Source organism: Gastrolobium bilobum, unplaced genomic scaffold (assembly GCF_033153095.1).
Source record: "Gastrolobium bilobum isolate Gb01-03AN ecotype WA unplaced genomic scaffold, APGP_CSIRO_Gbil_v1 utg31018, whole genome shotgun sequence".
NCBI classification, from domain to species: Eukaryota; Viridiplantae; Streptophyta; class Magnoliopsida; order Fabales; family Fabaceae; genus Gastrolobium; species Gastrolobium bilobum.
The window spans coordinates 238,192-310,280 of NW_026897324.1; the positions used below are offsets into that span (position 1 = coordinate 238,192).

General features: G+C 32.5%; 5 protein-coding genes and 1 long non-coding RNA gene across 9 annotated transcripts in view; 4 read left to right on the forward strand and 2 right to left on the reverse strand.

Annotated features, from left to right (window-relative positions):
- Window positions 1-3,858: 3,858 nt before the first annotated feature.
- LOC133305973 (uridine kinase-like protein 3) lies at window positions 3,859-11,173 on the forward strand. Of its 2 annotated transcripts, XM_061506241.1 has the most exons (15): window positions 3,859-3,972; window positions 5,053-5,213; window positions 5,865-5,956; window positions 6,609-6,678; window positions 7,062-7,174; window positions 7,409-7,505; window positions 7,883-7,962; window positions 8,286-8,480; window positions 8,577-8,660; window positions 8,755-8,815; window positions 9,638-9,698; window positions 10,013-10,106; window positions 10,191-10,263; window positions 10,569-10,651; window positions 10,784-11,173. In XM_061506241.1, the coding sequence occupies exons 2-15, from the start codon at window positions 5,063-5,065 to the stop codon at window positions 10,958-10,960; spliced, it is 1,431 nt and encodes a 476-aa protein (XP_061362225.1). In that variant the 5' UTR covers window positions 3,859-3,972; window positions 5,053-5,062; the 3' UTR covers window positions 10,961-11,173. The 2 variants fall into 2 exon arrangements, with proteins under 2 accessions (XP_061362225.1, XP_061362224.1); XM_061506240.1 differs by having other exon boundaries at window positions 10,013-10,263.
- Window positions 11,174-12,929: 1,756 nt separating this feature from the next.
- On the reverse strand, window positions 12,930-13,694 carry LOC133305976 (uncharacterized). Its single transcript, XM_061506243.1, has one exon. The coding sequence runs from the start codon at window positions 13,692-13,694 to the stop codon at window positions 12,930-12,932; it is 765 nt and encodes a 254-aa protein (XP_061362227.1).
- A 5,896-nt stretch (window positions 13,695-19,590) lies between these two features.
- Window positions 19,591-27,709, forward strand: LOC133305977 (disease resistance protein RPM1-like; the record flags this gene model as incomplete). Its single annotated transcript, XM_061506244.1, has 6 exons — window positions 19,591-20,286; window positions 23,313-25,490; window positions 26,357-26,464; window positions 26,891-26,954; window positions 27,500-27,526; window positions 27,694-27,709. Coding segments are annotated over exons 1-6 (3,000 nt in total), but the record flags the coding sequence as incomplete, so codon positions are not given.
- A 5-nt stretch (window positions 27,710-27,714) lies between these two features.
- On the reverse strand, window positions 27,715-30,235 carry LOC133305983 (uncharacterized). Of its 2 annotated transcripts, XR_009750832.1 has the most exons (5): window positions 29,978-30,235; window positions 29,822-29,885; window positions 29,111-29,236; window positions 28,978-29,013; window positions 27,715-28,454 (listed from the first exon to the last, which is right to left on the reverse strand). It is a non-coding gene; the product is annotated as an uncharacterized LOC133305983 (long non-coding RNA). The 2 variants fall into 2 exon arrangements; XR_009750831.1 differs by having other exon boundaries at window positions 27,715-29,013.
- A 23,312-nt stretch (window positions 30,236-53,547) lies between these two features.
- On the forward strand, window positions 53,548-57,646 carry LOC133305980 (disease resistance protein RPM1-like). The gene is made up of 2 exons (XM_061506247.1): window positions 53,548-54,209; window positions 55,076-57,646. The coding sequence occupies exons 1-2, from the start codon at window positions 53,606-53,608 to the stop codon at window positions 57,286-57,288; spliced, it is 2,817 nt and encodes a 938-aa protein (XP_061362231.1). The 5' UTR covers window positions 53,548-53,605; the 3' UTR covers window positions 57,289-57,646.
- A 13,109-nt stretch (window positions 57,647-70,755) lies between these two features.
- The window catches only part of LOC133305972 (uncharacterized), a 2,530-nt gene continuing 1,196 nt past the window's right edge, over window positions 70,756-72,089 (forward strand). The window contains exons 1-2 of one of the 2 annotated variants that reach the window (XR_009750830.1): window positions 70,756-70,895; window positions 70,986-71,168. Coding sequence is in view for 1 of the 2 variants with exons in the window: in XM_061506239.1 (XP_061362223.1) it covers window positions 70,822-70,895; window positions 70,986-71,052 (141 nt within the window). In the remaining variant the exon portion in view is untranslated. The remainder of the gene's footprint in view (window positions 70,896-70,985; window positions 71,169-72,089) is intronic. The other variant, XM_061506239.1, reaches the window with a different exon arrangement.

Sequence of the window (72,089 nt, forward strand, 5' to 3'; positions counted from 1 at the left end):
TTGAGGTTGGATCCTTTGACATTAGTGTCAAATTTAAAGTTTGTAGATCAAAAAAGATCAATGGTGTTACATGCTTACAAATCAGAGTCGTTGGTCTTTTTTGATCTAACGACTCTCAGATGAAGTGTCATTGAGGTAGGATCCTTTGACATTAGCGTCAAATTTAAAGTTTGACACCTCATCTGAGAGCCGTTAGATAAAAAAAGATCAATGGTGTCACATGTTTACAAATCAGAGTCGTTGGTCTTTTTTGATCTAACAGCTCTCATATGAGGTGTGAAACTTATTTTGAACATTTCTACGTTCTAGATAAGATAAATTTGATTTTTTTTATTTTGTTTGTGAATAATAAAGTTGAAATTTGGAAGAAGGAAAAAAAACTGTAAAAATTACAAGCAATTTTAACTCCTAAGCCTAATAGAAAAATTGCTTGTTCATTTACACATAAAAAAAATTTAATGGAGTTTTTCGCTTACCAAAAAAAAAAAAAAAAAGACCAATAGGGTAAGACCATTAAGAAAAGGAAAAACAACATTGTTAAATCAATAATAGGTTAACGTATCTTTAACTTTTTATGCATTATTATTATTATTATATTTATTAGAGAATATTATTTCTTATATTATAGGAGATAATTTTATCTCTTATATAAATACATAAAAGTGTTTTAGACCTATATTTTTTTTTCTCTTATATTTATATAGACTCATATGAATTCAAAATATTTTTATATATACGTAAGAGATACAATTATTTTTTATAATATAAGAAATACTAATTGCTTATTATTATTTATTTTTTTGCTAAGATTGTGTATTATAGAATTTAACTAATACTGTTGAAATTAAAGGATAAATTCACCTTCATCCATCCTGTCTCGTCAATCCACTTATATATAAAAAATAATTTCTTTTAGACAATTTATATTATCTAAAGAAGAAGGATATTAAATGATGACTAAAAAACTATTAAAAGATTAATTATTAACTTTTATCATAAGAATGACACGTCAATCTATTCTATGGAGTGTTCAGTTTTGATCCGTAATTATATAGAATACGCTAAAAATAAATGGGCGAGTTTAAATTCTCAAACCAAGACGTAAAATGATTTTTTCGATAAATTAAACTCATCCAATAAAATACGACTCATTTTACTATTTATATCTAATTTGGGAAAGGAATTTTTAATTTCAATAAAAAAATAAAAAATTCTAACTTCCCATTTGAACACATTTAGGTACATAAAAATTAACTATTAAGATAAAGACTTTTTATTTTTATAAAGCATTGACTTTATATATAGTGGTGAAATAATCATTGACCCAAATGAAGCTTATCTGGGATGAGAAAAAAAGAGATAAGAAAATTTAATAAATAAAGTGGGTCCCATTGCTGATTCAGCGCCTAGTTGGATTCTCGAAAATCTGATCAGCTTCGAGGCACACAAACTGACAAATTCAGACACAGTACAGTGACATTTCAGATACAATCGAAGTAAATCATAGAAAAAGAAGGGAAGACTCTTTCTCATTTTAAATAAGAAAAAATTATATTATTTTGAGAGAGATATAGACACAGAAAATTTAAATTTTAAATTAAAAAAATAATTTATTTTCTCTCTCTTATGATTTCCGTTTTTTTGGTATCTATCTCTCTCCTAAAATGACATAGCTTACGTCATTTAAAATGACAAACACCATATCCGAAAAAGAATTAGATGCAGTTTGGCGAAAGAGAATTTTTTTTTCAGAAAATATAATTATTGGAGAAATGGTGAGAAAGTGATTTTTCTCAAAAAGTTAAAAAAAAAAATTATTTAGTAAGTTGAAATATTATCACAAAATTTTTGGTGTAAAATTGCTGCAAATTTGAGTTTGGTGGGAAAATCAAAATACCATTATAAAGATGGTATACCCAAGTGGACATTTTCTTTCGTTTTTAGAGAGTGTTTGGTGGAAGGAAAAAAAATTGTCCAAGAGAATGGGGTGAAAAAAATAATTTATCTATGTTTGATAAGAATAAAGTAAAAAAATGGTTGGTAAATTTTTTTTGATAGGTAACAATTTTACACATTATATCGATAGGAAACTTTACTGTGCAAGATATGGTAAAACAATTTGCCGATAGCCAATATAATTTTTCTTATGTTACCCAGTAGTAAATTTTGGCCTATCAAGCATTTTTTCATATCTTACCAGGCTATAAATTTTTTCCACCATGTTCCCGACAAATTTTTCTGACTGGTACAAAGAAATATCTCCTCTATCAAACGGCCCTTTACATTACAAAAATTTTTCCATCAATTTTTTTTTTCTAGGTAAATTTTCTATACTCCATACCAAATATGGTCATTTGTAAATCCCATCTACCATTTTCATTTATAAAAAAATCCATCTACCCAAAATCCTGTGCATTACAAAGTTTAAAACCCGAATAAACACTTCTACAAAGAGAAATATACTTTATACCGACATGGGTTGCGTTTTTTAAAAAATAAATTTTAATTAATATTCAACAACTATAAAACCACTGCTGTAAAATAAAGACAAATAAAAACATGAATATTTAGGGTATACAATGGTATTTTTTTTTAAAAACATAAATTCTAGATCGAATATTATAAAACTAAATAATGAAACTAAAAAAAAAATTATTTTAAATTATAGATTAAGAGATTATTCTAACTTAATTAATGATTTAAAATATAATTATGTTAAAACTTATTAAAACTATATATGATATTACTTAACTTAAATAGGATTATTCGAGTAACCCATGAATAATATAAAAACATAATTGACCTAAATTTCTAATTTTTTATTTAATATATAGTTTAATAAAGATAATATAATATAACTAGAGCAGACAGCTTAACAGCGATCTATGACTCAGTTTATATCAGGTTAGACTCACCTATTATATATAGTTAAATAAAACGGGCTCAAGTTAAAATAAATCATACGCTCTCTTTTACATGTTGTGCATGTGCTTATAAACTTAGAGACTGATCTATATTATATTATTTAGTTTAAATACATTATTATTTTAATTTTTCAAAAATAAAGTAATATTATTTTATTTAATTAATGTTTAATAACAAGCCTAGGTCAAAAGTTTTATTTTTTAAATGTAGATTAGACCATAATTGAAAATTAGACCTATACAAGACTAATAGACCAAGCTAGACTTAAAATATTTTACACATATATAACCTATTTAAGTTAAGGGCTTGATTACTGAGTGTTTAGATCCACTTTTTTTTTTTTTTTTCCAGCTAAAAGCTACGTATAAGTTAAAGCTCAAAAAAAGAGCTTAAAAAAAACTAAAATCTGTTTAGTAAAAAGAGCTTAAGGAAATTATTTCTCTCTCTATTTCATTTTAATAAAAAGCACACAATTTAAGAAAAATAGATAAGAGCTTAAAAAAAGCTTCTCCTAGAAACTTTTAGCTTTCACCTTTTTTCTTCGTTATAAAATAAAAAACTTTTTATTATAAGAGTTTTTCTCAAAACCTGTTTGGCCTAGCTTAACTTATACTTATAAGTAGTTTCTAACTTAAAAAAGAGAGGATCTAAACAGGCACCTAATCTCATATAACAGGATAGAAGCTCTCTTATACTATAGAGATAATCATCTGTGAAACTGAAACCCACCCACTTATAAAAAAAGAAAAAAAGATTCAGAAAAAAACTAGTCTTCTACAATATAAGAATATATTTCTCCACAGCTTGACCCAACTTATTTACTCCCCTAAATATAAATATCACACATTAGTAGGTGAAACTGGTAATTATGTAGAAAAAATTGGGTCCAATTATTAATTATCAGTATATATAAACCAAACCGAAAGAGAGAGACTATACAAAAACAACCTTCCTCGTTGAATGTGTAGACATTCACGCTCTCCGTGTCTTTCTGTCTGTCTGTAATAATCTCTCTCTTTCTCTCACTCAAATTCTTGTGTCCAAAAGGTATGTTCCGGAATCAGCATTTGGATATTTGGTACAACAATCCTTTGTTCATTGTTTGGTTTTTGTTTGGGATTCAAGTTTGATCAAATCTGCAATACATTTTCTCTGTTTGATTCTCCTATTGGATCTGGATTTGGTTGTGAAAAACCCACTTGAGTATTTGGGATATGGTTACTGGGATGTGTGTTTTTGGTACAATGATGAAGTGGGTGAGCATAAAGTTTGCTTTTTTATTTTTTATTTATATATTTTGGGGTGCCAGTTGCATTTGGAGGGAGCTTCTTGTTGCTTGGGCGGTGTTTGATTTTTTGTCTATAGATTTTTAGTTGACTTTTGTTATCGTGATTGCAATCACGTTGGGCTACTTTGTTGGAAGGATTGTCATGAATCCAATAAGATCATGTCCATTGGTTAGCTGCAAAAGCTGTTTGATGCATCCTTATCTGGAAAAGTGATATAAAGTCTTTTTGTTGTGTATCCTTATCTGTCCATTATAGATAAGGGGGAAATGAAATTGGAAAAATTAAATTTTGATTTTTACTTGAGGAATTTGAGTGCTTAATCTAGTTATATGGTTTTGGGAATGATTTAAGATAATGGTGCAGGCCAGGAAGGTCTGAGAAGCCCTTCAGTTTTCCCTTGGTATGCTTTGAGCAGCCTTATTTAATTTTAAACCAGAATCTAAGGCCATTTATGATATGAGAATTATCAGTCCCGGAATTGTTGTTGCATAATATCTTAATCTGCAATGATTCTGGAAGGTGAAGAAACAGCATGCTGCTTTAGGTTGATTTATTTAATCCAAGGTCTGGATCTGCAATAAAAATATTCCTAGTCTTCCATCAGAAATGAGCAACGACCAAAAGTACCAAAGGGTAAAATGGTTGACTTGACCAAAACACCAAATTAAACACATTTTCAAGCTATTATTTATAACTTTATATGAATGCTATTAGGTGGTGGCATGTGGCAACCTGTATAAACTCACCCTATACATATTTAATACGTTTATTGACTATTCTCGAATATTTATTTGTATTTTATTTCTCTATCTATGATTTTTAACCACTAGTTTCCCAGGTCTTTGCCAATGGATGCTAAATCTGCTGTAGATCTAATGGAGTCTTCCTCTGAGGTTCATTTTTCTGGATTTCACATGGATGGTTTTGAGCAAAGAAAGGCTAGCACAGAACAACCGACAACATCAGATACTGAAATGTATAAACAACCTTTTGTCATAGGTGCGTTTTAGCATGGCAAGCTACCAAAGTAGTAATAAAGTCACAAACTATCTATTTTTAAGTCCTGGAACTCAGTGGTGGTGGACTTACTTTGCTTTGTGTTTCTTGGGTTTTATGAGTGAAAGGTGCCAAGTATATTATCTTGATGGTTTTGCTGCTAGGAATTAAGAGGTGCTAGATTCCATAAGTGGATTGAGTTGTGTTCTGTTGTGCCAGAGAAAATGTCACTGGAACTGTTCTTTGTCACTTTTGAATGTAGTTTACATGAGCCATTAAATTGTCTTGCAGAAAAGATGAATAAAATTACTGTTGAAAGCATCAGACATTAACAGAATATTGTTTTTGTTAATCACAGTTATGTTGCTTGAGTTATTACAAATTAACATAAATTTAAATTACTTAGCATTTTAACACGGGTATGAGTTCTAGCTTCATAGTATAATTTAACCTAATATTGCCGCTGCACGTAATTGGTATGACTTGCAAATTCTGTCAACATGTATATCATCTTATGTTTGTAAAGTAGAGTTTCCTGCACAATTACCATATATCATGAGATCCTAACTTTGGATGCATTGTTTTCAATGATTACAACTTTTCTTTTATCTTTATGATTCTAATTTATTTATTTATTTTTGTTTTATTTTGCAGGTGTTGCTGGGGGTGCAGCATCTGGAAAGACAACAGTTTGTGATAAGATTATTCAGCAGCTTCATGATCAACGGGTTGTACTTGTTAATCAGGTAATGAATTCTTCCTACTTATTCTTATTGGTGGTCAAATTGCGAATATGGTAAGATTTATTGTTTGTGAATTGTGACTCAAAACGATCATTGAGGGCAAACTATCAATCGGTTAGTGCTACAGGCCTCATAAGCATCCTTTTCTCTCCATTTTCCGAATCCCCTTGGGGTTTCATTCTCACTTTATTTTCTTTATGATATTAAGAATTTATGGAATAATTCTAACATCTTTCTATTTGTAATTTTATTGTAAAATAGACACCATTTATAACTCCATAATACATCACCCTCGGTTTATTTGATTAGTTTTAGTATTCTGCCAAGCTTCTTCCTAACCTCCTCTTCTTTTAAGAACATGGATGTACCTCTCTTTTTTCTCAAATTTCCCCTCAAAATGTTATAATACGAGGATATTATACACCACTATTTGGGTAATATAATAAAAAATTACTCGATGTCTTTTCTTTGTCATTCATTGTCTTCTTTTACATTTTTTTCCTTTATTTTTTACTTCTATTAATTGTTCCTTTCTTCCTTTTGTCTCATTTTTTTTCTTTTTTGGAGATGTGCTTTGAAAATTGCGCTAAATGTTCCTTATTGTGCTTATATTGATACATTGGACTTAATAAATGAACTACTTGTTTTATGACAGGATTCTTTTTATAATAACTTGACTGAGGAGGAACTTAAAAGAGTACAGGATTACAACTTTGACCATCCTGGTCAGTACAATCATACTTCTTTGTCTGTCATTATTCGTGACTTTTTCTTCATATTAATATATTATAAAGAATGAAATATTCTATGGCTTTATTGCCATTTTTTTTTTTTTTTTTTTTTAATATTTCCTCTTTCTTTAGTTCTATTTATTGAACAGTATTTGAAATTCTGGTTTTACTAAAATGCATTTTGAGGATGAGGTTCCAAAGCCTTAAATAATTATCGTGTTTTAGTCATTCCACAGACAAATTACAAACTCATAAGCTAGGAAATAATAATGCTCCTAAAAATTGAAAGGGTATCTGGATAAGGAAAATATATCACATTTTAATTTTCTTAATGAATATGTGAATGTTCTTACACTTCTGTTTTGATGTATCATCAGATGCTTTTGATACTGAGCAATTGCTCGATGTTATGGACAAGTTGAAGTGTGGCGAATCAGTAGATATTCCGAAGTATGATTTTAAGAGTTACAAGAGTCATGTGTTAAGAAGGGTATACCTCTGGAACTTCCATTTTTTACTTGCAGTTTTACCCCCTCTTTCTTTAAAATGCTTAACAGCTTAAGATGAAATTTTATTTTGAAGTTGTGAATATCATGCAAAAGAATACCTTTCTTTTTTATTACATATACAAGTATATAATATATTTGGCATGTTAATCCAAATGCATATTTTAGACTTGGTTTTTCTATCATTCCATTTTATGTTGCTTTAATGTGTTTTTTAGGTAAACCCTTCAGATGTTATAATTTTGGAAGGCATCCTCGTTTTCCATGATCCACGTGTTCGGGGGTTGATGAATATGAAGATATTTGTTGACACAGGTCCTTTATTATTGTTGTTCCACCTTTATCTCTTATAATTTATTTTAATGTATGTTTTTCATAGCATTTGTTAATTTATATGGGATTGGTTTTCCTCTCATAATCCATATTGTGATTTAGGAAAATTCATATGCTCTACATTGTTCCATATTATTTAAGAAAATTATTTTTTTGGGTGGTGGGTACTACGAGTCTATCACACTTTGTCCTTATATCTTAATGTTTGTTTAGTTTTTCATTTATTTGTTGGTTCTTTATTACTTTATTAAATTGTTGCCTGTGTGTAACTTGTAGTTACTTTATAAGCCTGTATATTTTATGTGTTGTTGAAATACTAAGTTAAGCTGTCACTTTACATCTTAAAATGTTCAGTGCAGATGCTGATGTTCGTTTGGCAAGAAGGATTAGGCGTGATACTGCTGAGAAGGGTCGGGACATTGCAGCAGTTCTTGATCAGGTAGCAACTTTCTGCCACACCATTTGTGCTGCCTTTACCATATTTTGATTATCTCTTGCTTCTTTTTCACATGGATTACATACTTCTTTGCAAGACTTGGAAAATCTTTTTAGTTTCATGCTTGATTGGCTACTATGCAAATTCCTTAATAGTGAAACTTGTGATTATTCAGTTTTTGTGGAATTAAATCATTGAGTAATGAGGATTTGCTTCTAATAATATTGGTCAAGCTGGCAAACATATTCTCTATCAGATTTTGATGGTTAGTTCCTTCAATTTAATGGATTTTGGCAGCTGATTCTTATATGTTATATCTGTTGCAGTATTCAAAATTTGTGAAGCCAGCTTTTGATGACTTTATTCTTCCAACAAAGAAGTATGCTGATATAATTATACCCCGTGGAGGAGATAATCATGTGGCCATTGATTTGATTGTTCAGCATATCCGCACTAAGCTTGGTCAGCATGACCTGTGTAAAATATATCCAAATTTATACGTCATTCATTCAACTTTTCAGGTACCCTTTTCTTGCAATTTATTGACCTTTTCAGTCATCAACCTAGAGCTCCAAACTTTGTTAGGTTGAAACATTATTGTCATTGCTGCCATGCAGATACGGGGTATGCATACCCTGATACGTGATGCACAGACAACAAAGCATGATTTTGTATTTTATTCTGATCGTTTGATTCGTTTGGTAAGTTAAAAGGGTTCGTTTGTTGCTTTCTTAGTTTAGTGTGACATGGCATTTTCTTTAATAATTAATGATCATAATTCCTTCACTTGATCAGGTTGTAGAACATGGCTTGGGGCATCTGCCATTTACAGAGAAGCAAGTAGTCACCCCCACTGGTAACCTTTTCTTTTTCAATATTAGCATTGTAAGATTACTGTGATGATCACGTCCTATTTTTTATCCTTGCAGCTAAAGGTTTTAGCTGAATATGCTGAATACCTTGGTGTTCTATTTGACTTTTCAAATGCTTCCTTCTCCTCCTTTCGCTGCCTAGTGCCATAGATAATGTGTATATTGGGGTATCTGGTTTCTTATGTGCAGTCATATTGTTGCCACAAATTTGGGGAGCACAAGAACTACATGTCCTAAGCCATGTTCTACAAAAGTCCATGGTTATAGTTTTAGTTTGTTTTCTTTTTTGGTGTTAAATTTCCATTAACCTATATCTTAGACCTTCTTGTCATCGTAGAGCTTCTACTATTACCAAATGAAATTAATTTAATACTATCAGCATACTTGTATGCCAACCCGGACTACTTTAGCATATAGTTGATGTTGATTGTCAGCTTTCTTATATGCTCCCAATGTTTTATTTTCATGCCTCCTCCGGGCGATATGAAATCATGCCATGCTGGCATGATATTCGACGGGAATCCATGTTGAAAGAAAACTACAAATAACTGTTACATTTTGATTTCCATGTCAAGGAACTTTTCTTGATAGATTGGGAACCAAATGTTTATCATGTTACAGTACTTGATGGAGACGTGCTCTGTTTTCCATGATGGTAACTGCAGCAATTACTATGCTGAACTTAAAGCTTTAGTATCTGTCTCAATGTGGTTGTCATTCTTGTTCTTCAATTTACAAAATAGTGTTCGTTTGTTTCATGTTTATACCTTTTTATGGTAACTGTTAATTCTTGTCCTCAAATGCAGGTTCTGTATACACCGGTGTGGATTTTTGTAAGAGGTTGTGTGGTGTCTCTGTCATCAGGAGGTATTAGTCTAGTCAAAAGTTGGATTCACTTGGGCATTTCATTAAACATTTTCATCCTTGCTTCCAATTATTGACTTAAATATCTTCTCTCAATGATCTTGAATAATTCAATAAATATAGATTATATCTTTATGTTGATTTGGGTTTAGAAGTACCAAATTCATTCGATTGCATGTGGTGGCATTTCTTCACCTTGAAATTGTAACCCAAATCTACCCCTCCTAGGTTTGATGTGAATTTATATCTCTGCGGTTATTAGTTTATTGTTTAGAAAAGCTCTTTCTGTCATTATATTCAGTATATGCTAATTTCAGTGGGGAGAGTATGGAGAATGCTTTACGAGCATGCTGTAAAGGTATCAAGATTGGGAAAATTCTAATTCACAGAGAAGGTGACAATGGTCAACAGGTTTGTCCATCCACATGTATGCTTTGGTACATTATGTTTTTCATTTTTTCATCACTGACTTCTTATACTTTGATCAATGAGCAGCTAATATATGAAAAGTTGCCAAATGATATCTCAGATAGGCATGTCTTACTGTTGGACCCTATCCTTGGCACAGGTTTGTCATTCCTGTGTTTTCTTACACAGTAGTTAGCATAATAAGTGAGGGCAGGTTATTCTTACACCAGTGTAAGAATAAGAAGTTTTATATCAAATCTTGGTTATTGATTTGCTTGCATCTAACCATTTACATATTTAATAAATCAGAGTCGTTAAATATAAATAGGATCAATGATCAAAATTATGAGTGTAATTTATACCGGCATAAAAGGATCCTGACCCTAATAAGAGTGGATTGAAAATTTTGATATTTGATTTGCTGGTTTTCATTTGGATTAACCTTTAGAAAATTTTCATCTTTAGGTAATTCGGCTGTTCAAGCAATTTCTTTACTTATAAGAAAGGGTGTACCGGAGTCAAATATCATCTTTCTTAATCTCATATCTGTAAGTTACTGATGCCTTAGTTCCTCTATTTCTCTTGCCCTTTTCCTTTGCATTGTGATTATTTTTCTCTTGCTTCTTCCTTTTTCTGATGTGCCCTTTTGATGATTTACATTTATCTTATCATCTTTTCAGGCACCTAAAGGTGTGCATGTGGTCTGCAAATGTTTTCCAAGAATAAAAATAGTGACATCTGAGATTGAGATTGGTTTGAATGAAGATTTCCGTGTCATACCAGGCATGGGAGAGTTTGGAGATAGGTACTTTGGAACAGATGATGATAATGAGCAAGTGGTGGTTCCTTCACAGTAGTTATAATTGGGACAAATCCACAAAATTTTAAGGTTGATCATCAGTACTAGTGAGAGATTTCCTCTGAAAAATGGGTTGAAATTTGCTCAAACATTATTGTGCTGGGGTCTCTGAATTTTAGTTATAAATCAATTTTGACTCTGTTGGACCTTGGATCATCATTTCATTATACTTATGTTTTTGTTTACAAAAAGACGTATTGTGGAAATACTGCAATGAAAATTTCATCCTTATTATACATATTCATTGTAGAATTTTTCTTTGAACTTGTGTTGGTTTCTTTTCTAGAATTTCATCTTGACAAAAAGCCTCTTCACTATGTCCTTCTTGAAGAAACTCTTCTCTAGCCCAAACGTAACAGTAAAAATTTGAAACAAAACCAGAGGCTAGATTTTGCTGTGGATGTCTTAATTGACTTATTTTTATGTGCATAATTATTTGATAAAGAAATGAAATTTTGGGTGGAAGATTAACATTCTCTTCGAACAAATTAACAAACCAAACATGTGGTAAGTCTCATCAGAAGGTAAAAGGTAACAATCTAGTTAAAATTTATTGGCATATCCAATATTTGAAGTGAAGTTGATAACCCTTAAATATGAGAGTAACACATTCAATAGTTGAATATGTGGATTAACACATAGAATGCACGGATGAACCTATAAAAGCCGGATCCAATACAGGCTTGCAATATGTACAAATTAGCACACTTTAGTATATTTGTGAAAAAATATTTATACGGCACTTCATGATTACTTATTTTAATTTTTTTTGGACGGAGTTAATTCTAGTTTTTTGTATGTATCTTATTTACTTCATGTACTTATATGAATTTTTTTTTGAAAAAATTGGATTTAGAAACTTAGAATGTTATACAAATTGTACTTTTTTTCTAATATGATACTTGTTTATTTATTTATTTGTATAGTATATCTTTTTATACTTAATAGTGTGTTTAAAATATTGTTTGATCATGTATTCGATCATTCTCAATATTATTTTCGGAAGAAATTTAAAGCTTTAATCCTGAGCTTGCCCCAAACTCCGGATTAGTCCATAGAAAATCTATGAAATTACTGGGAGATAATCTCCAAAATAAATGAATAAATAATATTGTTCAGTTGTAGAAGATTCGGTAATGGTAGAAACTAGAAAGCATGTGAAAAAAGAAACTGAAAGGGGTACTAATGGTTATCCAGGAAATGGACTGGGCTAATGACACAATCTTGCATATGATCAGAAAATATACATTAAAATGAAAAAAACATTACAGAGCTTGTGCCGCAAAATCATTTTAAAAAAAAAAAGGAAAAAGAGAAAAACACACAAAAAAAGAAGAAGGAAAAATGCTACATGATATAAGTTTTTTCTTCTACACACCCTTTGATAACTATGTCATTTTTTTATTTTTATTTTTCAGATAGTCCTCACTTCAAATAATTCATATAATATAAGCCGTAATAAGTGGAGGCAACCAAAGCATTATTATGGTGGGTCACTAGTAGCAGAAGGATATTCCACTAAACCTATGCTCATATGCTATCTGTGACTAAATTAACGAGTTTATGCTTTAAAGGTTCACCATAACAAATTATGCACATATATTATACTTAATGCCACATGAATATTTGCAAAGTCTTTTTTCTCATCATAAACACTAAACAACTAAAAAAAAAAAAGTATGAAAAAGTTAAGCCAAAATTCTTGCTTTAGTGAGCCAGTAAGGAAATTACCAACCTCTTCAGGAAGAGACATTATTGAACTTGATATTAGCAGATGAAATGAAATCCACCCACAACATGTTTCTATCTACAAACAATTTTTTTTTTTTTTTTAAATTTACTTCTTAATCATCATTATTTTTTTTCATTTTCTTTTACACACTTGTATGGTATCACTACAAGCTATGAATCCAAAAACAGTGTAGAAAGAAGAAAACAAACATGAAGAAAATTCTATCCCTGCATCTTCATCTCTTTGTAATGCAATTCCTTGCTATTAAGATACCTTCTGGTGGAGCAGTCATCTCTATCTGGCATCTGCTATGCAGCAAGAAAGATAAATGTAGAAGCCCTATAGTTACTCTCACTTTAAATGTTCCTCTTATAGTGTAGTTGACCCTGTTACTCTCCACTTGCATTTTAAGTTTCACACCAAGATCTCTAGGCAAAAACACCAAGCTGGATATGAAGTGCAATGGTTGCAACCTACTTTCCCTTCTTCTTTGAGTAAATGACTGGATTGATTGTGTTGATATGATACTGTCTGAGAAGAAAAGCTCAACATCCAAAGACTCAAACTTCACATCAATTTTCCTGTTGGGGTTAGTCAAATTTGCAAGGAGAGTGAAGTCACCATTGAAGTATTCTGGTGAGTCAAAATACACTGCATTGAGGTTTGCATTGGGGATGTCAAATGTGGGGTTTCTTGGTTTGATGGCTAGGTAGATGGTTAAAGTTGCTACCCCAAAGAAGATTAGTGCAAGGCTGAATATGAGGCACAACACTGCACCAAACCATATGACTATGTTGGTCCTTTGAAATTGAGGTTGTCTTAATGTTGGGTTCCTCCTTGAATTTGTTGTAAGAGATTTTGGTGCATCTGATTCCAGAGAACATTGGTTTATGGGTTGTTTTGATGTGACAATTTGGTCAGAAGAGGTTGGCTTGATTTGCCTTGTGGTTGGGGGTGAGAGTGGAGGTGGAGGTGGAGGTGGAGGTGGGAGGGCAAGCATTTTTCACCAATGCTAGAAAAGTTCACTCAAATCAAGCAAAACAATGAGGAAGATATGGATGTGGAGATTAACATGAAGTTGTTTATTTGTTCTAAACGAAGTCATTGATTAAGGAAAGTGAAGAAGGGATAAAGAAGCTTTTGAATAATAGTGGGGACAATATGTTTTTCTAGGTATTGGCAAAAGGTACGACATGTGGAGCTAAAGTTGGGCAACATTGAGGTTTGTATTTTGAATGTTTATGGTATTGGTATGTGGTAATGTTTGAGAAAGTTGTAAAGAATGAGTTGAACATAGCCCACACATCCATTATTGCTCTTTACTTCAAGGTTGTACATTGTCCTCTCCATTCAATTAAGGGCATGTTTGGTGCATAGTATTGGATAAGGCCTGATAGTATAAGACCTGATAGTATAAGACCTGATTGTATAAGACCTGATTAAATTTTAATGCTATCCAGCGTTTGGTATGGTACTGTATAAGATAATATCTTCCAATATTTTAAAAATTAGTATATTAAAAAAAATTATTTTAATATATTAATATTGAAATGATATATTAGTTCTTGAAAATTGTACTTGTAAGCAATATTAATACATCAATCTCTTATCAGGTCTAATCCCTCCCCCTTAGGCCGGATTAAGTTATACATCATTTTGATGTATTAAGGGATTCTGCTGTATAAGCTTATACTATACGATGGTCACACCAAACAACTAAAAATGTCATAACGTATAGTATAAGCTTATACTATCAGGTCTTATACATTACACCAAACAGGCCCTAAGAGCTTGGATTAAGCAATTTGTCCTTTTTAACAGTGTTTTACCATGATATCAAAACTATGTGCATTGGATATTTATGCACTAAGGAAGCATGAAAGTAGACAAATAATCACATAGAACATGTTTATACAAGTTTAATATTATTCAAAATAGATAAATTATCACGTAACATAAAAACTTATATAACTATTTGACATAAATTAGCAAGAGATATTATTGATTAGTTTAACCTATTCAACTTATCTTTACATTAATTAGTTCAGCTTAAAGTGAGGCTGAGTATTAAACGTCCAAATTTCATTTAAAAATAATAAAATAAAGAACCAATCATGTTGGATAGTGACCCAATTTAGTACAAATTGTAATTCTAGAGATTTCGAAGTACAGTGTGTCAATCACAAGAATTCAACATGGGTAAGAAAAATTCTTTTCGGTAGAAGATATCTAAATATGATCACTTATGTCGTCAAAAAATTAAGATGGTCTCATTCTCTAATTTTTTTTTTTTTTTTTTTTAATTCAACATGAATTCAATTATGCTAATTAGTTCTCATTCTTCTATCAGAAAAGAAAAGATCCTTAACATAAAGTAGCTGTCTGGATTATAATGTTAGGGGAGAAAAATAAAAGCTTAATTTGTAGTAACCTGAATTAGGATTAAAATATAATAAGACTATAAATAATCCATTTTAAGTATTGATTTCCTTTGATCTAAAGCCCAATTCAACGAATAAAAGCACATTGAATTGGGTCCAATTTCGTTGGCCGGCCCGTCAAATAAGCTAATTTGGAACAAAACTTGATCAGAATTGAGTCATTGACATGTGTCGAAAAATTGTTGATTTAATTTGGCTTTTATGCAAGCTACGCGGTTCGCAGGCTAACTCCTTGATCCAAACTATTAAAATTTATAATTACATGAACTATTTATTGAATAAGATATAATTGAATAGAAATATAATAATTCTCTCGTATAGTTGCGAATTTAATTATGAATTAATGATTTTAATCATGATATTGAAGAATAATAATAATGAAAGTAGAAGAAAAAAAATAAAGTCACTTTTGATGAAAGAGGAGTTAAAATGACAGTTAAAGGGTAAAAATACGAATAAAAAAAGTCACTCAAAAAGTTAAAGTAAATATGAAAATATTATCACAAAAATATTGTAGTCCATTGGGTAAAGTTTGGTAATGCATAGAGGTGATTAGATAGATAAGTTATTATCCAATTAAATTTCACATAATCGTTAAATATATAAAAACTTTCGTATTCTTCGTCCACCACGCGATCGTCTCGACAGTGAGTAAGAGCAGCAAAAAAAAGGAAATTTTGAGAAAATCTTCAACATTTGATAACTTGAGCTAGGATTGATGAAATCAATCCATTCCAAAGCCTAAAGTGTGTCAAACTACATCCTTTACAAAATCCATACTTAGTTTTAGTTGAGAGTCATTATATTGAGAGATTTCTGCATCTCTAGGTCACAATATTGTTCACAAAGAGAGGAAAATGATGTTTTTCTTGGCTTGAAGGCTTAGATTGTCTTTCTCTTGTGATTTGAAGCTTCTAAGGTAATGCCCTAACTCCCCTCTTGTGTTTTTGGAGAAAATGCATGATATATGGTTGTATAAATTGGGATTTGATGGTATGAGTAGTTGGAGGGTGATTTGTAAGTGAGTCCCTTTATTAAACATGCTTAAGATTGATTGCCGTAAAAGGAAAAATTATGAAATCGTCATTTATGACACTTTTATAAATTGGACTAAAAATCAAGTGTAGGTTTCTTCTATGTGTAGCCTTGAAAATTAAACGTGGTAGACTAGTATATAAGAATACTGATTGTCTTCACATCTTAGAACTAGGTTGTGACTTTGTGAGAGATCGTGACTCTGTGGACACGAGAATTATTGGAGGACATTGCTTGCCAGGTAAGCTTTCGATCCTTGTCCCCCGTTTGTTCCACCAAACTCCGAGGGAGGGTGGTAGTTTGATATGGTATGTTGAAAATGATTTGTTATATGTTGCATGTATATGTATATATGTTTGTGTGCCACACAAGACGATGTTTCCTTGTGTGAGGCATAAGACGGTGTTTCCTTATGCATAGTATGAGACAGTGTTTCCTCATACGGTATGTTGTAAGACGATATTTCCTTGCGTAATGCATACTTGTTATATTCTCTGGCCATTAGGATTATATTATTGCACACTGCATTGTTATACATATTCTAATGCATGCATGGATTTTTATACTGTGTCTATACCTGAAGTGAGCTTAGGGGTGAAGGAGCCCTCCAAGGGTCCCTAGCTTATTGAGATAATTATATTATCTCACCCTGCGTTATGGGGATCACCATTTCAGGTACAAGAGCTGATGGTGTTGAGGCATCGCGTGACAAGAGGCAAGATGAAAGATACTACTTGACATGATTGTCAGGGTCTTGTGGATATTAGATTTGTACCTGACGTACTTTATTTTGAGTTATATATGCCATGTATTTTTGAGATCATAGGAGATGTTTATGCCAGGTTGATAGTCTGTATATGCTATTAGTGATGCGTGCTCAGGTCTATGTTACTTATTTAATTGCATCTCTTTTGTTTATTTGGTGTAATTATATAAGTAATATCATAAACATTATTTTGAGACAGTATGATTATGAGATAGCCTAGGCCATGGATGGTTAGCCAATATGTTTTATCCATGCTGTGGTATATCTGGATTATATTAAACTGTCAATCAGGCTAAAATTATCATAGTGAGAATTATCCCTAGTGGTCCAAAATACAGACGAAATGCTATCCGTTTTACTTTGGCCATGGAAGTGAAAAAGTTTGCAATACATAAGGAAAAAAAGAAAATTTATTTATTTAGATTCCGCATTAATTAAGTTGAGCATGCTGCACTTACTATCATACGAATGTTAATTAACTGGCTGCAAACGGGGCGTTACAACAAATGTAATGAATTTTATAATGCCAACTTCTGCCTTTTGTTTACGGTTATAAATGCTGATAAATTTCAAGGAAAATTAGCCCTTCTTTGTCAATGGCTTTTTAGTTTAAGAAGCGGGGGTTCAATCCTCCCTCATCTTATTCTCCATCAATTTACTAGATCGTTAAAAAAAAAACAAAAAAAATAGTTTGAGGATGACAACAAAACCAGGTAACTTAAGGATGCACTGCATAATTTTTGAAATATCCGTATTTGCATTTTTACTTGATTCAAATTTAGCTTTTTATAGGGAGTAATAAGATATTAAAAACCATTTGGTCATCTCTAAGATTTACCTTTCCTGGTAATAATAGTTTATTTTCAACATTCAGGACTGTCCTAGGGTCTAACCAATTGATTCCAAGGAAAAAAAATCACAACCATTACTATAGATCAAACAGAAGAATAATACTTTGAAAGAAAGACCAACTTGGATTACCTTATACCAATGTTATTAAACTTTGGTGGGACTCGGTAAAGGTACCAAGTTAATGGGTTATTGAATTAACCAATGCAGCATTCGGTGAACAAGTTTGACCGCATTATATATTAATATATAATAAATATAGGGTTTTTTTTTCTCATGTTATAGGAATTGATACAATCGTTTTTTAAGTATGTACTCGAGGAAGTACATAATTATAATATTAAAAAAAATTGTAACTATATACTTCCGGAAGTACATAGTTAAATAACTGTTGCTGGTTTTCTTCTAATTATATACTTCTTGGAGTACATAGTTAAAAAATGATTGCAGGAATTGCTGGAATATGAAAAACATATTTCCCATAAATATAATAAGGGTTCCTTTCACTCTCACAAAGATGTGTGACCCACGTGTTTAAAACTTTTTTTCTCCACTCTCTCTTCCATAATTTATCTTTATCTCTCACTTAAAATGACACAACTTTATGTCCTTTAAAATGATACACATTTTAAATGACATAAGTTATGTCATTTTAGGAGAGAGATAGACACAGAAAAACGAAAATTATGGGAGAGAGAAAGTGAATGGTTTTTTTTGAATTTAAAATTCAAACTTTCTGTATTTGTATCTCTCTTAAAATGATATAATTTTCTGTCATTTAAAATGACAAACACTTTTCACTGTAATAATAATAGGGGTATTATAGCAAGAAAACTATTTTGGTGTGCTAATTGAACTTTGATGAACTCATCTTATAGATGCATGATTTGATTTCCCTTCTTACAAATGAGACATATTTTGCATTGAAAGTGGAAAAACCGGTTCAACCTAGAAACTAGTACCAATTTAATGCCAGTTAGATCCGGTTTACAACTGATTCATTGGTTTCCTACCGGTTAAATTGCAAATCCAATCCAATAACCGAAGTAAACTGATTGGTGGTCCTTTTCACGGTTGAGCTGGTCGGTCCGAATTTAACAGCTAAGCCTTGGAATGCATGGGAATGTGGTTCTTCAATTAGTTTAACCGTTTTGATTTCGTGGTGAGACTTTGTACCTATTCTGGAACCCTAATTAGTTTTTGTTTGGGACTTAAATTCGAGTTTTGCTGCAAAGAATATATGCTAGGCCGGTGCGATGGAATCTAGGTAAGCAGAACTAGAGCACCAAGTGTTTGAAAGCTTGGCTTGTGCGTATGTGAAGTCAGATTGATTATATTTGGTACTCAAATTGGGTATTCTCTGGGATTTAAATTCAAAAAAGAAAGGACTCGGCTCTTGGTCAGCTGAAAAAGACAATCATCCCCCATATTCGAATTATTGCTTATTTTTTTAACATTCCAAACTAATTTACAAATCAAATATCTTTCTTTCTCTCTTCCACATTCGAACTTTTTTTTTTTTTTTATCAAAATAAAATTCTAACGGCAGTCCACATCTCTTAGACTAGATTTTAGAATACATATTGGTTGTTAAACCAAATAGAAGAATATATTCGCCGTCGAAAATTTAATAATATGGTATCAAATAAGGAAGTATGAACACTATATAACTTATTATATATAGAAGATAAAGCATCAGGCATCAGAATACTGCTTTTGGATCACAGTAAAAAAAAGAAAAATAAAAAATGCAGGAAAGACAATTGCACAAAAGATGCTTCTTATTGCTTATAAATACTTCCCCTGAATGGCTAGGTGAATTAACACAAGCTCTCTATATTAATCTATACATAAACTCTGATTTTGATATATTACATTTCGTATCATATTAAACATGGCTGAAATAGCGGTGAACCTGGTGATGGACAAGTTGATTCCATTACTGAGGTATGAAGTGGGAGAACTGAAAAAGGTGCACACGCAGGTGACGTTCATCAAAGATCAACTAGGCCTAATAAGAGCATACTTGAGAGATGCAGATGTGAAGGCTGCAGAGAAAGAAGACAAAAGCCACGTAGTGAAAGAGTGGGTGAAGCAAGTGAGGGAAGTTGCACATCGCATAGAAGATGCCATCGATGAGTACTTGCTCCAAGTTGCACAGCGTCGCCAAAAGCGTGGCATGGCTGGTGTAGTTGAGAAAATAGTTAGGCTGCTCAGAAGCATAGAACCACGCCATTCGATTACGTCACAGATTCGTGATATCAACACTACGATAGAAACCCTTGACAAAAGGAAAGACACGTTGGGGTTCAACCCTTCTTCTGGTTCAGAATCATCCACTAGTTCTCTTCATCACGGTCATGACCTTCGAGAGGGTGCTCTTTTCCTTGAGGATGCACAGCTTGTCGGAATCAATGATACAAGAAAGAAACTCAAAAGCTTGCTGCTTGATGAAGATAGCAGACGCACCGTCATCGCTTTGGTTGGCACAGGCGGGATTGGTAATGTTCTTCTCCTAATCTTGCAACCATGTGTGTGCTCTATGTTACTTTCTCTCTTCACTCATTTATTATATCTATTTCTAATGCAATCAATTCAACCCAATAAAATTAGAGGTTGTAAAAATGGAATTTCCGACAACTTGGTCAGATTTTAATATCATATAAAAAATTGTTCAATCCAAAAAATTTAAGATGTTAGGCGAATGAAGTTATATTTATGTTATGGTTATATTTACCCCGTGTTACATAAGAGAAGCCAATTTCTTACACACAAGAAAGAGGTAGGTCCCGCATATATTTTCTCTCTCTCCTCTTACATGTAGGTTCCACTTATAATTTTATTTCTACTACATAAGAAATTTTTTCCTACAACATAAGAAAACTATTTCCCTTTATATAATTGCCATTAGTCTAGTGGCATCCTATCTAGACCTCAAGATTTGACTTACCTAAAAAATAACGGATTCAATTCACAAGAGTCATAACTTTTGGGAATGGTAGAGGTTCACATCCGAGACCAAATTAGTCAGATTTATTAAGGCTTTGAATACTCTTTGGTATCTTTTATATATGATATTAACATTTCTCTTTTAACACGTTATCTCCTGCAATCCAAAATGATATCGCTTTTGGGTTAAAATAAAAAATAAAGGGTCAACATCAACAAGATCTTTATCCCAAACTAAATAAAAAGTTAACATCAAAACACTTTTATCCCACACTAATTGGGATTGGTGGTAGATGAAGACAAAGGAAAGGTACAAAAAGATTGAAAAAAAAGGATAAAAAATAAAGGGTATTTTAGTAAAATTTATGATATAAAGAGCAATGTAAAATTTCTAAAATGTCTTTTATTTTAATACTAAACTCCAAACAATGTTGTTTTGGGATTGTAGAAGATGATTTTATCTCATATCATAGGAGAAACACTTTTTCCTATATATATATATATATATATATATATATATATATATATATATATATATTATATATATATATATATACACTTTAATGTTTCTACAGTGAATGTAGATAAGTTATATACATTCTTTCTCAAAACAACGTCGTTTTGAGTTAAAAAATTAAAAAAATTATAATGAAAAAGACTATTATAACCTTGAAACAAATTATAATTACAAAAATACCATGATCTCTGTCCCAAAACACGTTGTTTTGGGCTTAATGAAGATAAGTTATCTACATTGACCGTAGAAAAAGCGAACCCTATATATATATGGGTTAGGATCGTTTTACACCAGTGTAACTTACACTCTCAATCTTATCCGTTGATCCCACTTATATCTAATGGTTCTAATTTTTTAGTAATGGCAGGATTATTTTATATCAATGTAAGTTACACTCTCAATCTTGATCGTTGATTGTATTTATATCTAACAATTCTAATTTATTACATTTTTGAGCCGTTAGATGCAAGAAATCAATTATAAGAATTTGATGTAAGACTTCTTATTCTTTTTTTTTTTTTTTTTGGAGTTACCCAACCCTAATTATCTCTTTGAGACGAGTTGGCTCCCTCCGGTATCCCCACGAGCTTCGACTATTTGAGCCGGCTATGGGACTAATCCGGAGTGCGGGGGAACAGTGATGGCTAAAGGTTCAGCCCCCTCCCCAAGAATGCATTCAGCGGGAATCGAACACATATCCAACTCCACTAACTCAGCGCTAAGTTACCAACTGAGCTGCACCCATTGGGTAAGACTTCTTATTCTTACACTGATCTAAGAATATCACGTTATATATATATATATATATATATATATATATATATATATATATATAAGGGACAAAATTATCTTAGACCGGTCTAAGAATAATAAGTCTTACATCATATCTTAACCGTTGATTTTCGTACATTTAATGATTGAGATTCATTAGAAATTAATAATTAATTAATGAGTGAGACCAAATAAATCTCAAATGTTAAATGTACAGAAATTAACAATTAAGATTTTGTATAAGACTTATTTTTCTTACACCAGTGTAGGTTAATACTATATATATATGTGTGTGTGTGTGTGTGTGTGTGTGTGTGTGTGTCTGTGGGCAGGATCCTTTGACATTGAAATCAATATGCATTTAACTGTTATAATTTATTAGGTCACACTTATTAATTAATTATGGAAAAAGTGTGTGTCATTTTAAAGGATGTAAAGTTGTGTCATTTTAAGAGAGAGAAAGAGATAGATAAAGGAGGAGAGAGAGTTGACAAAAAAAATAAAGTTGTGGGTCCCAACTCTTTGTGAGAGTAAAAAGATATAAGTTGTGTCATTTAAAAGGATAAACACTTTTCCTATTAATTATTAATTTCTAATAAATTATAACTGTCAGATTAACAGAAATCAACATTTAAGATTTAATGTCAAAAGATCCTGTACCATATATATATATATATATATATATATATATATATATATATATATATATATATATTTTCTCTTTATGATTTTTCAATTTATATAATAATTTATTAAAAAGTAAACTTTATCTTGAAAATCAAAGCATGGCTAAAATAATGTTAAAATTGTGACTAAGCCAACTTCGAATTAGTCTTATAGACGACTTAAGGAGTTGAAGCTTGTAGGGATATCGAGGACAACTTGTCTCAAAGAGACAATTAGAATTAGTATATATAAAGAAAACTATTTTAATATTGAAACAAAAAATTAAAGCCTTCTTTGAATACTATTTTTAAAAACAGTTTTTTTGGTTTCAGAATAAAATAACAAAAAAACTTATTTGATAAGACATGTTTTGTAAAAAAAGTTAAAAATTACAACTATTTTTTTATTTTTAGAATCAAATTTAGAGAACATGGCTGGTTTTTTTTGTTATATTTTAACTTCTAAATTTTAAAACAAAAAACAAAAATTTCCGTATCTATTCTATACAAAACAGTTTTTTTTTTTTAAAAAAAAAAACACAATCAAATGGACACTAAATTATTTAATTGTTGCTTCAAGTGCAATTTATTGAAATTCTTATAATTCCTTAACATGTGTACGAAGGTAAAACAACAATTGCAAAGAAACTATTTGAGAAGCAGAAGCATAAGAGGTTCACTTGTGGCGCATGGGTGTGTGTGTCAAGCACATTCAAGGAGAAAAAGATACTGAGGTCAATGTTGCAGAGCTTTTATGATAAGGACGAAGACGATGACTGTCAGACCAAGTTGATTGAACAAATGAACAAGGTCACCCTGAAAAGAAAAGTGAGAGAACACTTGCAAGAAAATAGCTACATGATTGTATTTGACGATGTTTGGGAAGAAGATTTTTGGGGGCGTGTGGAATATGCATTACCAGAGAACAACAAAAGGAGTAGGGTAATGATCACAACAAGACACAAGGGTGTTGCTGAGTTTTGCAAACGTTCTGCACATGTTCATATCCACGAGTTGCAGCGTCTATGTCCAAGGGACGCTATGGATCTGTTCAATCTGAAGGCATTTCATCAGCTCAAGCCAGAAGGGTGTTCAACAGAGTTGATGAAATTGTCAGAAGACATCTTGAAGAAGTGTGATGGAGTGCCACTCGCAATTGTGGCCATTGCTAGCCTCCTTTCCACAAAAAACAACAACTTTTCTGAATGGATGAAGGTTCATGATAGTTTTGGTTCAAAACTAGCTAGTGATCCTCATCTCAAAAGCTTCCATCGAGCCTTATCAGAAAGTTACAATGATCTCCCTTTCCACCTAAAACCATGCCTCTTGTATTTTGGCGTTTTCCCTGATGACTACTCCATTAGCTCCAAGAGACTTATACGTCTATGGATAGCAGAAGGATTGGTGAATGTAAAAGAGAATGAAAACCGAACCCAAGAGGAAGTTGCAGAAGAATACTTGGATGAATTGATACGTAGGAGTTTAGTTACAGTGTCCTCTAAGTCTATTTATGGCGGGGCCAGAAGACTTAGGGTGCATGATCTGTTGCATGACTTTATTGCGGACAAGTGTGTGGAGTTGGACTTTTGCCAAGTGATAAAAAGTGAAAACTTCGCATTCAATTCAACAACTCGACGATTGTCAATCCAATTTCAAGGTAGCGGAGAAGATGCTGTTCTCGCAAGAGCTGTTGCAGCAAATCATGACCGAGTGCGCTTTTGTTTTGCTTTTAACTTGGAGGAGCTCCCAAGGCCTATGTTGAAATCATTCCTCTCCAATTTCAAGCTCTTGGTTGGATTAGACTTTGAAGATTCCCCTCTCGAAGATCTTCCTGAACCGGTTGGAAACTTGTTGCATTTGAAGTATTTGAACTTAAGGAATACTAGAATCAAGAATCTTCCAAAGTTCATTGGCAAGCTTCAGAACCTACTGACACTGGACCTGAAATATACTCAAGTGCGTGAATTACCTATAGAGGTTAACAAACTCACCAAGCTGCACCATCTTGTAGCTTATTCTGGCAACGAGGAAATCGATTTCAGTACAGCATCCATGCAAGGAGTTGTGATAAAGGAAGGGATTGGGCGTCTAAAGGCCCTGCAGATACTTTTGAAGGTTGATATGACTAATGGGGATAGCCTAATCAAGGAAGTGAAAAATTTGAAGCAGTTGAGGGAATTTGGCATTATCAAGCTAAGAAGACACAATGGAAAACCATTATGTAGTGCAATTGAAGGCATGATGCGTCTTCAGGCACTGAGCATTGCAGCAGCAGAAGAGAATGAGATTCTTGACCTGCATTCATTGGTTAATCCTCCTCACCAACATCTCCAACGCCTGTATTTGTATGGCCGATTGGAAACAGTGCCTCTTTGGATTCCAAAACTTCATGTTCTGGTAAGGTTATTCTTGAATTGGTCAGGACTAACGGAAGATCCACTACCAATGCTCAAAGACTTGACAGAGTTAATGGAGCTTGAGCTTTACAGTGCATTTGAAGGTGTTGAGTTGTGTTTTGGAGACGGGTGGTTCAAAAAGTTGAAGGTATTAAGCCTAGAAAAGATGCAAGCCTTGAAGACCTTGAAAATTCATAAGGGAGCATTGCCTATTCTTCAAAAGCTAACCATTGGGCCGTGCCCTCATATGGTGGAGGTTCCCCATGATATCCAAAACCTACAGGCTCTCCAACATCTTCGATTCTATGAAATGCCTACGGACTCAACAGAAGGAAAGGACCATGGGATATTGAAGGACATACCATTTGTGATTTACTCCAAGGGCAACAAATTCTACACCCTTCATAGTGATGCAAAGACTGAAACTGATGATTTTTAGACACATTTTGTATGTTATATGTGTGAGTGTGTGTGTGTGTGTGTTTTATTTCAAAGATTGTAATATTCTTAAGAGTTGTATTATGTTTAGTCATTGATCCAACCTAGTGAGTTGGTTATACATATATGTGTATCTGTGTGTGTTGTGAGGGAGGGATACTTTTATTTCAAAGATTGTAACATTCTTGTAATAAGGTAATGTTTAAGGTAAGTCAGCCATGTGTGTGACGATTGCTAGTGACCCTAAGAGTTGAAAGTTATGTGTAGCCATTGATCCAACCTAGTGAGTTGGTTTGAAGTTGATGCTTTTGTTGGGAATATCAGACCAATGAACACAAATTGGGATTTATGCTTTTATGGATTTACAATGCACAATCGTCAAATATAGAAGACACCCCATATTTTTGGCTATCTGCTAAAAAACAAAAAAGACATGTAAGGAAAAAATTATTAATGGCAGGACTGGGCACCCCAACTTCTGGCATACATCGTGAAATAATTATAACGGTTGAAAGCATAGGTTTCAACGAAAACATGCCCGGGGAAAAGGGAGTTGTGAAATATACCCTAACTGCAAGGAATTATCTGAAAGCTCATTGTCCTCTGAAGCACAATGGAGATGGGGTTTTGAACCGTTGATGGAAATTGTCCTATCCAAAGAATTATATTCAAGGAATTGTGTCTTTTTTTCTTTCTTTTTTTTTCTGTCTCCTCAAGCTTATTTACAGTTAAAGATTAATGATAAGCAAGAAGATAAATTGTTGCTGGATATGAAAAGTTAATTTGACAGACTTACTAATTTTGAGTTTGGTTTGCTTCTTACTTTTTTGCGGAGAGCTTCATTCTTCAGCATGGCCTTTAGCTCCTGCGGATATATTTGGAAAGCTTATTCTCAATTACAAAATGAAGGGTGTTGTTCTGCCTTGTGCAGATGTGTCTGACCGTAGGTCGGGTGTTTGATATTGGATCTGTAGCTTTCTCTTTAGATACCTATGAATTAGGTATCTTGAGAACAGCGAATCACTACACACTTATAGAAATTTTATTCCAGGTCCATAACAGGTGTATTTAAAATTTTATTCCATTAAAGTAAAACCCATTACTTTCTAAAACCATGTAGAAAGAATGGTTGACGTAAAATGCAAATTAACCTATTAAATTTATTCATAGAAGTTTTGGTTTTGATGGTAATAAAATTGCCAAAAATACTACTTTTCTACTAGTTAGTATTTTGCTAGGTGACCGTACAAGTTTTAATGCCTTTTCAGTCAGACAGACAGTTTATGACATATGTAAATAATAAAATAGCTTTAATGCCAAACTATCTATGCATTTTGTCTCTATTCTTTTTACTCCCATTTTTTTGCAGAATTAAAAAGAGATGAAAATAACAAGTGGTGCCATGTACCTGGACTTCCTAAGTTGTTCTACAAGTACTTGTTCCTTCAACAATGTAGTGCGATTGAATAAGGTTAATGGCACCGTATCCATACATTAGCAAGTATTGCACCGAAGTAATCACTGAATTTGGCAATTGAGACATGTGGCAGAAAAAAAAAAAAACTACTTACAATCTAATTTAGTTGAATCCGTGGGGTCAAGTTTCTGACTTTGATTAACTCTTTTTACAATATAGCTAATAAGGAATATATCACTATGGCTAGTTGCACTTAAAAGGATCAAACTTTTGTTATGCAGTTATTCTGATTAATATGAGCTTCATCGTGTCAATGCTATTTTTTGTTTTAAACAAATACAAAGGTTATTTTTCACTAGAAGATATATTAAAGAAATGATGGTGCTTTAAGGCATTAGAAGACAACGCCAAATACATCTATTAGGGGCTCGTCACTATTGCTTTGCACTATCCGGAACATCGACCAAAATGTCATTTTTTGGCGAAATTTTTATTTAAATATCACGTGAACAAATTATTTTTACTAGACTGCCACATGACATAATTCCCTACGACTGATAGCAAACTACGTTCGCCAATAATTTTGTGACACGTGACATATTTTCACAAGAAAAAGCTGACCGAACTAAGTTCGCTATCAGCAGTAGCGAATTTGGCACGCAATATGACCACATGTCACGAAATCATTGGCCACGAAACTCACTACTAGTGGTAACGAACTATGACACGTGACAGTCTATTAAAAAGTACTGCTCGCATGACATTTGGGTAAAAAATTTGTCACTTTGGTCACTGTTACACACTATCCCTTGTGACCTTTATGAGATTCCAATTAAGTGGTTGCACTTTTTGTTTGGTCCACAAAAAAGGTGAAGAAATTTTCATCCGCTGACAAGAAATTTTATGCCGTGAGCACCAATTCCAACCTCTAAGTTGAAAGAGAAAATGAATGTTATTATATTAATCAAATTTGTGAAAAGAAAACAACATGACACATACAAGCAATTCAGTTACCCGAAAGAAGCTTAGTATTGACAATGGTGCAAGGCATCAATAAAACCTAGCTAAAAGGAAGCTTACACATCCAAGAGCTGAGAAGCTTATGCAAAAGACTGTAAAATTATTTTATAAAGTGACAGTAAATTAAATTTCTTCATAATTCAACAAGTGCTCAAGACTAATCACGAGAAAAGCATTTGGTGTATTTGTGCAAGTGCAATAACCATATAAATAATTAACAATATATATGTCATGGTCAAAATTTCATAGTACATGCTTGCCTCATCTGTGAATGTACTGGGCAGATAAAAACATTTCAGTTTTCTCCTAATAGCAATTCGAGAAAACAAAAAAACAAAATAAAATGATAAAGTCCATCTTGTTCTGTCACAATGTTGTAATTGTATAATTAAAAATTTAGTTACCTCCAAATTCTGTCCTTTTGACATCTGTTGATGGAACCCAGAATATTTAACAACAATTAAACAGTAAAATATCTCCATTTCTTCTGTAATACCTTTGAAATATCAGTGACAGTATCAACAGCAATGACAGAGAAACAGAGTATTAGTAGACTTTCATACTTGTAATACTGACTCCAACTACTGGACGATAATAACAATGAAATAATAATGCAGAAAAGATAAACCAAAGGTCTTAACTCACCCTTAAAGCCAAAGACCTAGGCCTTAAGAGATCCCTAGATATCCTTTTCCCATTCCTAATTCCCATTCAGTGAATACATGCATACCCACTCTCCACACCTCCTTTCTTTTTATTCTACTCACAGAATATTCTAGAATCATTAACCAACTGACCCACTCACAATTAGGCCCATCATCTGTAAGGCCAATTGTTCAAAGCATTGTAAGCAACAATTATATGTTAGAACAGTTGGCCACTAGAATAATTAATTAGATTCATAAGTAGCTTCCTTTTAAGTCATATAAATAATATGTTCTGTGGCATATTGCAATGATGGTCCAAGTCAAAACTGCTACACAATAACACAAACATAATTTAGGATAACATGTACTCACCACAAAGAGCAGCAACCGCAAGGCACTGCTATAAACCTGCCACATACCAAAATATAGTGGGCTAATTGTTCCGCCAAAAAAATATGAATTTGTCCAGCAGTAAGGTTCTATAAAGTTATAATGGATTTTTTACCTCCTGCTCTGATTCACCTTTGTTAACCCTTTGCATGTTACTAGCAGCATCAATTTATGTAAGTGTAGTTCTTTTATCAGTCAGATTGAATGGAAGGAAGCGAATTTCTTTTATTCCAACTCGTGGCTTGCAAAATCAAAGGACCATTAGTCCATTAGTAATACTAACCAAATTTCAACTATAGTAGATGGTGGAAACTTACTTTGCAGAATTCTCCAATTAGAATAAAGAAAATTTTCTGTATGTCAGTATATGACACTAATTAAGCTATCATCTACCAAATTCATAAACATTATGGAAATTACTGCAAAAAGCAATGGCAAAAAGTTTTGAGCGTTGTGATTCTTGTAAGTCAAAATTGTATCTTGTACCTCGTTTGGGTTTGCCAACATTGAAAAAATTGCACAGTTAAGGAAAATCAAATTACAAATAGGAAGAGCAATGAAAACTTGGAATTTCATTTAATTGAAGGCTTAATAAAGAACATACACGCAGTTCGAATTCAAATCTCAGAGAGTACCCATATTTGAGTATCAAATATAATCAAGCTGAGTTCACATACGCACAAGCCAAGTTTTCAAACACTTGGTGCTCAAGTTATGGTCAGCTAGATTCCACTCAACGGCCTAGCATATATTCATTGCAGCAAAACTCGAATTTAAGTCCCAAACACAAACTAATTAGGGTTCGAGGATATGCACAAAGTCTCACCACGAAATCAAACGGCTTCATATTCAGCTTCAATCGCATCTTCCAGAGCTTTCCACTCGTTATTCTTCTCGAGAATCAGAAAATTTAAAGAGTTAACAACAAAATAGTGAGCAACAAAAAGAAAAACAAGTAGAAGATCCAGATCTGGAAGAATACCTGGAGGAACAAAATTGAGCACAATCAAAACCCTATAAAGAGGTGAAACTGCGATGATGATGTGAGAGAGAGGATAAACATGTGTTATGTGTAGGTGAGAGTATTTCGAAGAACAGAGAAAGTAAGTTTTATGAACATGAGAAAGGAAACAAAGAGAAAATACAGAGATGAAGAGTGCAAGGGAAACAGTTAAGCCATAGAGGAAATAAATTAGCGTTGCAATTTCTTGATTCATAATGAGATGAGATTTGTTAAGCTTTTCTGGTTATGTTGCAGATTTTTGGAAAAAAAATTCCCCCACCATAGACTGTGTTCGAGTGGTTAAATATTCGTGGCTAAAGATCGTTTTTCTACACTGCATGGAGGAATGTACTCATTTTTTTTTTTCTATATTTTAGATGAAGTAGTTAATATTCATAATATTCTTGGATAATCACTTTTGTTATTGTTGAATTAAAATTAAATTAATAGCTTTTATTTAATATAATTTTATAACTATTAATTTTCAAATACCATTTATTTTATTTTATTTTTCGTTTTTTTAATTCTTTCTATTATTTTAATAAAATATATTGAATTCTAATTTTAATCCAACGATGAAAAAAGCGGTTTTAAGAAAAAATAAATTATATTTATTTGATTGTATATTGCCCATTGTATTAAGTTCTTGGATTAAGCAAGTTTGTGCGTTGTAACATAGTGCTTTACCATGATATCAAAACTATGTGCGTTGGATGTTTATGCACTAAGGAAGTATACCAGCCACAAAGCGAACAAGTAATCACACAGAACATGTTTATACAAGTTAAATAAAATTCAAAATAGATAAATTATCACGTAACATAAAAACTTAAACAATTTTTTTCATAAATTAATAAGAGATATTATTGATTAGTTTAACCAATTCAACTTATCTTTATATGGATAAGTTATTCTATCTAGTCTTGGATCATTTTTAGGTTAGATAATTTTGTTTTTCTCTTACAATATAAATCGCAAGCATAGAGATTATAATGATCTCAACTGGTAAATCTTAGTTAGAGACTTCATTTAAGGATTTAAATGTCATAACTAGATTCAGAACGTAATTTCGAGTGTTTTGACTGTAATTATGACTAGGTCATGAACAGTGTCTTCTACCGAGTATCATGCACTGTTGTGCAGTATAATGACCCTAACTGGTAAATCTTAGTTAGATATTTAATTTAAGGATTTATATGCCATAATTAGATACAGTGAGCGATTTCGAGTATTTTGACTGTAATCATTACTATGTTATGAACAGTGCGTTCTGCCGGAGAATTCGCAGTCTTGTGAATTAACTGGTAGAGCTTAAATAAGCAAAATGATTTTAGAGACATAATTTGATAATTCTGACGACAAATATGAGTTCAGAACGAAAAATTGTATAGTTTGGCACTTTCCGTGAAAATCTCGTGAATAGTGTTTTTACTGGGTATTTTGTACTGCTGTTTAAGCAACCGGTAGAGCCCAGAAACAAATAATTGATGAAATAAGAATAAGAAAGTCCAATATATGCCAAGCAAGTCAATATAGGCCCAAGAAAATGATAAGTTTATAAGTTTTAAATTTCATAAGTAAATGAAGTACAATTAGTGATTCACAGTGCATTTCGTCAAAAACGGTGCAAAAATCATACTGTGAATTATGAATATTGTTTTGTAAGAAGTAAAAAGTAATGTAAATGATTTTAGAAAAATAAAAATATGTCAGTAGCTTTAAGTTGGTTCCGGGTCAATTCAAGTAAAAATACGCGATAGAAAAACATCCGGTAAAGCCACAAGTATTTATAAAACATAAGTGACTTACAAAAATCACTATTCACATTAAAAAAACTGCTCTCTTCTCTCTCTTCTACCCGAGGATCAGCCATGGGAAGGGTTAGGGTTTGCTTTGTTTCATTTCTTGATTTCTCCATGAATCCTACACTAAATCATTGACCCATTATACTAATTCCATAGGAAATCACCCAAGGAAGCCATTCCACCCCTCCATTTGAGCTGATTTCGTTTGTGCAGGGAGATATCCATCACCCTATTTTCGTGCACTATTCATCCAAGGTGGAAAAAGGGAGTTTTTTGGTGTAGACTTGCTTGGAGGTTACTTCCTTGACCTTGTATAAGCTTTTGGAGGTAATAAACCTCTAATCTTATGCTTTTATTTTGTGATTTATGTCTTGAAATTTATGAGCATCTTTTGAGTGAGAAATAAATTAGTTTAAACTTTGATTTGATAATGAATCCTTGATGTTTTGGATTTAGGAAATGAAAATAAGTGTTTATATGAATGTAAAAAAATTAGAAAAAAATCCTATGCCCTCCTCTATGTTTCGACCTTGATAGGGTTAATAGGGGTTATTGTGCAAAGTTTTATGTGATGTAGTGAAAGGGTCTATTGTGTGGGAGTAAGTAGGAATATAGAAAAAGGCCTAAGCGGAAAAATCCTATGTATTTTGATCCCTACACTTCGGCCATGAGGGTTATATGGGACTTGGTGTTCCAAAATTGTATTGGAACCTTTAGATACATATATAAATGTTTAAGTTGCTAACTAAGTGAAGAAAGAATAATTAAAAAGAAAAGAACCCTTTTGCCTATTGTCCTTGTGGAGTTCGACCTATAGGGTGACTTAGGGATAGATTTTGTTACATTTCATTTTAATGCAATGTGTTGTAATTTATTGTATAAAATTGATGAGTTAAGAAGTGAAATGGCTTGAAAAAAGGTTGAAAAATACCTTGAGTTCCTAAGGGTAGGTTCACGGCCTTTTAAAGAAAATGGCATGAATTATGTTGAAAATTCTCAAGTGAACACTTGATTAAATTAAAGAATCCTAACAAGTATAAGGTGGTGTAGACTTGTGTATTGGCATAGCATTGGCAAAAACGTAAAGAAACGAAAAGAAGCGATAAAATGTATGCCTTATGTGAAAGCTAGGCATGATGGCATTTTATTAATTTGTATTTGTGGATTCTTGCTCTAGGTGTACTTAGGGACTAAAAAGGAATCAGAATCTCTTGAAGATATATAAGTAACTTGAGCCACAAGTAAGCTGATTGTTAAAGCTTCAAGAGGTAAGCTCTGTGTTTAAGGAGTCTTTTCCTGCTCGAGTGCTCCACCATAGTTAGTGGACTGTGGTTGGAATGTATGACTGTTGATACGATACTTTGTATAGATGCATTCGTATAGAGTTATTCGATAACATGATATGATTTGCTCTGATATAATTTCTGTATTGATATATGGTACACTGATGTCTTCTTGGTGCTTCTCTGGGATTGACGATGTACACCTCTGACATGTTCTGGTTCCGCTTGGGGTCCTCTCTTGGGAACACGTGCGTTGATTTCCGCTTGGGGTCCTCTCTTGGGAATGACGGCGCACGCCCTTGCTAGTTCCGCTTGGGGTCCTCCCTTGGAAATACGTGCGTTGATTTCTGCTTGGGGTCCTCTCTTGGGAATGACGACGCACACCTCCGATATGATATGGATATATACTCTGTTCTGTTATGATATCTGCTATATGTTGTGTTGGTATACTCTGTATCTGACTTTCATGCAGGAGTGAGCCAGCGGTATGGAGAATTCTCTATAAACCTGGAGCTTATTGAGATTTGTAATCTCACCCCTCGTTGGGGCCATATTTTCAGGTGCCCAGATTCCCGGGGAGACCTCTCTAGTCAGGGACGCGACCCGTGGTTGAGGATTTTGGATGGATTGGATTTGAGTAGCTGTAGGCTACTTCTATTTTGGAGTATAGTGCTTTCCTTTAGTATTTCAGTATTTTGTGGATCATAATGTTAGATCCTTTATTTTGTATATGGCATGTATATGTTTTGTACATGTCTGTCAGTTTGATGCATGTACATTTGAGTATTCAGGCACGTTATATGATGACGTAGTATTCAGTTATGTTTATGTATTGGATTGCATGCTGTTAGATTAGCGGCACTGAGCCAAGTTATGCATGCGCCTATGGATGGGTATCTGACTATATTTGCATGACTGGTACTTCTGGATTGATGAGCTGTTAAACTGTTTATCAGGAAATGCTTCTGAGTGGGATTGGAAAATCTCCAGTTGTCCGATTTATAGAGGAAACTCTATTCGATTTTCGTTTAAGTCGAATGAGAATTTAAAAAGAAAAAAGAAAAAAGTTAGCTCGTATTTTCGTAAGTTAAGTCTTTCGTTGTTTCTGTTTATATCATATGCATGTTAATTGAACCGGCTCGAGACGAGGATGTTACATGCAGCAACCGGTAGAGCTCAGAAATGGACAGAATGACGTTAGAGACCTAAATTGGCAATTCGATGCCAAATACGAGCTCAGAACGTAAAATTGAGTACATTGACACTTTCTGCGAAAATCTCGTGAATAGTATTTTTTGCCGGGTATTTTGTACCGTTGTTTAAGCAACAAGCAGAGCCCATAAGTGAATAAATGATGTGAAAAGTATGTGAAAGTCCAATATATATCAAACAAGTCATGCTTAGACCAAAAGTTATAAGTTTAGAAGTTTTACGACTTTACGTACAAACAATGCACAGTTAATGATTTACAATTCATTTTGTCAAAAACGGTGCAGAAATCCAACTGTGAATTGTAAATACTGTTCCTTAGGAAATATAAGTTAATGTAAATGAGCTCAGAAAAATAAAATTATGTTTGTAGTTTTGAGTTGATATCGGGTCAAGTTAAGTGAAATTAAGTGTGAGGAAAATACCCGTTAAAAGGCCACATGTCCTTATAAGCTTAAGTCACTTAAACAGGACACTATTCGCTCACCATTTTCTCTCTTTTCTTTCTCAAACCCGCACTGCCATGGTGAAAAGGGGGGGGGGGTTAGGGTTTTATTTTGTTTTTCTTCTCTTTCTCACTCATTAATCCACCAAATGCTAGATTGCCTTACATGAAAATTTAAGTACGAAGGAAGCCTTGTGAATCCATTCCACTACTTTGTTTAGGCTGAAAGTGCTTGTGTGAAGAGTTCTTCATCTTCCCCTATTCGAGTCACTATTCATCAAGAGGGAAAAATTGGAGTTTTGAGGAAGCTTGGTTCGGAGGTTGTTCTTTAGGTTTTGTACAAGTGGTTGGAGGTAAGAAATCCCCATTTCTATGGTTTGATTTTCATGATTTAAGTTTTGAAAAATATGAGCATATTTTGCTGGGAAAGTTTTTGGATTAAAATTTGAATTTGTTGATGGATTAATGTTGATTATGAAGTGGTAATGTAAGATGAACATGTACATGTGTAGAAAGTTTGAAAAATTCCCTTGAATCCTCTCCCCTAGGTTCGGCCTTGGTGTGCTAAAAACGGTTTTGTGTGCAAAAATTTAAATGCAAATTGGGTGAAGGTTTATATGTGTCTGGTTGTTTTGAATTAAGTGTGAAATGTAAAGTATAGGAGAAAAATCCCTTGTGAACCCTTCCTTGTACGTTCGGCCATTAGGGTCCAATTATGGTTTGATTATGTAAAATTTGTTTTGATGATGTGTTGACATTCCAATGTGTTCCTTTGGTATAATTATGAGTTAAAATAACATAAGAAACTATGTGGTTGCTTGTGGAACAAGTAATCATCCTAAAATGGTCTAAGATGTGAGTTTAGGAGATTATGATCTTGACTTGTGGGTTGACATATAATTGATATAAGTTTGAAGTAATGAAAGTAAACAATAAAGTGTGTGTCTTGTATATTTACATGGTATTATACCATCTGATTGAGTTCTGTGTTGAATTCCTTCTCTAGATGTGCCTAGGGATTGCGAACACTTGGATTCTTTTGGAGCAAAATAAGTGACTTGTGCAACGAGTAAGAATATTGTAAAAGCTCCAAGCGATAAGTTCTATGTTTAAGGAGTTCCCTTCTACTTATGTGTTCTACCATGGTTAGTGGACTATGGTTGGATTGTATGATTTCCTTTGATGCTTAGTATAGATGCATTCATATAGAATTAAAATGACAATATGACATGCTTTGCTCTGTTGTGGTTATTGTGATGGTTCTTGACTTATGGATCTGTTTGCATGGATATCCGCTTGGGGTTAACCCTATGGATTGACTATGTTCACCTCTTATATATGTAGTGTTCCGCTTGGGGTCCTCCCTTGGGAACACGTGCGCTGATTTTCGCTTGGGGTCTTCCCTTGGGAATGACTGCGTACATCTCTAATAAAATGTGTATATGTTCAATTTAGTTAAGATATTTGCTTATATGATGCCTTATATACTCTGTATTTGACTTTCATGCAGGAGTGAGCCCATGGTATGGAGATTTCTTTATAAGCCTAGAGCTTACCGAGATTTGTTATCTCACCTAATTTGGGGACATCATTTCAGGTGTACAAACTGCCGGTGAGCCCTCACGGGGCAAGGATACGACCCATGGCTATAGGTGCCATTGTGGACCGGATTTTGGGAAGCAGTATGCTACTATCATTTTGGAGGATTTTTATGTTATTTGTTGTATTCCATTTTTTTTTGGGATCATGATGTCTGATCCGTTATTTTGTATATGACCTGTATATGTTTTGTACATTTTTTTCCTTTTCGATGCATATACATTTGTGTATTCAGGCATGGTTATACGATGATGTAGTATTCAGTTATGCGTATGTGTTGAGTTATGCATGTTGTTAGACTTAGTGGCACGAAGCCAATTTATGCATGTGCCCATGGATGGGTATTTGATCCCTGATGGATATATCAGAATTCCGGATTCATAAACTATATGAAATGTTAATCAGGAAACCTTGAGAGTGGGATTTCTAAATCCCAGTTATCCAGTTTACAGCCATTTCGCTGTCCGATTTTATTCTCCGTCTAATGAAAGATGACTGCTTAGGAAATGAATTATAAATTAGCAATAAGTTGTGCAATGCTATATATCATGTGAAACAGATTAAAGAAAAGAAAAAAGTTAGTTCGTATTTTCGTAAGCTAATGTAAGATTATAAGTTAAGCCTTCCGCTGATGCATGTTTTAGTATCATATATATGTTAATTGAACCGGCTCGAGACGGCGATGTTACAGAGGTAGAGTTGTGGACAGTAAGGTTTTTTAGGTTTTGGAGGAAGTGATTTTTTTCAAATGATGATCGTCGATGATATGTGTTTTTCGTTCTTTCTTTGATCAAGTATGTGTTTTTCGTTTTGGAGAAAGTGGTTTTCATTCCCATAATTTTCTGTCTTGATCGTCGACAGAGAGAAAGGAGAGGAGAGAGAAAGAATGTGAGAGGAAGTAAGAAGAAAGAACAGGAAAAATGGTTTATTTTATTTCGTAAATATCCACCATTAATGAGATTATAATCTAAAGGTGTTTAAAGGGATATGCAATGGTAAACAGAATAAGAGTAAGTAGAATAACATATTTTATCTTTATATTAATTATTTCAGCTTAAAGTGAAACTTAGTATTAAACGTACAAAGTTCATTTAAAAATTAAAGAACCAATCATGGATAGTTAACCAATATAGTACAAAATGTAAATATGTAGATTTCGAAGTACAGTGTGTCAATCACAATTCAACATGGGTAAGAAATATAAATTCTTTTTGGTAGAACATATGCAAATATGATCACATATGTCGGTCTAAACAAAATGATGGTCTCTCATTCTCTCAATCTTTTTTTTCTTTCTAATTCAACATGATACTAGTGGTAATTCTCGTCTTTGGAAATTTATGTGTGATGTTTGGAATAAGCTTAAACCCAAGCTGGTTTGGGATGTGGGTGATGCATCTTCTATTCTGTTTTGGGAGGACCATTGGGTGAACATTGGGGAAAAACTTGCAAACAAAACTATTACTCAAATATCCCCAACAGAGGCTAGTAAGAGAATAATTGATTATGTTACTCATGATGGAACTTGGGATATTGAGAATATATCTAATTTTCTTCCTGATGATTGTGTTCAAATTATTAGAAGCATATTGCCTCCTCATGAATCTAATGGTATTGACAGAAAATGATGAAATTTAATTGGATCAGATGAAGTTTCTGTGAAAAATATTTATTTTACATTGCTAAATCAGAATAGTTCTAATGGTATTGACAGAAAATTCTGGTCGGCCATTTGGAATTTAAATGGGCCCAATCGGATAAGTTTTTTCCTTTAGAAGACTGCTCATCATCGTCTTTCAACTAGGACTTTCCTGGCTAACTTTAGATTTTGTCCTCTAGCTGTCCTATTTGTAATTTTCATGAAGAATCCATTATTCATATGGCACGTGACTATCCTAAGATTAAAAAAGTTTGGTCTAATCTTTTGAGGCCAAATTTGATAAATGATTTCTTTAATACTGATTTAGATTCTTGACTATCCTTAAATATTCAAAATGTATCTATTTTGTGCTTTGATGCCCCCTGGTCGTTGGTTTTTGTTGTTACTGTTTGGTTAGCTTGGCAATGGAGAAACAATCAGGTGCATGGTAAGGAAAATAACGGAAAAGCATACAAGGTGCAGTCCGTTGAGAGTCTGGTCCGTGAGTATACTCAAGCCTGGATAACTTCTAAGGGGACAAAGCTGACCAAGAATTATATTTCTGTTACTATTAGATGGTTACTTCCAGACACAAGTTGGGTGAAATTAAACATGGATGGTGCAGCCAGGAGTGATGGTAGGGGTGCTTGTGGAGGAATTATAAGAGATGAAAATGGTTATTGGAAAGAAGGGTTTGCTTACTATATTGGTCATTGTTCATCTTTTGTTGCAGAATTATGGGGCGTCCTCAAGGGTCTTGAATTTGCTTGGACTAGAGGTTGGAGATGCTGCATCCTAGAAAGTGATTCAAGCTCAGTTATCACTTTGCTCTCCAGAAGTGGAAGAGCATCTCAAAGGTCTCGCTTAGTGACTTGGATTCGAGCATGGTTACAAGAGAATTGAGAAGTTCACATGGTTCATGTTTTTAGAGAAAGAAATAGTTGTGCAGGTTGGCTTTCTAAATATCCTTTAGACTATACTATTGAGAATAATTTTTGTGTTTTTTCAAACCCTCCCCCTGGTATTTGGCCTTTGTATTGGGCTGATTTATCTTTATCTTGTAATTTCAGAATGATTTTATTGAATTGATCTCTTTGGGGTGTTGGTGTTAACCCCCTTAGATTACCAAAAACAAAAAAAAGTATGAACACTAATTAAAGAAGACAAAGCATCAGGCATAATTAGAATACTGATCACAGTAAAAAAAATTCTTGCAAGACTATTGCACATAAGATGTTACTTATTGCTTATATATACTTTCCCTGAGTGGCTAGGTGAATTAATACAAGCTTTCTATATTAATCTATACATAACTCTGATTTTGATATTTTATAATTTATATCATATTAAGCATGGCTGAAATCACAGTTAACATGTTGATAGATGTAAGATCCCATGTGCATCCAGTATATTAACATTGATTATAATATTTACCATAGCTGAAATAATAAACAGTAAATAGAATATATAGATAAACCCTTCACCAAAAAAAAAAATCTTCACCAAAAAGAATATACAGATAAACTTCTTCTTTCTTTGCGTATAAATTAATTCCGTATTCGATTACCTCTAATTCCTTAGATAACTATCATAAATTACTTAGAAGCGTCATACTAGCTTATAATTACTTACCATGTGGCCCCCATAGACCATCATGGTGAAAAACATATTTTTAAGTTGCAGGGTTAGCGTACTCTAGCGCCTTTGAGCGTGTTGTAATGCTCTCCAACGTGAAATTTCCCCTGTATAAAGTATTATAGCGCACTCCAGCACATGAAAATTTCCCCGTTGAGCATGCTGTAGTGGGCTCAGGGGATTGGCTACTGTCACAGATTTTATTAGCGCATTTTAGCACCCTCGAGTGAACATTTTTATCTTTTCATAATGCACTTTAGCTCACTCCCCATAAAATGAATATGTTCCAAATCAAATCAAATATCTCTCTTTCACATTCGATTTTTTTTTTTTTTATCAAAATAAAATTTTCACAGCAGTCCTTATCTTAGACTAGATTTTAGAATATATATTGGTCGATATACCAAATAAAAGAATTTATTCGCCGTAGAAAATGTAACACTAAAGTATCAAAAAAAGAAGCATGAACACTAATTAAAGAAGACAAAGCATCAGGCATCAGAATATTGTTTTTGGATCACGTTAAAAAAATGCTTGCAAGACAATTGCACATAATATGTTTCTTATTGCTTATATATACTTTCCCTGAGTGGCTAGGTGCCTTAACACAAGCTTTCTATATTAATCGATGGGGAATGTTATATTTACAAAATCTCATCAAAATTAATCGACAGCAAAAAATCTCATCAAAATTCTTTACAGATTTCAAATTTCTGCGAAAGTTTTCGACGGAAATATTTTCGTCATCAAAAAAATTTGACGCCAAAAAATTTCATCAAAATTCTTTACAGATTTCTAATTTTGGCGAAAGTTTTCGACGGAAACATTTTCGTCATCAAAAAATTTTGACGGCAAAAAATTTCGACGGCAAAAATATTCATCAAAATTCTTTACAGATTTCAAATTTCGGCGAAAGTTTTCGACGAAAAAATTTTCGTCGAAATTTTTAGCGAAACACATTTCCATCGAAAATTTTCAACTAAATATTTTCATCAAGTTTTTTGATAAAAAATTTCCATCAAAATTTTCAACGAAACACATTTCTATAAAAAAATTCCTTAAATTTTTTTGACAAAAAAAACATTTTGACGAAAAAAATATTCTTTCAAAATTCTTTAGAGAATCTAAATTTCGTCGAAAGTTTTAAATGAAACATTTCCTTCGAAATAATTTTCGTCAAAATTTTCGTTAGAACACATTCCCATCGAAATTTTGAACGAAAAACATTCCGTTAAATTTTTTGACAAAATTCTTTTTTCGTTTAAAACATTTGAGGGAAGAAATCATTTTCGTCAAAACTGTTGACGGAAACTAAATTTCAATAGAAATTTTTTTTTTTTGTAAAAATTTCGACGAAAAAATAATTTTGTGACGAAATTTTCGTCTTTTGCAACGTAAAAATTTCGACAAAATTTTGTGAGAAAACCAAGTCAAAAACGGGTCAGGTCAGATTTGACCCAATTCAGAAACCAAGTCAGACCCACTTCAGAAACCAAGTCAGGTCAGATCCAAACTGGTTCTGAACTAGTTCAACAAAATCCAATCCAAGTCAGACCTGACTTGGATCAAATTAAAGCGGGGCGGGTCAAAATACCTAACCTATAAAAACCAAGTTGGGTCGAGTCAGACAAAAAAGTGACCCGACCTGACCCATGCACAGCCCTAGTAGACATTGATCCAACCTAGTGAGTTGGTTTGAAGTTGATGCTTTTGTTGGGAATATCAGACCAATGAACACAAATTGGGATTTATGCTTTTATGGATTTACAATGCACAATCGTCAAATATAGAAGGCACCCCATATTTTTGGCTATCTGCTAAAAACCAAAAAAGACAGGTAAGGAAAAAAATTATTAATGGCAGGGCTGGGCACCCCAACTTCTGGCAGACATCGTGAAATAATTATAACGGTTGAAAGCATAGGTTTCAACGAAAACATGCCCGAGGAAAAGGGAGTTGTGAAATATACCCTAACTGCTAGGAATTATCTGAAAGCTCATTGTCCTCTGAAGCACAATGGAGATGGGGTTTTGAACCGTTGATGGAAATTGTCCTATCCAAAGAATTATATTCAAGGAATTGTGTCTTTTTTTCTTTTTCTTTTTTTCTGTCTCCTCAAGCTTATTTACAGTTAAAGATTAATGATAAGCAAGAAGATAAATTGTTGCTGGATATGAAAAGTTAATTTGACAGACTTACTAATTTTGAGTTTGGTTTGCTTCTTACTTTTTTGCGGAGAGCTTCATTCTTCAGCATGGCCTTTAGCTCCTGCAGATATATTTGGAAAACTTATTATCAATTACAAAATGAAGGGTGTTGTTCTGCGCAGATGTGTCCGACCGTAGGTTAGGTGTTTGATATTGGATCTGTAGCTTTCTCTCTAGATACCTATGAATTAGGTATCTTGGGGACAGCGAATCACTACACACTATATGATGGCTTTAGCCAGAAAGGGAATGTGTGTGTGCACTGTCGTGTTTGAATGAATTAAGGTTAGAGAGATCAATCATACCTGTAATCTTTAGCTCCTATTTATAGAATTTACCTTTGGGCTTGTGTTGGTTGGACTTTTTGCTGGCATAGGCCTTTCCCACGTCCAGGTGTATTTAAAATTTTATTCCATTAAAGTAAAACCCATTACTTTCTAAAACCATGTAGAAAGAATGGTTGACGTAAAATGCAAATTAACCTATTAAATTTATGGGGTTTATATCTATCATTTAACATGACCACAAAAAATTTCCTACACACACAATATTTTGTGGGACCCACATGTTTTGAAAAAAAAAACTACGGCACGCAAAACGAATCTCTATAAAATAACACAATCATCTTTCCTACAACATAACTCTTATAAAACCCTAAATTTATTCATAGAAGTTTTGGTTTTGATGGTAATAAAATTGCCAAAAATATTACTTTTCTACTAGTTAGTATTTTGCTAGGTGGACCATACAAGTTTTAATGCCTTTTCAGTCAGACAGACAGTTTATGACATATGTAAATAATAAAATAGCTTTAACGCCAACTATCTATGCATTTTGTATCTATTCTTTTTACTCCCATTTTTTTTGCAGAATTAAAAAGAGATGAAAATAACAAGTGGTGCCATGTACCTGAACTTCCTAAGTTGTTCTACAAGAACTTGTTCCTTCAACAATGTAGTGCGATTGAATAAGGTTAATGGCGCCGTATCCATACATTAGCAAGTATTGCACCGAAGTAATCACTGAATTTGGTAATTGAGACATGTGGCAGAAAAAAAAAAAAAACTATTTACAATCTAATTTAGTTGAATCCGTGGGGTCAAGTTTCTGACTATGATCAACTCTTTTTACAATATAGTTTATAAGGAATATATCACTATGGCTAGTTGCACTGAAAAGGATCAAACTTTTGTTATGCAGTTATTCTGATTAATATGAGCTTCATCGTGTCAATGCTATTTTTTTGTTTTAAACAAATACAAAGGTTATTTTTCACTAGAAGATATATTAAAGAAATGATGGTGCTTTACGACATTTTTTTTTTTTTTTTAAGTATTCAGCTTTACGACATCTTATATTCTAAGAGAAACTCATTCTTTGGCAAGTCTGCTGACGTGTCGCTTCGTCCTTCACTTTCAGCTTTGTGTTCACACTACAAAATTTTTAAAATCTTTCCTTCTTTGGTAATCAGTGAATAAAATAAATATAAAACAAAATCAATTTTTCAAGAGCAAATCGATGGACAAGATTTCTTAATTTAAATCAATGGTCAAGATTTGTTATAAATGTTAGTGGTAGACAACTCATTTAATGTACCTCTATTTTCTACAAATTATTAATATCTCACTGCTTTCTGAATTTCCAAATTTGAATTTGAATTTTAACTTTAAATTTTAAATTTGATTTTTGAATTTTGAATGGTGGTAGGCAACTCATTTAATGTTGAGCTTCCTTCTGCATTTGATTTGTTAAAGAATTTAAAAAATACATCTGCTTCTGTTTATTCTATACGAACGCTTGGGGACGATTTGGTTGCTTCTGTTTATTGTTTCTTTTTTTGCTGCTGCCAAATATCAGTTGTTTGCGCATTGCTTCCTCAACGAAATCGCTTCTTGCTTCTCTTTTTTTTTCGTCTTACAAAAAATTTGTTTTCAAAATATGATTTTCTGAAGGATGTCAATCCTGACAAGGAAGACTGGAGGATTAAGGTGAAGGTGGTTCGGGCTTGGAAAGTTCCTAACTTTCAACGTAAAGATTTTGACGACAATGTTGAAATGGTTTTATTCGATGAACAGGTAGTTGTCTGCGTTTTTTAAATCTTCCATCTTTGTTCTGATCATTTTAATTAACGTTATTGATGTAAGTTGGCTGCGTTCTTCTGTAGGGTGGTAGGATCCACGCCACTGTCAAAGGTTCTTTGCAGGTGTGGAAGAAAATCCATGAAGGAGAGTGCTTTTCTATAAAAAAAAATTGGAGTTGGATTCAATAACGATGTGTTCAGGCCAACCAAGCATCAATATCGTTTGTCTTTCAACTTGAGGACTGATGTTAAATCAATTGTTGATTCTAATATTTCTGCGAGTGAATTTGATTTTGTTGATTATGACATCATTGAGAAAGAAACATCTGACTCTTTGTTTTGTAGACGTCATTTGTTTAATCTCAGGAATTGGGGAAGTTTGTGATCGTGTGGTTTCTGGTAGGAAGACGAAAATGGTTGTGTAGGAGCTTGACAACCTGCGGTATTTTAAATGTCAGAGTTAAAGAAAATAATTTTGTTGCCACTCTGTTATCTTATATGTTTCGTGTATGACATTGTTCCTGCTGCAACTCATATGTAGGGGTCACAAGCTGGAGTGCACTTTGTGGGAGCATTATATGGATGAGGTGCAGTCTTTTTTGGCAAATAGTGACACTCCTCATAATGTCATAATAGTTCAACTGGGAAGGATCAAATGTTTTAGGAGTATGTTTTTCCCAAACAAAACGTTATTTTAATTTTGGCTTCTGTATTTTGTTTTTATTCAATATTTTCTCTGGCTATGTTGACACCGGTGATCAATTCTCATGATTCCATAGCTGAAGAATTTAATTTTTCAGCTATTCGGACTGCAAAAAAAATAAAGCTTGAGAAAGAGTTACGTAATTTCTAAATTATATTTGTATTTTCATTTCAGTGGCATATATTTTTTGTTTTTGTTTTCTTAATTAGATGTGAAAACCATTTCATTTGCTTATGCAAATTAAAAATGCTGATACTTGAATTTTTTCTTTCTTTTTTTAAATAGATTTGATGTAGAAGCAGATGAGAATACCCCGTAGATTGGCCTACTGTGACTGAAGAGTGTTATTTAGTGTCTCGGAGAGAAGATGTTTAAAGAAATTTTGTCGTTATTTAAACAAAATGTTGAAGTCACATTTTTTTGTTGGTGTTACATTCTTAAATGTTAAAAACGATTTCTTTTTTTTGGGTTATTGTAGTGACATTTTTTAGATGTTCAAATCATTTTGTGATATTTTGCTATGTTGACTTCAACCAATGATAATGTTATGTGATGTACATCCCAACCTACGATTTAAATTTGAAAAAAGTTTAAATTTGATTCAAACTTTTGGTTCTTATGGATATATATTTAAAGTTTGGGTTTTTATTGACCTTGATTCAGTAGAATTCAAATATTTACTTAAAAAAATCTCTAACTACTAAAAACATCCCAACCTACGATTTAAATCTAAAAAAAGTTCGAATTTGATTCAAACTTTTGGTTCTTATCGATGGATATTTAAAGTTGGAAATTTTATTGACCCTGATTCCGTGGAATTCAAATATTTACTTTTTTTCAAAAATAAAATAAAAATCTCTAACTACTAAAAACATCCCAACCTACGATTTAAATCTAAAAAAAGTTTAAATTTGATTCAAACTTTTGGTTCTTATGGATATATATTTAAAGTTGGAAATTTTATTGTCCTTGATTCAGTGTAATTCAAGAAATTATTATTTTTTTCAAAAAAAAAAATCAAATTTCTAACTACTAAAAACATCCCAACTACGATTTAAATCTAAAAAAAGTTTAAATTTGATTCAAACATTTGGTTCATATGGATGGATATTTAAAGTTGGAAATTTTATTGACCTTGATTCAGGTGTAATTCAAGAAATTACTTTTTTTCAAAAAAATAAAATAAAATTTTCAACTACTAAAAACATCCCAACTACGATTTAAATCTAAAAAAAGTTTAAATTTGATTCAAACTTCTGATTCTTACGGATATATATTTAAAGTTTGGATTTTTATTGACCTTGATTCATTGGAATTCAAATATTTACTTTTAAAAAAAAAAATCAAATCTCTAACTACTAAAAACATCCCAACCTACGATTTAAATATAAAAAAAGTTTAAATTTGATTCAATCTTTTGGTTCTTATGGATAGATATTTAAAGTTGGAGATTTTATTGACCTTGATTCAGTGTAATTCAAAAAATTACTTTTTTTCAAAAAAAAAAAAAACAAATCTTCTTATATTCTAAATGAATGTCATTCTTTGGCAAGTTTGCTGACATGTCGTTTTCTCCTTCAGTTTTAGCTTTGTGTTCACACTACAAAATATTTAAAACCTTTCCTCCTTTTTATTACTTTTTGCATAGAAAATTGTTAAGCATATTAATAATATTATTTATTATATCTATTGGGGAAAATATTTAACGTATATAATTCAAACTTTTTAAAATTGAATTTTGAACTAGATAGGCGGGAAAAGAGTATAAAGCAAAAATTGAAATTATCAAAAATTAAATTTGATTAAACAGAGTATTCTAATTACGTTTTTTCTAATGACCGTGTTTCTAATACACACACACACACAAATATATATATATATATATACACTTTTTAGGGAAAACTTCAAAAAACCCCTGCAAGTTTTCTCAAAATCACTTAACCCCCTTCCCGAAATTTTTAATCATTTACCCCCCTACTCAAATTTTTTTTATCACTTACCCCCCTAATTTGATTTTCCATCCAAAATTTTGTTAAATTTTTTAAAAGGTACCAAAATTACCCTTAATAGAAAAAAGAAAAACGTAATTTCCTCACAAACTACTTTGTAACTAGTTTAATAAGTCTTTTTAATTTAAGGGATGATTGCTTAATTTTAAGCTTGCAAACAATTGCTTAATTTTAAGTTTTATATCAAATCATTTGTTATCATTATTATAACAAAGAGGTATTCTCACTTAGTCCCCTTAAATCACCTTACGGTTAGAGAATTAGCTATGATAAAACATAAAGTTTTTTAAAAGGTACCAATTGTTTGCAAGCTTAAAATTAGTGCGTATGGCCAAATCTGGTTTATACGAATAAATCTAGTTACAAAGACATATTATAACTTATTTTATTAGTTTTTTAAAAGGTACCAATTGTTTGCCCCCTAAAAAGACATATTAAACTAGTTACAAAGTAGTTTGTGAGGAAATTATATTTTTCTTTTTTCTATTAAGGGTAATTTTGGTACCTTTTAAAAAATTAACCAAAATTTTGGATGGAAAATCAAATTAGGGGGTAAGTGATAAAAAAAATTTGAGTAGGAGGGTAAATGATTAAAAATTTCGGGGAGGGGGTTAAGTTATTTTGAGAAAACTTGTAAGGGAGTTTTTGAAGTTTTCCCTACTTTTTAATTATGTTTCTGTTTATATAATAAAATATTCAATTGTATTAAATGCAGTTCAATAATTCAATTCAATTTACCAAATATACACACTAAAATAAAAAAAAATTAAATTTTAAAATTTTAATAAAAAATAAAAAATAAAAAATGACATTTATCGTTCTGTATAAAATAAATAATAAAATTTATTCACTGCAAAAAAGGTTTTCATTTAATATATAACAAACAAATTAAATGTTCATTTTTTTGATATAAGAGTATAAATAACACAATTTTATATGTCGTAAATAAAAACTAGAAATTATTATTAAGAGAATGTGCACATCCTTCTATCCATGTTTTCCACTACTTTCTATATGAAAAATTATCTTAAACTTATTAATAATATTAATTATTATGTCGATTGGGTTGAAAAATATTTAATATTGAAAATTTAAATTTTTTAAATTTGAATTTTGAACTTGAAAAGTGAAAAAAGAGTTCAAAATTTAATATTTCTGTAATGGGAAAAAGATATCTATATAAGAAATTTGAATTTAATATAAAATCATAGATTAAATAAAAAATATTTAAAATTATAAAATATATATATAGTTGATAAATAAATAATTTAAATTTTAAATTTAAATAAAAAATATGAAATGACGAATTTATACTTTAAAAGAATATTTATTAAAATTTTAATTAAAAAAATAGTACAAAAAGAGAAAAATTTTCCGTACAAATATTTTTTTTAAAAATATTTAACATAAACATTTTGAATATACATGTTTAACCAATTTAAAAAACATATAAAAATCATAAATTAATACAAAAGAATTTAAATTTTAAATTTAAATAAAAAATAAAACGTCTTCTATCATTCTGTAAAAAACAATTATAATAATTTAATAACTATAAAAATAAAAATTTTAATTTAGTATATAAGAAAGAAATTAAACTTTCATTTTTTTATTGCAAGAGTATAATTAACATAATTTCCTATGTCGTGAATGAATAACTAAAAGCTATTACATGAAAAAAGTGCACAACCTTCTATGGATGTTTTCACTACTTTTTGTGTGAGAAATTATTAAGTCTATAAATAAAATTTATTATTATATCTATGGGTGAGAAAATATTTAATATTTATAATTTATACTTTTAAATTTGAACTTTGAACTTGATAAGTGGGGAAAAAATTCAGCATTTAATGTTTCTGCAGTGAAAAAAGGACATATATAATAAATTTGAATTTAATATAAAATTATAGATTAAAAAAAAATCTACTTAAAATTATAAAAATGTATTTATAGTTGATAAAAAATAATTTTAATTTGAAATTTAAACTTCATAGGTGGGAAAAAAAAGTTTAAAGTTTTGGTTGTCAAACAGCTATATTGATATCACACTACTTTTTGCATAAATGATTGTTAAGCCTATTAGTAATACCACAACTTTTTGCATCGAAAATTGTTAAACCTATTAATAATATTTATTATTATGTAATCAAACTAATGAATGGTCTTTTGATATTACCCTATTCAACTATAAAGTGTTTGATAGAATATTAAACGTACCAACCCAAATATTTTCCAACTCTTTATTTCTTATATATGTCACAAATACACAGACCACAAAGAGTCTAATTAAAGGCAAATGTAAAATATATAGATATATAGTAATCTAGATGCAACTTAAGAACAATTTTGTATTGCTAAATATAAGAAACATATTACATGCTAATAAATAAAATGCTGACAGTTAGAAGCAGTGTTTTAAAACTCGGACCGGTCATCGAACCGGTCGAGGTACTGGGTCACAGGTTCAACCGGGTTGAACCGGTTTTACTGTTCACATATTAAAAATATAAAAATATTACTTATATTAATAAAATTTCACCTAAGAAAACTATCTATGAGCTTCAAAAAATAAATTGATTTTCAATAATAGCAAATATTATATACTTATAAGCTTCTAGCTCTAGACCGTTGAGATGAGATCATGAGACCATCAATGTTTATCACCACTTAACTTCATGAGATCATTATAAGATGCAACTAAATTACATAAACGAACTACACTAATCTAAAATACCTTATTATTTTCACCTTACTTTTAATCATTTTCATCATAAAATATAAAATGATTTAATTCAAGAGATTTTATCAACAACAAAAAAATTTTACCAAAAAAGAGAGAGGAAAAACCGGTTTAACCCGAGTCAACCGAGTCGCCGGGTTTCGGCCGGGTCAACCGGTCCAATCCGGGTTGACTGCATAACCGGTCTAACTACCCGCTCGGACCGGGGAACCCACCGGGTCACCGAGTCCCGGATCGACCCGGCCGGTCTGAGCCTGATTTTAAAACACTGGTTAGAAGTGACAAACTGGGCCCGGCCCGGAAGGCCTGCCCACCAACTTATTTTTATAAATAAATTAAAATTTCATCATTATTCTTTTATAATTAAATTCCTAAATCTGATTTCAATTTTTGAAAATATAAATTTGTAAATTTCAAAATACTAAGGATACAAATCTTTGCAAAAAAATTGTTATTTACATAAAATGTTGATAGTTAAAGGTTACAAACTGGCCTGAGGGCCTGCCCGCCTCGCCTGCAACCAAGTTTTTATAATTAAATTAAAATTTCACTAATCTTCTTTTATAATTAAATTCCTAAATTAGATTTCAATTTTTGTAAATACAAATTTGTAAAATTTAAATACTAATGACACAAATCCTTGCAAAAAAATAATTATTTCTTATTATTTTGTAAATATAATTGTAATAAATGAAAGTTCATCTCTCAGATAAAATATAAAAACCTAGACGCAACTATAAGAACATTTTTTGTGGATAAATATAAAAATCTATTACATGCTGATAGTTAGAGGTGGCAAACTGGCCTCGGCCCGGAGGGCCGGCCCACCAACATATTTTTATAATTAAATTAAAATTTCATCATTCTTCTTTTATAATTAAATTCCTAAATCTGATTTTAATTTTTGTAAATAAAAATTTGTAAAATTTCAAATGCTAACGACACAAATCGTTGCAAAAAATAATTATTTATTATTATTTTATAAATCTGTTGTAATAAATGAAAGTTCATATTTAAGATAAAATATAAAAACCTAAGTGCGACTATAAGAATCTTTTTTTGTGAATAAATATAAAAACCTATTACATGTTGATAGTTTGATGTGGCAAATTGGGCCTTGGCCCGCGGGGCCGACCCACCAACATATTTTTATAATTAAATTAAAATTTCATCCTTCTTCTTTTATAATTAAATTCCTAAATCTGATTCTAATTTTTGTAAATACAAATTTGTAAAATTTCAAATGCTAACGACACAAATCGTTGCAAAAAATAATTATTTATTAATATTTTATAAATCTGTTGTAATAAATGAAAGTCTGTCTCTCAGATAAAATATAAAAATCTAAATGCAACTATAAGAACATTTTTTGTGGATAAATATAAAAACCTATTACATGTTGATAGTTAGAGGTGGCAAACTAGGCTCGGCCAGGAGGGCCAACCCACCAACTTATATTTTTAATTAAATTAAAATTTCATACTTCTTCTTTTATAATTAAATTCCTAAATCTGATTTCAATTTTTATAAATTCAAATTTGTAAAATTCAAAATACTAAGGACACAAATCCTTGCAAAAAAATAATTAGTTATTATTATTTTATAAATCTGATTGTAATAAATGAATGTCTATCTCTGAGATAAAATATAAAGACTTAGATGCAACTATATGAATTTTTTATGTGGATAAATATAAAAATGTATTACATACTGGTATATAATGCTGAGAATTAGAGGTTGCAAACTGGACTCGGTCCGGAGGACCGGCCGCCAACATTTTTTTATAATTAAATTAAAATTTCGCCCTTTTCCTTTTATAATTAAATTCCTAATTCTGATTTTAATTTTTGTAAATACGAATTTGAAAAATTTCAAATACTAACGACACAAATCATTGCAAAAAAATATTTAAGTATTATTATTTTGTAAATTTGATCTTTCTAAATGAAAGTTCATATCTGGAAAATACTGAAAGAAGATGAGTAAAACTTTGTAATTTTTGAATGACTCCATGACAAGGTAAAATGCAGCAATATACTTTTATGTGTTGCGTTAAGAGTGAATCGCGGAATGGGTTTTATAACTTTTGCAACTTACGTTACGCATTTTTTTTATTACCTTGATGTCAAGCACAACATTTAATTTTTTTTATTACAAATACATTATATTAAGTTGCAAATCACTTGGATATTTTAAATTTTAATTAAGTCTTTATTAATTAATATTTTTTATTTTATCATCGTCGTGTTAGTAATACATGTTTTGTTACCTGCATATGTGAATATATTTTGTAGTGCAGCTCAGCATCGTTATTTAATTTGAGAGTGAAGAAAGATATATCTTTTTTTTTTGTTCCTACATCATGCTATTAAATTTTAACAAAAATTATTATTCATAATATTTATTTTAAATTTAGGTAAACTTTTACGAGACAAACAAATCGATTTCTTCTCACGTGCATCGGCACAGGTAATATACTAGTTAGAAGACGACGCCAAATACATCTATTAGTGGCTCATTACTATCTGCTCTGCACTATCCGGAACATCGACCAAAATATTACTTTTTGGCAAAAATTTTATTTAAATATCATATGAACCATATTTTTTATCAAACTGCCACGTGATGTAATTCGCTACGACTGGTAGCAAACTACGTTGCCAATGATTTTGTAACATGTGGCATATTTTCGCAAGAAAAAACTGATTGGACTAAGTTCGCTATCAGTGGTAGCGAACTTGATACGGAATATGGCCACGTATTAGGAAATCATTAGCCACAAAATTTGCTACCAGTAGTATAGAACTATGACACGTGACAGTCTGTCTAACAAGTTGATTCTAAGGAAAATAAATCACAACCATTAATATGCAGATCAAACAGAATAATAATTTGAAAGAAAGAGAAATTTAGATTACCTTGGATCAATGTCATTAATCTCACACCATGGTCAATTTGATCAAGTCAAATAACTCTCTTTCACATTCGCTTTTTTTTTTTTTTATCAAAATAAAATTTTCACTGGAGTCCTTATCTTTGACCAGATTTTAGAATATATATTGGTTGGTAAACCAAATAAAAGAATTTATTCGTAAAAAATGTAACACTATAGTATCAAATAAAGAAGTATGAACACTAATTAAAGAAGACAAAGCATCAGGCATCAGAATACTTCTTTTGGATCACAGTAAAAAATTGCTTGCAAGACAATTGCACATAAGATGTTTCTTAATGCTTATATATACTTTCCCAGAGTGGCTAGGTGAACTAACAAACGGTTTCTATATTTATCTATACATAGTTCTGATTTTGATATTTTATAGTTTATATCATATTAAACATGTCTCAAATCACAGTGAACATGTTGATAGATGTAAGATCCTGTGTGCATCCGGTATATTAACATTGATTATGGTATTTACCGTAGCTAACATAATAAACATTAAATAAAATATACGTATAAACTTTTTTTTTTTTTTGCATATAAATTAATTCCGTATTCGATAATCTCAACTTCTATAGATAACTATCATAAATTACTTAGAAGCGTCATACTAGCTTATAATCACTTACTATGTGGCTCCCATAGACAATCATGGTGCAAAACATACTTTTAAGTTGCAGGGTTAGCGCATTGTGGCGCCAAGTGCGTTGTAGCGCTCTCCAACATGTGAAATTTCCTTTATAGAGTACTGTAGCGCACTCCAGCACATGAAAATTCCCCGCTGAGCATGCTATAGCGGGCTTGGGGGATTGGCTACTCTCTCGGATTTTATTAGCATTTTAACACCCTCGAGTGAACATTTTCATCTTTTCATAATGCACTTTAGCACTCTCCCCATAAAATGAATACGTTCCAAATCAAATCAAATATCTCTCATTCACATTCGATTTTCTTTTTTTTATCAAAATAAAATTTTCACAGCAGTCCTTATCTTAGACAAGATTTTAGAATATATATTGGTGGATAAACCAAATAAAAGAATTTATTCGCCTTAGAAAATGCAACACTAAAGTATCAAATAAAGAAGCATGAACACTAATTACAGAAGACAAAGCATCAGGCATCAGAATAGTGAGAATACTGCTTTTGGATCACAGTAAAAAGATGCTGGCAACACAATTGCACATAAGATGCTTCTCATTGCTTATATATACTTTCCCTGAGTGGCTAGGTGAATTAACACAAGCTCTCTACATTAATCCATTCATAACTCTGATTTTGATATTTTATAGTTTATATCATATTAAACATGGCTGAAATAGCGGTGAACCTGTTGATGGACAAGTTGATTCCATTACTGACGTACGAAGTGGGACTCCTGAAAGAGGTGCACACGCAGGTGAGGTTCATCAAAGATCAACTAGGCCTAATAAGAGCATACTTGAGAGATGCAGATGTGAAGGCAGAGAAAGAAGACAAAAGCGACGTAGTGAAAGAGTGGGTGAAGCAAGTGAGGGAAGTTGCACATAGCATAGAAGATGCCATCGATGAGTACTTGCTCCAAGTTGCTCAGCGTCGCCAAAAGCGTGGCATCGCTGGTGTTGTTGAGAAAATTGTTTGGTTGCTCAGAAGCATAGAACCACGCCATACGATTACGTCACAGATTCGTGACATCAACACCATGATAGAAACCCTTGACAAAAGGAAAGACACGTTGGGGTTCAACCCTTCTTCAGATTCAGAATCATCCACTAGTTCTCTTCATCATGGTCATGACCTTCGAAAGGGTACTCTCTTCCTTGAGGATGCACAGCTTGTTGGAATCAATGATACAAGGAAGAAACTCAAAAGCTTGCTGCTCGATGAAGATAGCAGACGCACCGTCATCGCAGTGGTTGGCCCAGGCGGACTTGGTAATGTTCTTATCCAAATCTTGCAACCATGTGCTCTATATTACTTTCCCTCTTCACTCATTTACTATATCTTTATCTAACGCAATCAATTCAACCCAATAAAAGCGGTAAGAATGGAACTTCCAATCACTTGGTTATAGAGATTCTAATATCATACAAAGAATCATTGGTTGGATTACTAATTGTACATTTTTGTCATTGTCATTAGTCCAGTGGTGTTCTAGCTAGACCTCAAACCCGAAAGAGTAGTGACTGGATTAATGAGAGTCATAACTTTTGAGAATGATAAAGATTCAAACCCCAAACTGAATTAGTCGGATATATTAAGGCTTTAGATGAAAATATATATCCATATATATATATTTGAGCCGTAAGTTTGATGTAAGACTACTTCTTATTCTTACATCGGTCTAAGATTATATATTTCTCTTTATGATAATTTTCAAATTATATATTTCTCTTTTGTAAATTAAAGCATGGAAAAAGTAATATTAAAATTGTGACTAAACCCCGGCTCCGAATTAGTCCCGTAGCCGACTTAAAGGTTGAAGAATGTAAGGATACCAGAGCAACTCGCCTCGTAGATGTAATTAGAATCGGTATAAAAAAAAATTAATATTGAAACAAAAATAAAAAAAATTAAATTATTTAACTAGAATGGTTATATTGACAAACTTTTTTTTTATAAACTATATTATGTTTACAGGTAAAACTTCACTCAAGAGTGTCTTACCGATAAGACATAATATAGTTTATAAGAGTTTATAAATATATCCTCCCAGCTAAACATTAATAATTAAGTTGTTGCTGCAAGTGCAATTTATTGAAATTCTTATAAGTTATAATTCCTTAACATGTGTACGAAGGTAAAACAACGATTGCAAAGAAACTATTTGAGAAGCAGAAGAATAAGAGGTTCGATTGTGGCGCATGGGTGAGTGTGTCTAGCAAGTTCAAGGAGAAAGCAATACTGAAATCAATGTTGCAGAACTTTTATGATGAGAAGGACGAAGACGATGACTCTCAGACCAAGTTGATTGAACAAATGAAAAAGGCCACCCTGATAAGAAAAGTGAGAGAACACTTGAAAGAAAAAAGCTACATGATTGTATTTGACGATGTTTGGGAAGAAGATTTTTGGGGGCGTGTGGAATATGTATTACCAGAGAACAACAAAAGGAGTAGGGTAATCATCACAACAAGACACAAGGGTGTTGCTGAGTTTTGCAAACGTTCTGCGCATGTTCATATCCACGAGTTGCAAAGTCTATGTCCAAGCGATGCTATGGATCTGTTCAATCTGAAGGCATTTCATCAACTCAAGCCAGAAGGGTATTCAACAGAATTGATGAAATTGTCAAAAGACATCGTGAAGAAGTGTGATGGAGTGCCACTCGCAATTGTGGCCATTGCTAGCCTCCTTTCCACAAAGAACAACAACTATTCTGAATGGAAGAAGGTTCATGATAGTCTTGGTTCAAAACTAGCAAGCGATCCTCATCTCAAAAGCTTCCATCGAGTCTTATCAGAAAGTTACAATGATCTCCCTTTCCACCTAAAGCCATGCCTATTGTATTTTGGCATTTTCCCTGATGACTACTCCGTTAGCTGCACGAGACTTATACGTCTATGGGTAGCAGAAGGATTGGTGAATGTAAAAGAGAATGAAAACCGTACCCAAGAGGAAGTTGCAGAAGAATACTTGCATGAATTGATACGTAGGAGTCTAGTTACAGTGTCCTCTGAGTTTTTGGATGGCAGGGTAAAAAACATTAGGGTGCATGATCTGATGCATGACTTTATTAAGGACAAGTGTGTGGAGTTGGACTTTTGCCAAGTGATAAAAAGTGAAAACTTCACCTTCAATTCAACAACTCGAAGATTGTCAATCCAATTTCAAGGTAGCGGAGAAGATGCTGTTCTTGCAAGAGCTGTTGCAGCAAATCATGATCGAGTGCGCTTTTGTTTTGCTTTTAACTTGGAGGAGCTCCCAAGGCCTCTGTTGAAATCATTCCTCTCCAATTTCAAGCTCTTGGTTGGATTAGACTTTGAAGATTCCCCTCTCGATGATCTTCCTGAACCGGTTGGAAACTTGTTGCATTTGAAGTATTTAAACTTAAGGAATACTAGAATCAAGAACCTTCCAAAGTTCATTGGCAAGCTTCAGAACCTACAGACTCTGGACCTGAAATATACTCAAGTACGCGAATTACCTATAGAGGTTAACAAACTCACCAAGCTGCACCATCTTCTAGCTTATTCTGACAACGAGGAATTCGATTTCAGTATAGCATCCATGCAAGGAGTTGTGATAAAGGAAGGGATTGGGCGTCTAAAGGCCCTGCAGCAGCTATTCAAGGTTGATATGACTAATGGGGATGGCCTAATCAAGGAAGTGCAAAGTTTGAAGCAGTTGAGGGGATTTGGCATTATCAAGCTAAGAAGACACAATGGAAAACCATTATGTATTGCAATTGAAGGCATGACGCGTCTTCAGTCACTGAGCATTGCAGCAGCAGGAGAGAATGAGATACTTGACCTGCATTCATTGGTTAATCCTCCTCACCAACATCTCCAACGCCTAAACTTGTATGGCCGTTTGGAAACAGTGCCTCTTTGGATTCCAAAACTTCATGTTCTGGTAAGGTTATTCTTGAATTGGTCAGGACTAACGGAAGATCCACTACCAATGCTTAAAGACTTGACAGAGTTAATGGAGCTTGAGCTTTACAGTGCATTTGAAGGTGTTGAGTTGTGTTTTGGAGACGGGTGGTTCAAAAAGTTGAAGGTTTTAAGCCTAGAAAATATGCAAGCCTTGAAGACCTTGAAAATTCATACAGGAGCATTGCCTATTCTTCAAAAGCTAACCATTGGGCCGTGCCCTCAAATGGTGGAGGTTCCCCATGATATCACAAACCTACAGGCTCTCGAACATCTTCGATTCTATGAAATGCCTATGAACTCAACAGAAGGAAAGGACTTTGGCATATTGAAGGACATATCATTTGTGATTTACTCCAAGGGAAGCAAATTCTACACCCTTCATAGCGATGCAAAGACTGAAACTGGTGATTTTTAGATACATTTTGTATATTATATATATGTGTGTGTGACTTTTATTTCAAGGATTGTAATATTCTTGTAATAAGGTAATGTTTAAGTTAGGTCAGCCATGTGTGTGACGATTGCAAGTGATCCAAAGAGTTGTCAGTTATGTGTAGTCATTGATCCAACCTAGTGAGTTGGTTATATGTGTGTGTGTGGGGGGGCGGGGGTTTGAATTTTATTTTAAAGATTGTAATACTCTTGTAATAAGGTATGTCAGCCATATGTGTGACGATTCCTGATGACCTTTTAGGGAGTGTTTGGTACGAGTATTTGATATGGAATGATGGGAAAGTGGGGTGGAGAATATTTATTTATCATGTTTGGTATGAGTATTGTGAACAAAATGCCAGCAAATTTTTTTACCCGATATTTTCTTTTTGAACTACAGAGGAAAATTTTTGTCCCACTTAACCATTGGTATTTATTTTTTCCTTGATCTTAGATTCTCAAAAGGTACATTTGATTCACTTTTTCCCAAAAAAAACAACATTTGATGATGGCATATCAAAAAATTAAGGGTATTTTGATAATTTCAGTCACATTTCCATCAGTATTTTACCATCAACCAAACATACATCAACAACATCAACATCAACAACACCTTTATCCCAAATTAATTGGGGTCGGTGGTAGATGAACCCACATGAAAGATACAAAACGGTTGAAAAAAAGTAACAAAAAAAATAAAAAATAAATAAATAAATAAATTAATAAATAAATAAAAATACACAAATAAAATAATAAAATAAAATAAAATGAAATAAAAATATATGTATATATAAATAAATAAAAGTAAAAAAGAAAGGGACAAGAAGAAGTGGGGGAAATGAAGGGGAAAAGGACTAAAAAAGGACCATCTGGAACATAGGAATAACAGCGAGTCTAACCCTCCACCATACTTATAGCTTTTCTCCATTCCTTTCTAAGACATACTGTCCGCCAATCTATATCCCACTCCATTAAATCTTGTTTTACTACTTTTCCCCAAGTAAGCTTCGGCCTACCTCTGCCTCTTTTTGTGTTTAGCTCTTGGTAATAAACTTCTGTTCTTACAGGAGCATCCATGGGTCTTCTCATCACGTGCCCAAACCACCTCAATCTATGTTCTCTCATCTTCTCGGCTACCGGTACTACTCCGACCTTTCGTCGAATATCTTCATTTCTTATCTTATCCATCCTTGTGTACCCACACATCCACCTTAACATCCTCATCTCTGCTACTCCCATCTTATACTCATGTTGCCTATGTGCTGGCCAGCATTCCGCTCCATATAGCATTGTCGGTCGTACTGCCGTTTTATAGAATTTTCCTTTTAACTTCAGGGAAATTTTGCGGTCACACAAAAATGCAGATGCACTACGCCATTTCATCCACCCTGCTTTGATTCTGTGATTTACATCCGCATCAATCTCTCCACCATTTTGTAAAATGGAGCCCAAGTATTTAAAAGCATTTTTTTTGGGTACCTCTTGACCATTTAGATGCACAGGTTCTTGGTCCTCATCTTGTACCAGAGAAAACTCACACTTCAGATACTCAGTCTTGCTTCGACTTAATGTGAATCCTCTGGATTCCAATGTGCTTCTCCACAATTCAAGTTTTCTATTAACACCCTCCTTGCTCTCATCAATAAGCACAATATCGTCTGCAAAAAGCATACACCATGGCACTTCCTCTTGAATATCTTTTGTTAGTTCATCCATAACTAAGGCAAATAGGTAAGGACTTGGAGCCGACCCTTGGTGTACACCTACCGTGATAGGAAAATAACTTGATGATCCGTTACAAGCTTTTACACATGTAGTAGCCCCATCATACATATCCTTGATTGCCTTTACATACTTTAATGGAACCTTTTTCTTCTCCAGGACCCACCATAAAACTTTCCTTGGAACCCTATCGTATGCTTTCTCAAGGTCTATGAACACCATATGCAAGTCCTTCTTCTTTTCTCGGTATCTTTCCATTAGTTGTCGCATCAAGAAAATGGCTTCCATGGTACATCTTCCTGGCATAAATCCAAATTGATTTATAGAAACCTTGGTATCTCTCCTCAAGCGATGTTCAATAACCCCCTCCCACAGCTTCATAGTATGACTCATTAGCTTAATGCCTCTATAGTTTGAACAATTCTGTATATCTCCCTTGTTTTTGTAGATAGGCACAATCATACTTTTCCTCCATACATCAGGCATCTTATTCGTCTGGAGAATCTTATTAAAAAGATTGGTCAACCATTTTATTGCCACATCCCCCAGGCCTCTCCACACTTAAATAGGGACACCATCAGGCCCCAAGGCTTTATTAGTCTTCATCCTCTTTAAAGCCTCCTTAACTTCATGTGTATTAATTCTGCGTACAAATCTTCTATTCATATCATCATACGCGTCCTCTAAGTCCACCATCAACCAAACATAGCATTAGTAAAATTAACCCAACTTTTCCTGCAAAATTTTGGCCAACCAAACACTTTTTTGTAACTTACCCTGGATAAAAAAATTCCTACCAAATCCCTAACAATCTTTTTTTTATCGATTAAAAAAAATATCTCTCATACCAAACGTCCCCTAAGAGTTTTAAGTTATGTGTAGCTATTTACCCAATCTAGTGAGTTGGTTTGAAGTTGATGCTTTTGTTGGGAATATCACACCAATGGACACAAATTGGGAATTATTCTTTTATGGATTTACAATGCACAATCGTCAAATATAGAAAAGACACCCATATTTTTGGGAGCCTGGCCCCACTCTATATGCTAAAAAACAAAAAAAAGATATGTAGGGTAAAAAAATTATTAATGGCAGGGCAGGGCACCCCAACTTCTGGCATACATCGTATATGAAATTAGTATAAAAGTTGAAAGCATAGGTTTCAATGAAAACATGCCGGGAGGAAAGGGAGTTGTGACATATACCCTAACTGCAAGGAATTATCTGAAAGCTCATTGTCCTCTAAGAACAACGGAGAAGGGGTTTTGAACCGTTGATGGAAATTGTCCTATCCAAAAATTGAATTCAAGGAATTGTGTCTTTTATTTTTATTTTCTGTCTACTCAAGCTTATTTACAGTTAAAGATTAATGATAAGCAAGAAGATAAATTGTTACTGGATATGAAAAGTTAATTTGACAGATTTATTAGTTTTGAATTTGGTTTGATTCTTACTTTTTTACTTTTTTGCGCAGAGCTTCATTCTTCAACATGGCCTTTACCTCCTGCAGATACATTTGGAAAACTTATTATCAATTACAAACTGAAATGCGTATTTAAAATGGATTTATCTAGTGTCATGAGAGAAGAAATCTTATGCTATACACATAATAGTGCAACCCACCACCTAAAAAAAGAAAAAAGAAAAAAGAAAAAAGAAAAAATGTTACACGGTTATCAAAGTGTGTGTAGGAAAAAAAACTTACCTCATATAAGATAAGAATAGTTTTTCCAATTTAAAATTATATTCCGTTAAAGTAAAACCCATTATTTTCTACAAACATGTAGAAAGAATGGTAGGCGAAAAATGTAAATTAACCTCTTAAATTTATTCATAGAAGTTTTGGTTTTGATGTTAATAAAATCGGAAATCATGCTCTCGTATTCCGTGCCAATTAATTTTTTTTTCTTTTTTACTATAAAATGTGAGACCTACATTTAATTTGTCTTTACTTTTTCTCTCTCATGCTATCTTACAATATAAGAAAACATGAACCGTAATAAAATAGCCAAAAATATTACTTCTTTACTAGTTAGAATTTTGCTAGGTGGGCCATGCAAGTATTAAAACCTTTTCAGTCAGACAAACAGTTTATGACATATGTAAATCATAAAATAGCTTTAATGCCAAACTATCTATGCGTTTTGTATCTATTCTTTTTACTTCTATTTTCTTGCAGAATTAAAATGAGATGAAAATAATACCCAAAAAAAAATTGAGATGAAAATTGCAAGTGGTGCCATGTACCTATAACCTGGAATTCCTAAGTTGTTCTACAAGTACTTGTTCCTTCAACAATACAGTGCGATTGAATAAGGTTAATGGCACCGTATCCATACATTAGCAAGTATTGTGTAACGCCCAACCGCTTCAAGAATCAATCACTATCCCCACATACTAACACGAGACTTTTCAGTGTGTTTTTTCCTCACTCGCACACTTCCTGAGAAAACTTCCCAGGAGGTCACTCATCTCAGAATTGCTCCAAGTCAAGCACGCTTAACTGTGGAGTTCTTCCGATCCGGGCTACCGAAAAGCATATGCATCTTGTTTGCATAGGTAGTACCAATTAATTCTTATAAGCTATCCCAAATTGTGCAGTCTTATACCTGCACAGCCTTTGGAATCCTTCTCTGTCGGGTGTCGATTCGATTCATTCATGCATGTAACCCCCTGCTGGAAGCCTGTCAGGAGCCGCTCCTTGTCCGTGCCTCTTTGCACCGGCGATCACTCCCCGCCCTCGTCAGCGCTCGGGATGTTACATGTCCACCAGCTTCCACCTGGTTCGTCCTCGAACCACACCGTACTAGATGAGAGACCCTGCTCTGATACCACTTGTAACATCCAGCCACTTCAAGAATCAATGACTATCCCCACATACTAACACGAGACTTTTCAGTGTGCTTTTTCCTCACTCGCACACTTCCCGGGAAAACTTCCCAGGAGGTCACCCATCCCAGAATTGCTCCAAGTCAAGCACGTTTAACTGTGGAGTTCTTCCGATCCGGCTACCAAAAAGCAGATGCATCTTGTTTGCATAGGTAGTACCAATTAATTCTTATAAGCTATCACAAACTGTGCAGTCTTATAGCTACACAGCCTTTGGAATCCCTCTCTTTCGGGTGTCGATTCGATTCATTCATGCATGTAACCCCCCGCTGGAAGCCTGTCAGGAGCCATTCTTTGTCCGTGCCTCTTTGCACCGGCGATCACTCCCCGCCTTCGTCAGCGCTCGGGATGTTACATATTGCACCAAAGTAATGACTGAATTTGGTAATTGAGACATATGGCAGAAAAAAAATAAACTATTTACAATCTAATTTAGTTGAATCCATGGGAATTGTCAAGTTTCTGACTTTGATTAACTCTTTTTACAATATAGTTTATAAGGAATATATCACTATGGACAGTTGCACTTAAAAGGATCACATTTTTGCTATGCAGTTATTCTAATTAATATGAGCTTCATTGTGTTAGTGCTATTTTTTGTTTTCAAAATTACGAAGGTTATTTTTCACTAGAAGATATATTAAAGAAATGACGAAGCTTTAAGGCATTAGAGGGCAACGTCAAATACATCTATTAGGGGCTCATTTCTAGCCTGCTCTGCATTACCCCCCCGTGACCTTTATGAGATTACCATTAAGTGGTTCCACTTTTTGTTTAGTCCACAAAAAAGGTGAAGAAACTTTCATATGCTGACAAGTAATTTTATGCCCTGAGCGCCAACACAGCCTCTAAGTTGAAAGAGAAAATGAATGTTATTATATGAATCAAATTTGCCGAAGGAAAAGAACATGACACATACAAGCAATTCAGTTACCTGAAAGAAGCTTAGTATTGACACTGGTGAAAGGCATCAATAATTTCTAGCTAAAAGGAAGCTTACACATCCAAGAGCTGGGAAGCCGATGCAAAAGTCTCTGTAAAATTATTTTATAAAGTGAGGATTAAATTAAATTTCTTCATAATTCAACACGTGCTCAAGATTAATCACGAGAAAAGCATTCGGTGTATTTGTGCAAGTGCAACAGCCATATAAATAATTAACAATATATATGATCAGAATAATCCTAGCACATAAATCCTAAACAGTTTTCTTGATTTCATGGTCAAAATTTCTTAGTACATGCTTGCCTCATCTGTGAATGTACTGGGCATATAAAAACATTTCAGTTTTCTCCTAATAGCAAATCGAGAAAACAAAAAAACAAAATAAAATGAGAAAGTTCATCTTGTTCTGTGATTGTGTTGTAATTGTATAATTAAAAATTTAATTACCTCCAAATTCTGTCCTTTTGTCGTCTGTAAGGCCGATTGTTCAACTCATTGTAAACACCAATTATATATTAGAACAGCTGGCCACAAAAAAGAACCTAGAGCAATTAATTAGATTCATAAGTAACTTCCTCTTAAGTGATATAAATAATTTCTGTGGCATATTGCAATGATGGTCCAAGTCAAAACTGCTGCACAATAACACAAACATAATTTAGGATAACATGTACTCACCATAAAAGGTACCAACCGCAAGACACAGCTATAAACCTGCCACATACCAAAAAATAGTGGGCTAATTGAATGATTACCTATTGTACCGCCAAAATAAAATGAATTTGTCGAGCAGTAAGGTTCTTTAAAGTTATAAAAGATTTTGTACTACCTGCTCTGATTCATCTTTGTTAACCCTTTGCATCTTACTATCAGCATCAATTTATGTAAGTGTAGCTCTTTTATCAATGAGATTGAATGGAAGGAAGCTAATTTGTTTTATTCCAACCTGTGCCTTGCAAAATCAAAGGACCATTTGTCCATTAGTAATACTAACGGTAAATAATCAATTTAATCCAAAAACTTAAGCTATTAGTTGAGGTTATATTAATGGTTTTATACTTCTCTAATACGTCCCCTCATACGAAAGCCCATTCGGGCTTGAAAGATGGACCATACACAGACTCACCTACCTGTGCTATGGGGGGTTGAGAATTGAACTCGTGACACCGAGGCTCTAATACTAAGTAAAGAACAAATTCAACCCAAAAACTTAAGCTGATGGTTGAGACTACATTAATAGTTTTATATATATCTAGTACGTCCCCTCACAAAAGAGCCTATTGGACTTAAGGTGATGATGCACCAGGGCCAGCCTACTAGTGCTAAGAAATTCCACTAAAAAAATAAGGGGCAACAAGGATTGAACCCAGAATACGAGGCTCTGATATCATGTAAAGAACCAATTCAACGCAAAAGCTTAAGCTGTTGGGTGAAGTTACGTTAATGGTTTTATATTTCTTTAACACTAACCAAATTTCAACTATAGTAGATGGTGGAAACTTACTTTGCGGAATTCTCCAATTAAAATAAAGAAAATTTTCTGTATGTCAATATAGGATACTAATTAAGCTATCATCTACCAAATTCATAAACATTATGGAATTTATTGCAAAAAGCAATGATAAAAAGCTTTGAGCGTTGTCATTCTTGTAAGGCATCTTTGAACTTGTACCTCCTTTGGGTTTGCCAACATTGAAACAATTGCACAGTTAAGGAAAATCAAATTAGAAATAGGAAGAGCAAAGAAAAGTTGGAATTTCATTCGATTGAAGGCTTAATAAAGACCATACACGCAGTTCGAATTCGAATTTCGGAGAATACCTAATTTGAGTATCAAATAGTTCACATACGCACAAGCCAAGCTTTCAAACACTTGGTGCTCAAGTTATGCTCAGCTAGATTCCATCTCAACGGCCTAGCATATATTCATTGCAGCAAAACTCGAATTTAAGTCCCAAACACAAACTAATTTGGGTTCCAGGATATGCACAAAGTCTCACCATGAAATCAAACGGCTTCAGATTCAGCTTCAATCGCATCTTCCAGAGCTTTCCACTCGTTATTCTTCTAGAGAATCACAAAATTTAAAGAATTAACAACAAAATAGTGAGTAACAAAAAGAAAAAAACAAGTAGAAGATGCAGATCTGAAAGAATGAAACCTGAAGGAACAAAATTGAGCAAAATCAAAACCCTACAAAGAGATGAAACTGCGATGATGATGTGAGAGAGAGGATAAACATGTGTTGTGTGTAGGTGAGAGTACTTCGAAGAACAGAGAAACTAAATTTTATGAAAATGAGAAAAGAAACAAAGAGAAAATACAGAGATGAAGAGAGCAGGGGAAATAGTTAAGCCATTGGGTATAATGTCAATATACTATGACGTTAGTCAATTGTTATATTTTTATGATTTGGCTATTTGAAATGTATAGTAATGTTGTGAACATTTTATTTTGATTTAATCCGTTTTATTTTATTTAAAAAAAAAACAAATTAAAAAGAAGAAAAAAGAAAAAGTTCTCAATCACAGTCGGTGACACTCTCTCTCTTAGGAATACACACTATTGGAAAAAATGTTTGTCCTTTTAAACGATACAACTTATATCATTTCACTCTCACAAAGATGTGGGACCTATACCTTTATATTTTTTTGTCCACTCTCTCTTCCTTTATCTATCTCTTTCTCTCACTTAAAATGACACAATTTTACATCCTTTAAAATGATACACATTTTTCTTTTTCTTTATTGTGAAAAGGATGAATTATTATTACAAAAAAAAAAAAGGATGAATTATTGCTTGGAGTGGAAAGGAATAAGGACCCACTGAGAACCCATTTGTCTGAAAATTTTGGACTGATGGTAGTAATATTTATTGTGTTAAATGAGATAATTTTATTATATATATATATATATATATATATATATATATATATATATATATATATAAAAGTGTGTGTGATCTATTTGAAGTTATATAAAAAGAAGAGAGAAAAAAATAAATTTCATATATTTTTATGTGTAAAAAAAAAATTATCTCCTATAATATAAAAAACATTAATTGTTTTTGGTGATAGATGTAAACAAGAAACAATTTAAGGGTTTGCTTAAATGGAACGGATGAAATGTTAAAACACTTATTCGGGATTAATCTCGGTTCCTTTTCTCGCCCAAATAATAAGAATGTTCGAAAAAAAATTAATATTAAAGTTATTGAATTAGAAAAAAAAAAAAATTGCCGTTACATGATACATCTACATTCGTTATATCATGATTTGAGCAAGAATAAGAGTTTATTAGTTCCACTGTATTTCTCTCATAGAATATAAGTATTAAAATTGTATCAAAAATGTTAGCATGGATACATGCTTTTACTCAACATTTAGGGGGCGTTTGGTTGAGGAGAAATTTTTTGAATACTAGGAAAATGTAATTGATAGAGAAATGGTTGGAAAGTGAGTTTGGTAGGAAAATGTAAAAAAAGTTGTTTGATTGGAAAAAAATTTACCGGACAAATTAGGTAATATTTATAAAGTCTATGTTTGGTTTGAGGTAAAATATAGATGGAGAAATAAGTGACAATTACGAAAATATCCCTCTTTTTAAAAAAAATTCAATCACCTACCTTTTACTTTTTTTTTTGGCACCCATATCTTTCTTCACTTCACGACATCAATGATGAGCCAGTTGGTCCCAGGCCTTTAAGTTTTGATTTTGAGCAACCAACATTCAGTGCAGAGCACATCAAAGAGCTCATCTGGATGGAATCAGTGAATTTCAATACAGATCCACCCTGTCGGTAATTCTTTCTTATCTGTATATATGTAACAAGATAAACTTCTTTCACCTTAAATAGGGTGCATGTCCATCATTGTTCATATAAGTTGCTAGGTAGAGAAAGTTCCCTTCCTGGGAATCTAGTTCTAGACCATTTAGGATGCAAATGAAAATGGGTAATCTTTAGAAATCCTGTTGAATATCACAAGCATTTATACAAGTTGAAAAACTGTTGTATTATGTTGAAGTTTGCTTAAGGAGGAATGAAAGTTAGGGTCTGTGAGGAGCAAATATGATAGCAAAAATCACGAGTCTGTATTGGAGCGTTTTTCTTATTATCTATCAATAATCTTTGAATCCTCTTTTCTGGTTTTTAATGTTTAGATCTAAACAGAGACGAAGAGGGTATTTTTGGCAATGAAAAGCTCCTCTTTCTCCCATTTGCATAGACAACTTGAAATACCACATAGCAAAAGGTTTTTCTCAACAGTGTTTTTTCTCCATTTTTACACACAAATGCAAATTGTTGGGCAACACAGATGCATGGGGAAAATTTTGGAAAACTTCAACCAAACAAGGAAATCCAGAAAAGCCACACTCAGATGCATGGATAAATTCTACAAAAACCTCAACCAAACACCCCCTTAGGCTTTGTTTGGCAGTTAGTTTTAAGAGGGAAAAGAAAAGAAAGGGAGGATTTTAGTAAGTCCTTCCCTTGTTTGTGAGTTAAAAAAAAAAAGGGAAGGAATTGGGAATTTTTACTAAACCCTCCAAACTCTCTTTCTTTTAAAAATTAAACTTCCCCCCAATTTGGCGTATTTGAGGGGAGAAATATTAAAAATTACTTATCAACCCTTCGCATTAAAATGCGAAAACTACATAAATGTGAATCATTTTTAAATGAGACATTATTAGAAAAGTCTCAAATACTGACAAAATTTATCGACGAAAAATATTTCGTCCATAATAGTGATGAAATTTATGATGAAAATTATATATGTCAAAAAATTTCCGTCAAAACTAAAGACGAAATTAGAGACGGAACTAGATTTTGCCATAATCACTAACATAATTTTTTACGAAAAAAAAAATCAGTCAAAATTATTGATAGAATCTAAATTCCGTCAAAATCTTCCGCGAAAATATTTTCGTCCAAAATTTTGACAAAATACATTTTCATCGAAAACTTTCGATGTAAAACAATTACGTCGAATTTTTTTACGGAAAGCATTTCCATCAAAAATTTTGACGAAAAATAGTGACTAAAAACATTTCTGTAAAAAAATTTGACGGAAACTTTTTTTGGTCAAAATTATTTACGAAATCTAAATTTCGTCAAAACATTTTCCTCAAATTTTTTCACAAAAAACATATTCATCAAAAATTTTGACGAAAAATAGTTCCATCAAAAGTTTCAACGAAACACAATTTCCTCGAAATTTTTTGATTGAAAAAGATTTCATCAAAAGACTTTATAGAATTTAAATTTCGTCGAAAGTTTTTGAGCGAAAAATTTTCGTTAAACTTTTTGACAAAAAAATTTCCTTCAAAATTTTTAACAAAACACATTTTCATCGAAAATTTTCGACGAAAAATATTTCTGTAAAGTTTTTTGAAAAAATATTTCTATCAAAATTTTCAACGAAACACATTTCTGTCAAAACTTTTCTACAGGAAATATTCCGTAAAAAATTTTGACGAAAATTATTTCAATAAAAATTTTGACATAAAAAATATTCTGTCAAAATTCTTTATTGAATCTAAATATCGTCGAAAGTTTCAAATGAAACATTTCCCTAAAAAATTTTGACATAACAATTTTTGTCGAAATTTTAGTGAGAACAAATTTCCATCGAAATTTTGAACGAAAAATATTCCGTCAAATTTATTGATGGAATTCATTTTACATTTAAAACATTTGATGGAAGAAATCACTTTTGTCAAAACTTTTGACGGAAACTAAATTCCGTCAAAAATTTCGATAGAAAATTTATTTTTGTAGACATTTTCAATTGAGAAAAAATTCTGTCGTTTTTCGACGAAAAAATAATTTTGTGACAAATTTTTTGTCATTTGCAGTGTAAAAATTTCGTTGAAAATATGATCTTTTTTAGTATTGTGAAAGGCACATAAATAATTTTGTTAGAAATTAAATTAAATTTAATTTGTAAAATATAATAACTATATTAATTTTAAAAAAAGGTAAATTGGTAAAAATATCTCATTAAGCTTCTATTTTTCTCCCTTACCATTTTTTTAACTCTCAAACAAGCAAAGGGAATATCCTCCAATTTTCTTCTCTTCTTTTCTCTCCCTCCTCCTTAGATCCCCTTCCTTCCATTCCCCTCCAAACTCCCAAACAAAGCCTTACAGGTCAAATTGCAGAAAGTTTTCTTGGTTTTTTTTTTAATCGTAAGGCAGGTTTTCTTTTAAATTGAGCTCCGTGATTAGGTTGTGAGTTTAATGAGTGGGAGTAAGTTTTTTTTTGAATTCTTTTTTAACTTTGGGCTTTCTGGATTATTGTAATTAGGAGTGTTAACGGGCTGAGCCGGGCCGAGCTTTGGTCTTTAAAGGCTAAACCTGAGTTTAAATGTGTCAGCCTGACCAAGCTTGTTATCTCTTACGAATATAATTATTGGTCTGTGACCTGACTTATTTACGAAAAATAAAAGCCTAGTTTAGCCTGTTTAAAAAAAATAAAATAACAAAAATTTATCCAAAAAGAATATACAATCAACAATACTAGTAATTCTATAAATATTCATAAATTCAATATATATCCAAACAGCATAATATAGAACAAAATAATTCAAAAAGTCTGTTTAACCAATAAAATGGAGTGAAATGGATTGAGAAGAGAGAGAGAAGACTACTACAAGTAATATAAAAAATATAAAAATAATTAAAAATAATATACTAGGCCAACTTGAGAAGTTCTAAGGCCGAGCTTTGGAATTTGAGCCTGAGTCTTTTAAATTAAACGAGTTTTTATACAAGTCTAAGTCTGATTTTAACAACTAATTTTAGACATGTAAGTTCAGAGCTTCACGACTCGAGCCAAAGGCCCCTGAAAGGCCTTGGCTCGTTTACCATCCCTAATTGTAAACAATATTTTGGGTTTAGGTTGGTTGGGAATTTAGTATAGTTTTTTTTTTATGCCTGTTAAAATAATAAAAATTAGAAGAAAGAAAAAAGATGATTTGGGGGGGGGGGGGAGAAAGAAAAAATAAAGTGAGAAATAAGAATAATAATCAAACTTTGGAATTCCTTTCTTATTATATAAATTTAGTTTACATTTTTATATGGTATTTTTTTTGTAAATTACATACTCATTTTGTCTTACATGATTTTTTTATTTCAAGAAGAAAAGAAAAGAAATTATGTTATAATTTTTATGTAAAGTTTTGGTAGATAAAATGATTACGTCTCATCTTTTCACACTTGAATGTGATATTTTAGTTAAAATATTCGTATAATGATCCTTAATAATTACATAAAAATTAATTTTTTTTTATCTTGAATTAATTAGGGTGGGTACGTGGTGAATGGAAAAAACATAAGAGGAAAAAAATAATTTAGAGAAGAAGATAAATAAATATATAAATATAGAGAGAAAAATCCAAAAGAAAAATTAAAAATGAGAGAAATTATATTTAAAATATTTTTTTCTTACAACCGTTTTCTTTATTGTTGGATTAAAATTAAATTAATAATTATAAAATAATATTAAAGAAAAACTATTAATTTAATTTTAATTCCAGGATAACCAAAATAATTATAATAAAAAAATATTATAAATATAATCTACCTCATTTAAGATTGGGAAAAAAATAGTATCTCCCTTCGTGCACGCTAAGAAAAACGATTTTTAGGCACGATAATTTAACCATGCGTATAAATAGGAAAAAAATTTAAAAAAAATATGTAACATAGCTGGAACAACATAACAAATCGCATCTCACTATGAATCGAGAAATTGCAATGCTACGGAGGCATGTGGTGAGCACAAAGCTAGCTATTCTTTCGCTTTTTACTAGAGAAATTGCAACGCTTATTTATTTCGTCTATGGCTTACTCATTTCCCTTGCTTTCTTTATCAGTGTATTTTCTCTTTGTTTCATTTCTCATTTTTATAATTTTTTACTTTGTCTATTCTTCGAATCACTCCCAACTACACACAACACATGTCTATCCCCTCTCTCTCTCTTACACACGTCATCATTGCAGTTTCACCTCTTTCTCAATTTTGTTCCTCCAGGTTTCATTCTTCCAGATCTGCATCTTCTACTCTCTCTTCTTTTTCTACTCAATATTTTTTTGTTAACTCTAAAATTTTATGCTTTTCAAGAAGGACAGCGGGTCCGAAGCTCTGGAAGATGCAATTGAAGCTGAATTTGAAGCCGTTTGATTTCGTGGTGATATTTTGTGCCTATCCTGGAACCCTATTTAATAGTTTGTGTTTTGCGTTTGGGACTTGAATTTGAGTTTTGCAGCAGTGAATAGCTGAGCAGAACTTGAGCACCAAGTATTGGTAGATAATATGATTTTTTAGTTGTAATTTGTATAGCATACAAAATTCTTTTCTCTACTGTTCAGTTATGAAATTTTTGCTGCTTTCAAATGAATTACACTGCTTTGTTGTTATTCTTTGCACAATTCTTTTGCTCATATTGTTTGTCTGTTTAAGAAAAGAAAAAGAATTCAGTGTTAAGAAGCAATTTTAACACAACAATAGAACTTTTTGAAAAGTGAAAAAAGCAAAAGTTATATTTTGACACTTACAAATGTTGAGGTTTTGATCTGAGTGCGCTTTCAAGTTAAGGAATGAAAAGCAAAACATTTAATTCCTTAAGGGGGCGTTTGGTTGAGGATAAATTTTTTGAATACTAGGAAAATGTAATTATTAGGGAAATGATTGGAAAGTGAGCTTGGTAGGAAAATGTAAAAAAAGTTGTTTGGTTGACCGAAATATTACCAGAGAAATTTATTTAAATTTGCAAAATCTATGTTCGGGAGAAACTTCGCACCTGTTTTTTCACTTCTCCAGTTATCTCAAAATACCACATCTCAAGTGGTATTCTGTAACAGTGAATTTCATCCAAAAATCAACACAAAAGTCATTTCTCCATCTATCCTATTTGTCTAGTATTTTTTTCAAAAAACCTGAACCAAACGTGATATTTTCCAATATCCACTTACACTTTCCCATCAATCCCAAAATAAATCTTCTACCAAACACTACCTAAGAGAGCGTTATGGAGAATTTTTATCACTCATTCCTGAGCTTGCATTAACACTATTAGTACTGCGAAATCGCTTGGAAGCTTCAAGAGGATAAGGGTCATCTTTCAACAAAGTTTGAGCCAAACAGCCGACCTACATATCATTTCCATAGTCACCCCCATATGAGCTACCTCAATCATCATGCTCATTCTATTCAAATCACCTTTCA

Bases quoted from the DNA above. Each gene is read 5' to 3' on its own strand.
- LOC133305973 (XM_061506240.1), top strand. From the start codon at position 5,063: ATGGATGCTAAATCTGCTGTAGATCTAATGGAGTCTTCCTCTGAGGTT. The intron at 5,957-6,608 runs GTAATGAATTCT...GTTTTATGACAG, and splicing joins GGGTTGTACTTGTTAATCAG to GATTCTTTTTATAATAACTT. The intron at 6,679-7,061 runs GTCAGTACAATC...ATGTATCATCAG, and splicing joins TTACAACTTTGACCATCCTG to ATGCTTTTGATACTGAGCAA.
- LOC133305976 (XM_061506243.1), bottom strand. From the start codon at position 13,694: ATGCTTGCCCTCCCACCTCCACCTCCACCTCCACCTCCACTCTCACCC.
- LOC133305980 (XM_061506247.1), top strand. From the start codon at position 53,606: ATGGCTGAAATAGCGGTGAACCTGTTGATGGACAAGTTGATTCCATTA. The intron at 54,210-55,075 runs GTAATGTTCTTA...ATGTGTACGAAG, and splicing joins GGTTGGCCCAGGCGGACTTG to GTAAAACAACGATTGCAAAG.